The following is a 70,326-nucleotide window of genomic DNA, read 5'->3' as shown; positions in this document are numbered from 1 at the left end:
TAAGCAATTTTTTGCCATATACCTGATCGCTTAAGCTATCTACGATCTGTTGCATTATACTAGACATACCAGATCGCTTAAGCGATCCATCATATCCATAACACATTTTCAGTTATCTCCACCTACAATCGGTGCTACCACCCCCAACTACCCACAATGCAAGAAAATATTCAACAAATTTCACTCCTTTCAAGTTCTATTACATCAAACACAACCCAACAACCTAAACAACTAAATCAAAATCATAACCCAAACCCAATCCATCATTAAATCTTTGTAAATCGAAATATAAAATGAAAAGGGGAGATACACATATCTTGACGAAATATCAGGAGGAGGAGGAGGATGATCTGTGGCGGAGACGATGTTAATGGCGGAGGAAGAAGATAGTGTTAATGGCGGGAAGAAGAAGATGTACAGGAAGAAGAAGATGCATAAGAAGAAGAAGAAGATGTAGACGAAGCTTAGAAGAAACAACAATTAGGGGAAGGATGCGTTAATGGCAGGAGGAAGAAGAAGACGGTGTTTGGGTTTGTTTGCAAGAATTTCGGCTCTTTGGGGACATATTATAGTTTTTAAAAGATTACACAATGCTTCATTAATCCTAATTAACCACTAATAATGTTTAATTAACCTTAATCAATAATAAGGCTATTTAATTAACACTTTCAAACTACATAATCTTTTAATTAAATTTGAACTTTATATGACCTTTTAATAAAATGCCCCTTGAAACGTGGTTGACAAATCTAACAAAGAGATAATAATCCCATGTTCTTTCATTGTTATTGCCTTGTACTACACATGTTCAAATTTTTAATCAAAGAAACAGATGGTTTGAATGAGGTATAATAATATTAAACTTATTTTAATGGACCTTTTCAGTATTTTATATGATCTTTTACATATATTTTCTTAGGTAACTAGTAAATTTATAAAGAATAAAGAATAACAACTTCAACGGGACGGACCAGAGAAGCATGCCCCTAAAACAGAAAGGGATGACGTCTAAACAAAGCAAAAAACCCAGGAAAAACACCTTAAGCACACCCAAAACAGTTTCATGGACTACGAAAGAAAAAACAGCAGCACAAACAGGCAACCAACGCAACCTGGAGCAAGGGAAAACAAAACCCAGAAAATCAACCTGGAGCAAGGGAAAACAAAACCCAGAAAAACGAAACAGCAAAACTAAAGCTACCACACAACCAGCAGAAACAAGCACAAACAGCCCTTTACATATATTTTGTTGTATAAAATATCTATATTACTCATGTGAAATATATCAAAAAGACCCTCTTAAGTGAGATTAATAACATTATACCCCTCTCAAACAACTAGACTGACGACTCGAGTTTTTACAATTTTTTTTGAATTCAATCTCCCCAATTCAAGTGAGATTAAAATAAAGAACAAGATGACAATTTAGTAATATTAACTAATTTATAACTGTGTAAATTTGTATGGTTCTCTATTTATTGAGAGAATTTCTATACTTTCAAAAATCTCAAATAATTTTAATAATTTTAATTATATTTCAAGGTGATATGGGAGCGGTGTAGGGCAAGAGGAAGATGTATGGTGAAGTGACATGGGAGTTATCTGCTGCGACTTGATTCATTGGCGCAATGTGAACAAAATAGTGAAACATCCCATCTCAAGTTAAATTCAAAGCAATAGAAATAGAAAGAGAAAGAGACAAGCAGAAAAGAAAAGTCTGGTGACTGGTCAAAAGAAGGCTGAGCCGACATCCAATAACCTTCCAATTAATTCTATATTTATCTTCTTCGGATAAACTTTGCTCTTCTTATACGTCACATTTTAAATGATTCTTTTCTGCCTTTTTTTCTCTCTCTCAGTTAATTTTATCAAATATTCCTCATTTCTTATTAAAGATTTGTCTTTTCATATAATTTTCCAAAAAGATATATGATAATTTTAGAGGGGACTAAATGTTGAAAATGGTTTTAAGCTTCATTTTCGTTAAAAATATTCATACAATTTAAATTCAAATATAAGATATGAGAATAATGTTTCAAATACACTTTAAAAGATACAGAATATTATTTATAGCATGACATGTTGACCAATTTAATTAATGTCAAATCTAGCTTTTTGCAATTAATGCTTCTTTTTAGATTTATTTTTTTCAATTACTTGTTGGTTGCTTTTTGTAATTAAAACAATAATAAAAACAGAAGCCATCAACTTTCAATTAATTCTAATTTATTTATTTACTAGACATGGGGCTGTGCAGCCGCCAGTATGCTTATTTAATGTTTTTGAGATAGATCGTAAACAAATTTATTATAATAAAATAAAATATATTAAGACATGATAATTGTTAAATTATATAAATTTTAATATAAATATAAATTATATATATGTATAAAATTGTGTTAAGATAAAATTAATAATTGTACTTGTATAATTATTAATATCAATTATAGATAGATATCATTAAATCATTCATCTAACTTGAGAAGATTATCTGAATATTATATGATCTAATTATATTTTAAGGATCATTACTTTGTACAATTGATATTATTTTTGTAGACATGTCTTTGATATTCGATGTCAGTATTTTGTAGTGAATTGTGTGTAATATCTAATGTCACCTGAATATTATCAAAATTAACTATTTAAACTTAAAAATTTATATTGAGCTTCCGCAATTTTTGTAAGTTATATTCATTTTTAAGCTCGACATTGACTGATAAAACTTTTCCCACAGTATAGGATTCATATATTTCTTTAAAATCAGTAACCCTCAGCCAAGTTTTGTAAACAAACGTCTGTTCACACAGTTCATTCAAAGGCTTTGTTTGTTTAACAGTTGAGAACATGATAATTCAATTAATTTCTGGGCTAGTAATTGTAGAGCTACAAAACAAAATATGAAGAGACTAACTTCCATCTTTATATGTTTTTGTTTTTGTTTAGATTTTTTAATACACTTATATAATCGTTATTAATACACATCTAACGTGTCAAAATGGTTAGACTTTTGGAATGTCAATGTAATGTACCTATATAATTATTAGTAATACTCATCCAACGTGTGAAGATGGAGCAATTAATTCAAAACCAATGTCTCAAGATGGAGAAATTTTAGTAGATTCATTAAACAGTAAATCAAATGTGTCAATTCAAGGAACAATTGTACACTCACAAAATGAGTACTAAATTTCAATCAACTAAAGAGTATCATTGAAATCAAGATAAAGTTGAATATAGAGAATAATATTTTTATTATAAAATAAATAAGTATATCGGTTTTTCATATTATGAAGTGGGTTTGGACGATGTAGGTGGTGTTTATTTTCTAATTCTCTTATAGTGGTTCAGTTTTTCTATTGCAAATGCATATTCCCTTTTGTTTATCTTATAGATAAATATCCATGGAAAATTGTATGATTTCTAACATCTGGTCAATGACTTCTCTGAATTTCTCTCTAGCAGCATGTATATCATCTAAATTGGTGTCAACTTTTTTTAGAGTTTTCGTCAATTCTGGCATTTCTTGAACAATATCTAAATCAATTGCGGAAACAAAATACAATCAAATTTTCTAAATAGATAAAATAGTAACATGAATTTGTAAATATAATTATGAAATGAACTCACGACATATCAAAAAAGTTTTTTTTTTTTTTTTTTTTTTTTTTTTTTTTTTTACGGTTTTGATGTTCCTGCAAAGATGTTTTTTTTTTTTTGTTTGACATTTTGTAATTTAGGATACAAAAGAGGTGGAACATTCATACCTTCTGGTTGCTTTGGTGGAGAATTATTGTTCTTGAGGTTGCTGTTGATATTCATTGCAGATTCTTTTGGTTGTGATGTTTTGTCAACCATTATCGAGTTAAATTGGGGAGAAGAAATAAACAATCAAGGTGTATAGTATCTGAAGAAAGTTAAATGGTTGATTGATGTTACAGTAATTTTTATGGGAGAATAGGATACAAAGAGGTGGAATCTGAATAGACAACTGGTAATAAATAAACATGTCAATTGAAAAAGTGTTAATAATTATTTGGGTAAAGGAATACGAAACGTTAGTAGACTGTTCGTATAATATTAAAGAGAACTGTAATAAATATTTTGTTAAGTGTGCAAGTCAAAAACGTCATGATGATATTATAATATATTAGTTAGGTAGTTAATGATAGTTCGGCAAGATGTTGAAATATTATAATAAATAAACACGGTGATTTAATAATAATAAAATATTATTGATACAGTTTTAAAGGAAAGGCAATAAATATTTTGTTAAATATCCAAGTCAGAGATGTCATGATGATGTCATAATATATTAGTTAATTTTTTAATTGTGGTTCGGCAACATGGTTATGAAACATTCATATGGTTTGGCTTGGGTCTTGTTTAATCAATAATGCTACATAAGTTTTTTTAAATTTGTAATAGAAATGGTTATTTATAGTTTTTTTAATTAAGATTATAATATATTTAGATTGATGTTTGTTGAATATGTTTAATTTTTTAACATTTTCATAAACAATTTTGTCTAACATTCTTATTAAATATCTATTAAAATATTAAATATTGTTTATGTTTTATCCAGTATTTTAGTCTTGTAATTAAAATTTTGTTACTTTACATTAGAATATATCTTGATTTGTTTTATCTAAATAGGAATAGGAAACAAACAGACGGAATATGAATAGAGATTTTATAATAAATAAACACAGTGATTTAAGAAGAATAAAATCTTTTTCGCATACGTTTAATAGAAAGGACAATAAGAATAAATTGGAACTAATCTTTTATGCGAAAATTTTTGTCATAGTATAAGATTCAGATGTTCCTTCATATCCATAATCCTCATATTGATTTGGAAAATGAATGTCTATCCATACAATTCATTCAAAGCTTTTGGGATTATTTTTTGATCATTGCCTCGTTTGTTTAGTAGTTGAGAACATGATAACCCAATCTATTTCTGGGGCACTGTATCAAACACTATAAAAGTTGCTATGGGAAAATGAATAGACATCTAGTAACAAATAAACACATTGATTGAAAAAGTGTTAACAACTTTTTGGATAAGGGGATACAAAACGATAGCAAACTGTTTGCACCACATTAAAGAAAAGCGCAATAAATAGTTAACAATGGTTCGGCAAGCGGGTTTCCAAAACATGTTATGGTTCGACATGGGATTTAATCTAATCAATAATGGAATGGAAGTTTTTTTAGATATGTTATAGGAACAGTTATTTATAGATTTTGTTAATTTAGATTGATGTTTGTTGAACATGATTAATTCTTTGACATTCTCATAATCACTGTTGATTAACATTCCTATTTAAATTTGTTTATGTTTTATTGATCACTATAATTTTGTGATTAATTTTTCTTTATAAGTTATTAAATATTTGGATCAATTGTAGATACTAGTGAGTTTTAACTTCTATTTTCAGATTAAATTAAAAAGCATTTAAATTTTTACATGTGTAAGAAATTACATAAGAAATTTACTAAAAATTAGATTTCATACATACTATTTGGTAATCCACGTTACATCTATGACATGTGATATTTTCTGGTGACGTTGATCTGTCCTAGTATATACGATTTTGATTCTCCTTATTGCAAGTCCGAAATATTCTTCTTTTAATGAGAATTAAGGCAGTTGGAGTCATGGACTTGAATACTTCCATGCAATATTTCAATTTGTAGAAATGATTAGTAGTTTTACTAATTTCATTAAAATTTGTATACCTCTGTTGTCGTGTATAGTAAGTAGAGCAACGACAATTTGATATATTGCTTGCATGTTATATTTTTTGTAAACTACAATTAGTAGTTGTAATCCTATATCTGTATCATGTTTCACAAAGAACAAATGTGTTCTGAGCAGTAGCAAAGCATGTTTATTTTCTGCTTGTGCAAGTGTCTTCATAATTGAAATCTTGCTGTTGTTATTGTTGGCAGTTTGTGTTGTTGTTTCAGATGTCTCTTCTTTGTAATACTTGCTAAATGTTTGCTTGTTTGTTTAGAGATTCGCACCTATAAATTGTAAGGTAAATAATGGTTTCGAAGCACAAGATTCGCAATAATAATAATAAAAAGAAATCAACTGTTGGGAATCACAATACCATTACCTGTACGATTAAGGAGTTAAGAATAAAAAAGTGTGCAAAATATGACTCAATTAAATATCGATTCAAACACGCATTTTGATTTTTATGTATTAAAAAACTATTAACAACTAAAGATACACATGGTTCGGCATAACCATTTGCATGATTAACGATTATCCTAATAAGATGCCTGTCGAACAAACTATTATCCTATTGTTATTAGTTGTATGATTAACCATTCTATATAAATATCATTTTCTGTATGACCAAGAAAATAATGAAATCAACAGATTAATGAAATACGATGATTTTAGTAAAACTTACGTTAACCGTATTGCTTGTAGAGCGGTGTCGTTTTTGTCAGTTGCTTTTACAATGATTCGTTGTAAAATTTCTGATGGTAATTGTAACAAATTTGTGGGTTGTGTTTTCATTATTTTGTAAGAAATCATGATGTTTTGGTGCTGTTTTTTGGGTGCAAGTATATGAAAATTATGTTGTTGATATGGTCTTTGTGGTTTATATAATTCCCGTGTGGATAGCGAACAATTTTTTATGTATTTCAACTTCTTAGATAATGTTCTGTTAATTATTAATGAGAGTCAGTGTTGTTATCTGAATCTGATTTTTAGTATTTTTGTAAATTAATGATGGTATTTTTAGTTCATTGAACATTAATTATTTGATTTTTTTATATCTATGAGATTAACAAATATAAAATATTTTGGTTTTAATCATTTAATGTTAAGTATTAATTTAATTTAAATGTAAACGGTTCACATTAATCTAAATTTCTATATAGGTATATTAAGTATTTGATACATTTGATTGGTACAAATTTTTTTAAAGCAGTACAAAACGGATTCCGTTACATTAACATAAATATAAGCTTTTATGAATTCCATTAATACCGTATAAATATCTACATAAACAGTACTATTTATTTCATTAACACTTTAACACATCAAATATTAGAATGTCAAATATCATCAAAATACCAAACACATCAATCAAAAAGTAAGTACATTAACCCATAATTAAACCAAAATTCTAATATCCTGACCTTTAATAGTAATCTCACATTAAAAATATCACATATTAGTATAATGCACCGATCAACAATAAATAAACATGGTGATTTAACAATAATGATATCTTATTGGCATAGTTTTAAAGGAAACGGTAATAAATATCTTGTTAAATATCCAAGTCAGGATGTCATGATGATGTCATAATATATTAGTTAAGTAGTTAATTGTAGTTTTGCAATATGATTATAAAATATTTATATGGTTCAACATTGGTCTTGTTTAATTGTTTATGTTTTATCAAGTTTAGTTTTTTAATTAAAATTTTGTTGATTCACATCACAACATATTTTGATTTGTTTTATTTAAATAGGAATACGAAAGAAACAGATGAAATATGAATAGAGATGTTATAATAAATAAACATGGCCATTTAAGAAGAATAAAATCTTATTGGCACAAGTTTAATAGAAAGGATAATAAGAATAGATTGGAGAAGACGGTAAAGATGTATATGACATTAATGCAAAACGGTTAATCATACAAATAATAATACTATGAAAAAACTTGGTTATTGATATCACTTTAATATTATGTAAATTATTTATTTAAAATTAAAAATTATACTGATCTTTTGTGCAAATTTTTTTGTCATTGTATAAAATTCATATGCTTGCTTAATATCCATAATCCTCAGATTGATTTTGAAAATGAACGTCTATCCATACAATTCATTCAAAGTTTTTGGGATTGTTTTTTGACAGTATAAAAGTGGCCTTGGGAAAATGAATAGATGTCTAGTAATAAATAAACACGTCGATTGAAAAAATGTTAATAACTTTTTGGATAAGAGGATACGAAAAGGTAGCAGACCGTTTGCATAACATCAAAGAAAAGCGCAATAAATATTTTGTTAAGTATTCAAGTAGAAATGTCATGATGATATCATAATATATTGGTTGGATATTTAATAATGGTTCGGCAAGTGGGTTCCCAAAACATGTTACGGTTCGGCGTGGGATTTAATTTGGTTGATAATAGAATGGAAGTTTTTTTTTTAGATGTGTGATAGGAATGGTTATTTATAGATTTTGTTAATTTATATTATACTATATTTAGATTGAGACAATCCAATGAGTTTTAACTTCTATTTTCAGATTAAATTAAAAAGCATTTAAATTTTTACATGTGTAAGAAATTACATAAGAAACTTACTAAAAATTATATTTCATACATCCTATCTGGTAATCTACATTACATCTTTGACATGTGATATTTTCTGGCGATGTTGATCTATCCCAATGTATATGATTTTGATTATCCTCGTTGCAAGTCCAAAATATTCTTCTTTAATGAGAATTGTCATAGTTAGAGTCATGGGTTTGAATACTTCCCTGCAATTTTTCAGTTTGTGGAAATGATTGGTTAGTTTTACCAATTTCATCAAAATTTTTATACCTCTGCTGTCATGCATAGTGATTAGAGCAACATCGGTTTGATACATTGCTTACTGATCATCTGTTTGCAGGCTGCAATAAGTAGTTGTAATCTTCTACCTCTATCATGTTCCTCGAAGAACAAATGTGTTCCAAGTAGTAGCAAAGCATTTTTATTTTCTACTTCTGCAAGGATCTTCAGAATTGAAAGTCCTACTGTTGTTATCGTTGGCAGTTTGTGTCGTTGTTTGAAGATATTTCTTCTATGTAATACTTCCTTTCGTTTGTTTGTTTGTTTAGAGATTTGCACCTGTAAATTGTAAGGTGAATAATGGTTTCGAAACACAAGATCCACAGTAATAAAAAAAAAAGTGTAAATAATGGTTTCAACAGTTGGCAATCATAGTATCATTACATGTATGGTTAAGGAATTAACAATAAAAAAGTGTGCAAAATATGATTCAGTTAAATATCGATTCTAACATGTATTTTGATTTTTATGTATTAGAAAACCATTAAGAACTAAAGACACAAGTGATTCGGCATAACCCATTTCAATTTTTGGGAGTCGCAATACTGTTTTTTGTATGATTAACAAAATAATGAAACCAACAGATTAACGAAATATGATGATGTTAGTAAAACTTACGTCAACCGTATTGCTTGTAGAGTGGTGTTGCTATTCTGAGTTGTTTTTGCAATGATTCGTTATACAATCTATGATGGTAATTGTAATAGATTTGTGGGTTGTGTTTTCATTCTTTTGTAAAGAATAACGATGTTTTGGTGGCCTTTTTTGGTGTAAGTATATGGAAATTATGTTGTTACTAGGTCTTTGTGTTTTATATAATTTCTGTGTGGATATTGGATAGTGAACAATTTTTTATGTATTTTGACTTGTTAGATAATATCATGTTAATTATTAATGAGAGTCAATATTGTTATTTGAATCTGGTTTTTAGTATTTTTGTAAATTAATGATGGTATTTTTAGTTTGTTGAGCATTAATTATTTGATTTTGTTATATGTATTAGATATCTTTGTTTCAATGTAGTTTCTACCGAGGAAAATTGATTATTCTATTCAACGAATATAAATTTTTTTGGTCATAATCATTTAACGTTAAATATTAATTTACCTTAAATGTAAATGGTTCACATTCATCTAAATCTCTAAATAAGTATATTAAGTATTTGATACATTCGAATAGTACGAGTCTTTTTAAATGCATATAAATTTTGTTTTTTCACCAATGATAGTTGTTGTTGGCTGTTTGATGAATGGTTTCAAAGAAATACGTAATTGAGTATTTTATTCGTTATTTACGTCGTTACAATTTAATCATAAGGATTTCTCTATTTCCAATATATTATACTTATATATTTACGTTTTTGTACCTTGAATTGGAAATACTGTTTCCAATTCATATTATTTTATGTATGGAACTATTATTGCTTATATTATTGAATTTGAAATTCTATTGATTTTGTAATCGTTAGTCTCAAATTCATTTCTATTGTCAGATTAAGTATTTGATAGTGAGATTTTGAAGGAATCTTTGATTTTTCCTTCTTTTATACTTTTATGTTAAGTTTCTATATGTTGAAACGACAATATTATACTAACATTGTTCAAGTGAAATGGTTTATTAAAGTTTTGTAGTGCGTTGTTGTTTTGGTTTTGTAAAATTCATAAATGATGAAAAACGTTGTCATTTAAAATGCTGTTGATATTTAAAGTAAATATGTGGATTTAATGTTTAGTATTTCACTTAAAGTAAATTTGGGGATTTAGGGTTTTCTCTGTCAGTTTCGGCATTAAGGGCATTTGTCACAGTCTGTTTGTCGCATTTTCCACATCCATATTTCCTCGTTGACTGAAGTTGAGATGAGTAAAGTAAATTTTTTTTAGTTACAATGACAATGCTGTTTTTTTTTTTTTTTTTTTTTTACATTGGTTTAATTAATTTGTCATCGATTTTAACTTTGATTAAAGTACATCTTATTCTTACAGAGTTCTCACATCTATTATCATAGTTGTAAGAAGTTGTTGTTAGATGGTTGTGCTTATAATTTGTTGTGCTTAGGTTGCTTATTCGTTTCTCTTGTAGTCATATTGCACATTATTTTCTTGGTAAATCTATTGCTAAAATTGGTGTCTTTCTCATTACCATTTTGTTTATTATTTTGTTGTATTTAGTATAACTTGTAATATTGTCATTGATTTATGAATTGATGTTATGAAATGCCAGTGGTACAAATCCTTCAAAAGTTACCAGCATTGTTATCATCTAATTATCCATTTAGTTTTCGGAAAACTTGGCAAGGTTTTGGTGTTCTTTGTAGTACGTCTGAGATATTGTTGTTTTAATAAGAATTGTAGCAGTTGGAGTCATATATGGTGAGTATATTAATAGATGTCTGATATAGTGCTTACATTTTATTTTGTTTTCAAATCACAATCACCAGTTGTAATCTTGTGTCTCTATCACATTTTACAAAGAATAAATGTCTTCCAAGCAATAACAAAGTCTTACAATTTCTATTAAGTTGATTGATAATTTGTTTTCTTTGTTTTTTTCTATTTGATGACATTTTATTTTATAATTGTAGTAATGGCTCCAAAAAAATGTGATGAAATTTATTCGAAGACTTGATTCCGAAGTACTATATAAAAGAGGATCAAGTAGTGATTCCAAGTCAGAATTGTTAACGCCTTTACAGACTCTTGTTTTACTTGCATCAGTCTCCAATCCTATGAAACCTGATTCTGGTTCCTGCCATGTTGAATTGATTAAAGAAGAAGATAATCAGTCAGAAGAAATTCCATTATGTAAATTGGTAAAACAGCAAAAAACTTGTGAGCAAGAGGGTCCAAATACAAATTCTGAACAAAAATGGAAAACTCTTTCTAAAGAAGATCTAGACAGCAAAACATTTAGCCTGGGGAAAGAGGTAATGTTTTTTTTACTTTATCATATATGTAATTGAATATATACTTTATTTGGCATGGCGACATTAACGTGGTTTCATTGTTTTTGAAATAGGCTTATGAAGGTTTATTAGAAATCAGAGAACGTTTGCTTGTTTCAGAAGATGTGATCTCAGATTTGAAAAAATAAAATGAAGACATGATTTCCGAGGTTCGCAGATTGGAAGAACAAATGAAGATATCAAAGGAGGTGTTTGAAAAGGTACAAACCGAATTGAAACACTGTCAAGAATCATTTAGAAATGTTGAATAGTCTTTTGAAAATGAGCGGCAACAAAAGGAAGTCTCTAAAAAGAAAATTAATGAATTGTTTGATGAAAATCTTTACTTGCACAAGCTGAGAAAGATAGAGAAGAAGCTTATGATTCAATGTCAGAAATGTTTTTGACCACCAAAAAAGCTTGTGTGAAAGAATTTAAGGTAAGATTTCCAAATGAAGACTCTAGGTTTTTTATAGACAATTGTGTTGAAAAATGAGAAGATGCCATCTAATAGAGATGATATTGGCTGCAATGTTGTTGTACCTTTCTCCGGTCTACTTAATGCCACTTTTGTAAATATTTAAACTATTTAATTGTAATATTAATGTTAAATATCTTGACAATGTTTGCCACGCAAGAGTTTGTAGTTGGGTTATTATTATGGACGTGGATGTGTTTAATTGATGCTAATTATGGCGTATGTGAAAAAAAATCTCTAGCCTATGTAATGTTACTCCTGTAAATATTTAGACTATTTAGTTGTAATATTAATATTAAATATATTGACAATGTTTGTCACACAAGAGTTTGTAGTTGGGTTATTATTACGGATGTGGATGTATTTAATTGATGCTAATTTTGCGTGTGTAAAAAAAATGTAGTTATAACACATAACACATATAATGTAGCATTCATTGTATTTGACAATAATAATATAAAACATATAAATATCTATGTATTGAGGAATTTATGTTTCTGTATATATTTAAACATTTAATGTGACCTTTTCATATTCATATAAATATCTTTAATTTTTCACATTAATCTCTCTTAAACAATGTGTTATATTATATACAATGTATCAATCCCTTCTTTTATAAACAATGATTTATATTATATGCATCATATCAATCCCTTCAGTTAAACACTTCTTTAAAAACAATATTTGTCAATGTCTCCGCCGGTTCATCTTGTTCTAGGGCTAGCAGAATCTTGATACCTTGTCTTGAAGTTACTCTTGATAGTGCAATTTACAATTGACCATTTGTAAAGACCTGATGTTTCATATACAATCCTACCATTTTGAGTGATTGACCTTGACTTTTGTTTATTGTCATATAGAAGCTAACTGTCACAGGTAACTATCTTCTCTTCAACCTGAAAGGCCACTTCATATCTGCATTCGACATTATAATTCTGGGAATTGTAACAATATCACCAATATTTGACCTGGTAATAATCATTGCTTATATGGACCACTTTCCTAAATGGGTTATAATCAATCTGGTTCCATTGCAAAAACCATCAGATTGATTTAAATTACGTAGTAACATAATTAGAATGCCAATTTTCATATGCAATTCATGTTTAGGCATGCCGAAGCACATCAGAGAATTAAGAAATTCGGTCAGATAGAGAATGTCATCATCGTTTGAGATACATGTTGTTTTGTAAGTGCTGTCTGAGCTGAAATTTTTCTTTCCATTTGATGGCAGACTCTGAGTGATATAGTCGTTCAATATATGTATTGTCTCATTTTTAGGTGTCAATATTACTCTCTCTCTGATATAGTCAATATTATTTATCTGAGTAGATAAATCTAGAAAACAACATTCATAATTGTTTCTTCGTGACTGGTTGTTGATCGATTTTCAAGTCTTCAGGGATTTGGATGTAACTCTCATCTTCTGCAACGTCCCTTCCTTCTACAATATCAAGTAACCATTTGTCAAAAGCTTTCAAGTTACCAATTCTGTTGGGTTTACCAAGTTTGTCTTCAACCTCATGTTCTCTATAAGTCTCAACATTGTTACATGTTTCCAAAGGGAAGATGACGATAAACAGGCCTGTATTATGTCATGCACTTTCCCTTTTGGTATAACTGGTAGAATCGTTTGAAATTACCACCCAGGGCAACAGTGAGGCCTCCAAATATTCTATCTACATTTGATTGATCTTACGCAGACAAAATATGTTTCTCAGTTCTGTCAAGATCTTCAAAGTAATACCTATTTGCCATGTCTTCATCCCAAATTATCAAAGCTGTTAGCTCAAGTAGTTTTGCCGATTGTGTCCCCTTTTTATATCACATGTACTTTCCTTAGTGATATCTAAAGGTATTTGAAAACGCGAATGTGTTATTCTTCCACCGAATAGAAGCAATGAAGCAATTCCTGATGTGGCTACAGTCAAACAATTTTACCTTCAAATCTTAATTTTGCCATGATTGTTGACCATAGGAAGGTTTTGCCTATTCTACCATGCCTGTAAACAAAGAATGGTGTTCCTCTTTGATTGTTGACCGAATCAAGGATTGAATCATATATGTGTCTCTGGCCATTGTTGAGACCCTTGTATAAATCATCGTGTAGTGTTTTAATGTTGTCGATATCATAATTTAATTCCTCAACAATTAATCTATTCTGTGAATTTTCAAAAATGGAACAATTTGGAATTGGCATTCCAGGGAAATTAGCCAAGGATTTTCCTGCCTTTTTAATCAGGTCTTCAATCTTGAACAATGCATGATTCTAAATCTGTTCCTTAGTGCATTTCAATTATGTTATTTGTATTTTCTATTTAAGAATGTAAGGAATATCTTCAGATAGGCGTTCTGCATTTGCTCTCCACAAGTCTCTTGAACTTACCACTTCATTATATACAAGAATAGTTGCAAAGAGTTGTCTTAACTGCGGTCCGATAGCCCATGTTGATGCTTCATCTAAGCAATCATTCCACTCTTTATCATCATCCAGTAATCCTAATGCATAACACGCATCTTTGAATGTACTGAATATTTCTCCATTGACAATTCAAATATCTTCAAATGATGTTGCTCCTCTTACTAAGTTGAGTAGCAAATAATATTTCTCACCGCTACCTGGGAATGCAAAATACACCCTACCAATACACCTTGATTTTTTTCATGGGGACCATTGTCTTTCTGTGTTGTTCCAAATGTTAGGAAATGATCAAACTGATGGCAGCGGAAAACAAAAATTATAAAGCACAGATCGTTCCCATTGAACCAAGATCAGGGCACAAATTATACAGTTTATGTATTAAATCAAAATCTGCAATAATATGAACAATTAGAGTAAAGCTTAGAGTTCATACACATGTTTGGAAGCTCCTTCAAACTTGTCTCTGGTGGGGTTCGCTACTGATTCAAAATAGAATTGAACCAGTGGTAATCCACACGAAGACAAGCCGAAGAGCTAAAGAGGGATTCGCTAGATCATCTTCAGCGTCAAGAACCAAATCAAGAATCAAGAAATTTTGATTCAATGAAACAAGGGTGGCGTGAGACTTGGGAGATGGCTGTGTGTATTCTTTTCTTTCAAGTGAAAAATGATTGAGTGAATACACATCCTTTTAATTCACATAACATTGCACTTATATAGTGCACATAAAACCCTATTCCAATAAGGAATAGGCTTGGGTTTCAACCTAAAAAACCCCTATATCCAAACACTCCCAATCATGATATTTTATTATAATTATTATTATTTTCAATTAAACTCAATTAATGTATTTATAGAAATACATTAACATTTAATTAATAATAATAATCCATTTAAATATATGTACATATATTTAAATATAATCTTCCTTATTTAATTTTAATATCAAATTAAATATAGGCAACAACCTCAGCAAACTTAATTGCACTGTGAGATTACCAAAATACCCTTTTACACTAAAAGATGAAAATGCCCCTTATACAAACTGATTCTTAAATTATCTTCTATGTGTGACCCGTAGGCTCCTCATTATACCGGCAGTGTGTAGTATCGCGAATAACACTAATTAATCATCTCACTACACACAGACCAAGATTGGCCCCTAGCAAGGCATCATGGCCACCCGATAGATTCGGATTCAGCGAAGCAACTACCTGTCAACAATATGGTTACTGTGCAATCAAATCCTTTCATCATCTGCTATCTCATTGAGACTGAGGTACAGAAATAGTCTCAACCTCTGTTACTCTCGATATGTATGTATTCAGTTACTGGACCAATGATCGGAATAATAACTCAGATTGAGCAACAACTCAATCCCACTGTGGCCATAGTTTTAGTGTCATTGCCATTTACTGAATTGCGCTATGAGATAACTTCTCTCGTACCTAGGAGTGATGAATCCTCTGTCGATCCACCATAGTCTTGATACACTCCTTGATGCAATCAATCACTACCGCATTGACAGCTCTGCTCTGAATAGAACTGCGTTGGGCTAGTGTCAAACTACACCAATTGGTGCACAAGGTGCTTCGGTGATCTCAAGTCTAAGGATCACATGCACTACCATCCGTTAGAGGATTTATTCCATAGACACTGGGGTTACCATCTATGTGGAATCCTTTGGTGGGTCAGTCCAGTGAACTTGTCTACAGCAAGCACCCATGTGTTGCACTAGGTTGTCAACAAACAACCTTTACAAGTGAGATCAGTCACTGCCTTTCGACAGGGTCGTTCAACACTATGATAGCCTTACCGTGTTATCTGTGCCCTTGGTTAGAATAATACTAGGGCTACAAACGCTTCTAGAATGGCCACCATATATGCTCATAGGGTTCTCATTATCAAGATTTGAAACACTTGATACCCTCATCACAGTTCTACCATTCTAATTAAGGACATATATCAATACACATAGTGATGATTTACATGATATAGAATAAAAAAATGCCTTTTTTTTTAATCAATGAACATTATTACAAAGAGTCAATTCTACAATAATTGATTGGCTCTAGGGTACCTACTCTAACAATCTCCCACTTGCACTATAGCTAATCATCCATGTGTCTAATACCAAATGACCTCAAGTGTTGTTCATGCTTCTACTGCGATAGAGGCTATGTCAATAGATCTCTGATATTGTCGTCAGTATGCACTTTACTGATCTGCACATCTTTCCTTTCAACCATTTCTCTGATGAGATGGAATCGCCTGAGTATGTGTCTGGACTTTTGGTGAGACCGTGGTTCCTTAGCTTGAGCTATTGCTCCATTATTATCACAATAGACATCTATTAGATCAACAATTGTGGAAACCACACCAAGTTTGGTGACGAACTTCTTAATCCAAACTATCTCATTGGCCACATCGGATAGTGCAATATACTCAGCCTCCATTGTAGAATCTGCTATAGTGCTTTGCTTTGAGCTCTTCCAGCTCACTGCACCCCTATTGAGACAAAATACAAACTCAGATTGTGAACGATAATTATCTTTGTCCGTTTGAAAACTAGTATCACTGTATCCTCAAACAGTGAGCTCATCTTCTCCTCTATAAATCAAGAACATATCCTTATTCCTCTTCAAGTACTTAAGAATGTTCTTGATAGCCATCCAGTGACGCTCACCTGGATCCGATTGATATCTGCTACAAGTGTTCAAAGCACATGAGACATCAATTCGAGTACATAACATGACATACATGATGGATCCAATTGTTGAGGCATATGGGATCCTCTTCATCCTATCTTTCTCATCTTATGTTCTAGGACACATATCCTTAGAGAGATAAACGCCATGTGACATCGGAAGAAATCCCTCCTTGGATTCTTCCATATTGAATCTTTTCAATACCTTGTCTATATATGTACTCTGACTTATGCCAAGCAACCTACGCGATCTATCATGATAAATCTTTATTTCGAGGATGTAGGCTGCTTCTCCTAAGTCCTTTATGGAGAAGTACTTGGATAACCAAGTTTTTACTGACTGCAAGTTTGGTATGTCATTCCCGATCAGAAGTATGTCATCAACATACAACACTAAGAATGAAATTCTTTTATGACTTCATCAAAACGAATGTTCCAGCTCCTTGAAGCTTGTTTGAGTCCATAAATGGACCTCTGCAACTTGCATACCTTGTCAGCTTGCCCATCAAGAACAAAACCATTGGGTTGTGTCATATACACATCCTTTTCAAGGTTTTCGTTTAGGAAAGCTGTTTTGACATCCATTTACCAAATCTCATAGTCATGATATGCAACAATCGCAAGCATAATCCGGATGGATTTAATCATGGCAACTAGCGAAAAGGTTTCTTCATAGTCAATACCATGAATTTGTTTGAAACCTTTGGCAACTAGTCGTGCCTTATATGTATGCACCTTGCCATCCACGTCAATCTTCTTCTTAAAGACCCATTTGCACCCTATGGGTTTTACCCCTTCAGGTAGATCCACTAGAGACCACACTTGGTTTTGGTACATGGAGTCCATCTCAGATTTCATGGCTTCTAGCCATTTAACGGAATCTGGATTCGATATAGCGTCTTCGTAGGTTCTAGGTTCATTGTCTTGGTAGACTAGTGCGTCACCATGTTGAGTCATAAGATAACCGTATCTCTTGGGATCACAACGTACTCTCCTATATCTACGTAGCTCCTATTCTACCTGAGGTGGTTCACTTTGATCCACAAATTGTGGAGTAACCTCCTCCTAATATTCAACCACCTCCTATGGCATATCATCCCATCCTTCGTCTAATATATCTTGTGATTCTAGAACTTCATCGAGTTCTACTTTTCTCCCACTAGAACTTCTTAGAAAAAATTTCTTTTCTGGGAAGACACTAATACGAGCGACAAAAATTTTGTGCTCTTCTAGGTGGTAGAAATAGTATCCTTTGGTCTCCTTAGGATACCTCACAAATATAGATTTACAGGATTTTGGGCTTTGCTTGTTCGAAGTCAATTTTTTGACATAAGCTTCACAACCCCAAATTCTTAGATAAAACAAGTTGGGCTTTCACCCACTCCATAGTTCGTATGGAGTCTTATCAATAGATTTTGATGGCACACGGTTCAAAACGTGAGTCATAGTCTCTAGGGCATAGCCTCAAAATGATGCAGGTAGATCACTAAAACTCATCATGGACCTAACCATATCAAGTAAGGTCATATTCCTCCTTTCAGACACTCCATTGTGTTGGGGTGTGGAAGGGTGAATTGTGATACTATCCCACAGTCCTTCAGGTATTCAGAAAACCCTGAGCTTAAGTATTCACCTCCTCAATCTGACCGAAAAGCTTTAATACTTTTGCCCAACATATTCTGTACTTCATTCTTGAATTCTTTGAATTTATCAAAGGCTTCAGATTTATGTCTCATAAGATAGACATAACCATATCTACTGAAATAATTGGTAAATGTAATGAAGTATGAATATCCACCTCTGGCTTCAACTGTTAGTGGAGCATATACATGACTATAGATGATGCCTAACAATTCAGTAGCCCTTTCACTTTTTCCTATGAAATGAGACTTGGTCATCTTGCCTAAAAGGCATGATTCGCATACCTCAAATGATATCTAATTAATAATAATAATCCATTTAAATATATGTGTACATATATTTAAATATAATTTCACTTATTTAATTTTAATATCAAATTAAATATAGGCAACAACCTTAGCAAACTTAATTACACTGTGAGATTACTAAAATATCCTTTCGCCCTAAAAGATGAAAATGTCCCTTACACAAACTGATTCTTAAATTATCTTTTATGTGTGGCCCGCAGTCTCCTCATCATACCGACAGTGTTAGTATCACGATTAACACCAATTAATCGTCTCACTACACATAGACCAAGATTGGCCCTTAGCAAGGCATCATGGCCACCCGATAGATTCAGATTCAATGAAGCAGCTACCTGTCAACAATATGGTTACCGTGCAATCAAATCCTTTCATCATCTATTATCTCATTGAGACTGAGGTACAGAAATAGTGTCAGCCTCTGTTACTTTCCATATGTATGTATTCAGTTACTAGACCAATGACCGGAATAATAACTTAGATTAAGCAACAACTCAATCCCACTATGGCCACAGTTTTAGTGTCATTGCCATTTACTAAATTGCACTGTGAGATAACTTCTCTCGTACCCAGGAGTGATGAATCCTCTGTCGATCCACCATAGTCTTGATACACTTCTTGATGCAACCAATCACTACCGTATTGACAGCTTTGAATAGAACGGCGTTAGGCTAGTGTCAAACTACACTGTGCACAAGGCGCTTCGGTGACCTCAAGTTTAAGGATCACATGCACTACCATCCATTAGAGTATTTATTCCATAGACACTGGGGTTACCATCTATATGGAATCCTTTGGTGGGTCAGTCCAGTGAACTTGCCTACAGCAAGCACCTATGTGTTGCACCAGGTTGTCAGCAAACAACCTTGACAAGTGAGATCAGTCACTGCCTTTCGACAGGGTCATTCAACACTATGATAGCCTTACCGTATTATCTGTGTCCTTAGTCAGAATAATACTGGGGCTACAGATGTTTCTATAATGGCCACCATATGTGCTCATAAGGTTCTCACTATCAAGATTTGAAACACTTGATACCCTCATCATGGTTCTACCATTCTAAGGACATATATTAATAGGCATAGATATGATTTACACGATATAGAATTTTTTTTTTTCAATGAACAATATTACAAAGAGTCAATTCTACAATAATTGATTGGCTCTAGGGCACCTACTCTAGCACCAAACCCATTTGTTTGGAAAATCAGAATAAGTCAACGATCTTGTAGAATGGTATCGCTGATTGCATTTCATCCATTCAGTTAACTTCGTTTATGTAACTTTCCAAAAGTTTAACCAAACACTTATTGGATCAAAAATAACTGTTTGTTCCTTATCTAAGTACGTGGAATGGCAATCTTTCAACAGCTGGTTTTCTGTAATACATGTCAAATTGAAATATCCTTCAGCAAGCTTCCATAGAAGAAATATATCTATAATGTTTTTGATTGAATTAATTAATATAATATTTATAACAAATATCAACAAACAATATAAAAACATTATATTTGATGCATTTTGTACATACCTGCAATCCAGATAAGCTTTTATTTCATCTTTCTCTTGTAAAATCTTGCATTGATTATTCTGTTGACCATTATTTTCAATTTCCATAGAAATTGTCGTTCTGTCCGACCCTTTGTTGATATGCTTGAATAGATACTTGATTGAACTATGTTGATTACATATTTCAGTATTCATGTGAGCATCAAACTTAACCAAAAGATTCCTATTATTTGGAACAGCGAAATGGTTATCCAGTTTGATACCCTTTTTCTCAACAAATACTCCATTATTCCGTCTTCTAAACATTGGCTATCTGTCGTCATCCATAGATGTTTGATTGACAAATTTCTTTGGAAAATGTTTTTTACATTTGCCTTTCTCCATGCATGGTGAATTCTTGTTAACATCACCACATGGACCGTGAATCATGTGGTTCTCGACAATTGCAAAGGCAACAGGATTAGTTTCCTTATTTGGTATTTTAGCATAAACTATTTCATCTATTTTGGATGCTGAAGGATTCTTATATTCGGGATGTAGAAAAACCAATATATGAGCATGTGGGAGGCCTCTCTTTTGGAACTCGATAGTACTGTAGATAACTAACAAAAAAATTATAACGTGTTTAGTAATAGTTGGTATAGTATAATTTCATATCATAAATTATCAATGAATCACAATTTTTAAAGAAAGCAGAAATATTATTCATTAGATTACTTACTTGCCATGGTTTCACCAAAATATTTTTCTTTTTTTATTTCTTGAATCAGCTCAAGCAATTTGATCTCAAAAACTCTGCAAACTGTAGTTACTCTACCTTCTTGATTACATTGTCCAATACAGATATTGTATCTCTGGCCACTTGGGATTATAGGTGAACATCAGAAAAATATCTTGATATCCAAAACATCTGTAAATCACCATTGCATCTTGATAATTCTGAACATGATATCAGGGACTACCAGTGTGAGACGAAGAGAGCAACGTAGATTTCCCTAGATGTTGTGCATTAACATCATCTTTTGAAATGGCATCAATCCATTGTACAAATCACTCCTCAATTTTTTCTATTTGTTTCTAATTCAACGAAATTTTTCCTCTTCAATAGACATATATGCATCTACAATATATTCTTGTAATAATCTACTAGATCTCATCAGAGTATGCCCTTTATACGATCTATATTGTAATCGAAATGCATAATATTCTCTCATGCTTAGCCTGTTTCTCTTTGAAGATTTTTTGTCGGGGAACTCTTTATGGTTAATGTCAATTTTGTATCCATCTTCTCCATATGGGAAAAATATTGGATAACTTAATGCCATAAAGCTTGGATGCAAGTCAGAAATCCTTTGAAGACCCATTTTTTAATGATGAATGATGTCATCTTTTCTAGTTTTTGAAATTCCAATATCACCAACAATTAAACCTACAATTTCGGATGCAGTTGGCAAATTGTATTGTATTCCATTCCATCTTTTTCCCTTTTCATTTTTAACCGCAAATGCATATTTCTAATATCATTCCAATGCATATGATTCTTGACAAAATGAAAGCTTTTAACCAATTTATTGTTCGCATCAAACATCAATTGCAATTCCTGCACTAATTCCCTGTCAAGAGTACCATCGCCTGTATTACGTCGTATAGAATTTAATATGTGACTGGTTTCATACTCTGTGTCATAAATATAAAGTTGCGCAAACTGAGATTTCCTTCCTTCAGGTGGAAGCAACAATCCTATTTGGCCCGCAAAGTTTGAAAACGTATGAGCCACCCCCTTTGTTAATCTCTTGGTCAACATGCCCTCCCATTGATGTAAATGAGAACAATGAAATTTATATTCTTATCTTTCCTCTGAAACTAATCCCCTAGTTACCACTGGCCACATCCAATAAACCTTTTAATGGTTCTAGCTGTTCTTTCAATAACAGTAACTGAACTTTGCCATCCATACAACATAATGAAAACAAAGGAATGGTTGGCTCTTGGTTCTCAATAGTTCGCTCTTCGTACCACATAACTGATCCACAATGAATGCACTTGTAGGATGGTTCACCAAAGTTCCAAAGCTCTTTTTCCACTGTGCAAAGAAATAATGTGATATTTTTAGAAAGTAATAAAGTTAATACTTAGATGTGTTCTGTTAATTTGGAAACTCACGATGACATTCTTTTATCCGAGTAACTTTAATATTTAAATTAACATTTAAACATATCTAACTAACAATATGATATTTGTTACCTCTTTCTGTTGAGCAAGATTTTGAACCTCTATTTGTCTTTGCTAAATATTTCTTTTGTTTTTTCAATGTGTGACCTAGAAATGAAAATAATAAAAAAAGATCATCACGATATTCAACAACACTTGCAATTTAAAAAATGGTTCGGCAAAGTTCCACACCTTTATTTTCACCATGCAATGAAATAATATTATGTTTTTAAAATATGACAAACTGAATGTTTAAATGCATGTTGTCAAATTCAAAACTCATGATTGTATTGTTTTGCATCAGTAACTAGAATATTAGAATCAAGCTCTGCACATAGAGAAACACCTTAAAAATATACATTTAGTAAGCCAATTTAATTTATGATAATCTAGAAAACATAGGTAACCACTGATATGATATTTTTTACCTCTCTTCCTTTTTAATTTAGACATTCTCTTTGTTCTATTTTCCTCGCATATCTCATTTACATTTACAAAGCATTTAAAGAACTTGTTGAACATTTCTCTATCTTCGATACACATTGTTTCTGCTTTTTAGATGTCTCATCTAGATTTCAAAATAATAATAATATGATTGAGACTTTATTATGCAACAAATTATATCATCAAAAAGCTTAACCAAAAGGCAGAAACACTAATTAAATATCTCATTTATATTTATAGAAGCATTTAAAGAAATTGTTGGACCTTTCTTTGTCTTCGATATACATTGTTTCTGTTTTTTAGATGTCTCATTTGGATTTCAAAATAATAATAATATGATTGAGACTATATTATGCAACAAATTATATCATCAAAAAGCTTAACCAAAAGGCAAAAACGGTAATTAAATATCTCATTTATATTTATAGAAGCATTTAAAGAATTTGTTGGACCTTTCTTTGTCTTCAATACTAGGGCTGTCAGTCGAGTTGAGCCGCTCGCGAGCCGGCTCGGCTCGACTCATTAAATACTCGACTCGGCTCAATTATAATCGAGCCGAGCCAGCTCGAATTCGACTCGAGTAAGTTACCGAGTCGAGTTTGAGTCTACCCTGACTCGGCTCGATTCAACTCGCGAGCCAATAGTGGCTTGTTTAGGATTTTTCTGCGCATAAATACAAGTTTTTGGTTTTTCTTGTAATTTGACATGTAAAAGATTAAAAGGTTTAAAAAATCACAAATAAACCCTTAACCAAATAACCCCAATTAACCCAAAATCAAATCGTGTAAATTCATTCTCATAATCTCACCAAATCAAGAACCCTAAAACACGAGAACTACCAAATCACCGATAACCACCGCTTCTTGTTGCCTTGTTCATCGCCGACGACACTGATTTTTGCGAAGAATTTGTGAGGAGTTGTGTATCTTGACGGCAACAGGTTCGTTCCTTCATTTGTAGTTGGGTTTCGTTTTTGGATTATTGTAGTTATGTTTGGTTATTTGTAGTTGGGTTAGTGCAGAGATGTTTAGAAAATTGTTTTGATTTGGTTTAGGGAAAGGACAACGACTGTAAAATTGTTTTTGGTGTGATCCGCAGCTGAATAATGAATGATGGTTATAGCTGTAGATCTTGTTCAGCTGTTGCCTTTGGCTTTCCCTTTTCATCATTTGGAGACCCCTTCAACTCTTTCTGCCTTCTTTTACATGTTTGTTTTTTTTATCTCAATGCTTTACCCTTGCCTGCTTTTTAGTACCAAATAGTTTCCTTTTCAATAGTGGTTTGCATGTTGTAGTTCCAGCGTCTAGGTGCAGGAAGATTCAGTAGAGAATCTCTTCAATAGCAGTACAACTTTGTTGCTTGTTTTTGTACATACAGTGGCTTCTTTAGTAAATTATGGTCTGCCTTTGTTTTCCAGCATATTGTGCTTTTTACCTTGTTGATGACACACACTTGTAAGAGTTCACACATTTCACATTTGTGTGAGTAAAACTAGAGGAGATTCTTGACATGTGGGTTATGCACATAAAGAAACATTTCTTTTAGTCTCATGTTTATTTTCGAGGTGGACTATTACCTTCCTACAAATAAGTGAAAATTAGATTGGAAGAGATTTAGGCAGCCATCTTTCTGTGAGAAATAATTACTCTTAAAATTTTCTCTAGTAAGAAATTATTTCTTCTCTTTCCTACAGCAACAAAGTTGTGGCAAAATCTCTTTAAAGCTACTTTTAATTTAATCATAGCATGTGAGACATACTAGTTGGATTATTAATTAACTAAATTGAAGCATGCTAATGGCTGAGTGACCGCAATAGATAACAGGTTCAGCCACTGTGAATTATAAATGTGCACATTTATGTTTTCTGAATAAATATTATATGACATATGTTTCATTGTTTCTTGCTGAATGTAACACCATTTTTGTGGTTCAATAATGCATTTGAGTTGATTCTTATTGGAAATTTATGGTTTTTTGTATGAGCCTTGTGCATTTATCATCCTGCATTCCTGCTGTGTCTACGGTTAGCTACCCCTGTTTGTGTTGGCTGGGTTTTTTGCTGCCCCTGTTTGTGTTGGCTGGGTTTTTTGCTGCCCCTGTTTGTGTTGGCTGGGTTTTTTGCTGCCCCTGTTTGTGTTGGCTGGGTTTTTTGCTGCCCCTGTTTGTGTTGGCTGGGTTTTTTGCTGCCCCTGTTTGTGTTGGCTGGGTTTTTTGCTGCCCCTGTTTGTGTTGGCTGGGTTTTTTGCTGCCCCTGTTTGTGTTGGCTGGGTTTTTTGCTGCCCCTGTTTGTGTTGGCTGGGTTTTTTGCTGCCCCTGTTTGTGTTGGCTGGGTTTTTTGCTGCCCCTGTTTGTGTTGGCTGGGTTTTTTGCTGCCCCTGTTTGTGTTGGCTGGGTTTTTTGCTGCCCCTGTTTGTGTTGGCTGGGTTTTTTGCTGCACCTGTTTGTGTTGGCTGGGTTTTTTGCTGCCCCTACTTTTGCTGTTTGTGTTGGCTAGGCTGATTTGTTGTTGCCCCTGTTTTTGCTGTTGATTTTTTCTGATTTGTTGCTGCCCCTGTTTTTGCTGCCATTTAGTTGCTTGTGCTAATGCTTTTTATTCAGTCACCCCTACTTGTTTTTGTGGTTAATAAATTGTGTCAGGCAGGACCATTTACAAGTTTTATTTGTTTTTTTACAGGTATGGCATCCAGCAGCCACCCGACATTGGATGAAACAATGAATACGCAACCAAATGTTACTTGCTTGCCAAATGAGGATGCAAATGTTAATCTCTTTCAAAGGAGAAAAAGAACCAAGACATCTATAGTATGGGCTGAATACAAAGAAGTGGTCCTTCCTAACGGTGAGAAGAAAGCAGAGTGTATCCATTGTAAATACAAGCTTCGAATTCATGCATCCGGAAGCACTACACATTTTGGAAGACATTTACAAAGGAGTGTGAAGCGAGCCGCTTCACGTAGACAACAACATATTAATTTTCCCCTTGATGATTCTAGTGGTGGAACATCTGTCCTTTCTGCTCTTACCGGTAAGTTCGACATGACAGTGATGAGGGAATTGATTGCACAATGGGTGCTTATGCATGAGCACCCATTTACCATTGTGGAAGAGGAGGGTTTGAACAATATGTTGAAATATGGGATTCCAGGATGGTCAAGGGTTTCACGCAATACATGTAAAAATGATTGTGTGAAGGTGTATGAAATAGAGAAACAAAAGTTGAACACATTGCTAAAAGGTGTAAGGAGGATTAGTTTGACCACAGATTTGTGGAATTCTAACAACCAAAAGTTGGAGTATATGGTTTTGACAGGGCATTGGATAGATGATAATTGGAAGTTGAACAAACGGGTTCTTAACTTTGTTCGTTTACCTACTCCAAAAGGTGGTGTGCAGATTGCTGATGCAATTTACAAATGTTTGGCAGAATGGGAGATTGAAGACAAGGTCCAAATGATATCAGTGGACAATGCTAGTAGTAATGATGTGGCAATAAGGGTGTTGAAGCAAAATTTTACAATAACAAGGCAGTTGAGTTGTGGGGGTAAAATGTTTCATGTCAGATGTTGTGTACACATCTTAAACTTGATGGTGCAAGATGGTCTTTCACAGATTAGGAGAATCATCAACAAGATCCATGAGAGTGTGGTATACATTAATGGTTCAGAGGGTAGGATGAAGGTTTTTGCAGAGATTGTGCAACAATTGCGTTTGCCGTGTCGAAAACTTATCCTTGATTGTAAAAAAAGGTGGAATTCAACTTATGACATGTTGGAAATTGCAATTAAGTTTAAAGAAGTGTTTCCAAGATACAAAGAAAGGGATGAGGGTTACGAACATCGTCCAGATAAAGAAGATTGGGTGAAAGTAGAGAAAGTCTGTGAGATTCTAAGGGTTTTTAGTACAATGACCAATATCATCTCAGAGACTAATTATCCAACATCAAATGTATTTCTAAGGCAAGTATGTAGGATCAAAATTTTGTTGGATAAAAAAAGTGAAAGTGAAGATGAATTTATTAGACAGATGGTGAGAAAAATGAAAGAGAAGTGTGATAAGTACTGGGGGCAATGTAATTTGTTGATGGCTGTTGCAGCTATATTGGACCCTAGGTACAAAATTAAGGTGATTGAGTTTTCTTTCCCTAAGATGTATTCTGACATTGAGGCACAGGCAAATGCTACAACTGTTCGGGATACTTTGTATGAGGTATATGGGGAATATGCTAATGATTGTCAGTCATCTAGTGTAGTCCGCAGAGGTACAATTGAAAGGGTTGGACTTGAAGTAATTCCCGGGGGGTCTATGGGAGGAGCTGATGATTGGGAATTTGATGATTTTCTAAATGAGGTTGAAACTATTGAGCCAAATAAATCTCAGTTGGATATTTACCTAAGCGAGCCATGTTATAAGTGTCAGGGTAATTCGGAAAATTTTGATGCTTTGGATTAGTGGAAGGCGAATGCTTTGAAGTACCCTATCTTGTCTAGGATGGCTCGTGATATACTAGCTATTCCTATCACTACAGTGGCTTCAGAGGCTACTTTTAGCACCGGTAGTAGAGTTATTGACACATATCGATCTTCGTTGTCTCCCAAAATAGTGGAAATGTTGTTATGTGGAGCTGATTGGTGTCGCATTTTAAATGGAGTTAAAAAAGGAATCACGGTACATTTTTAATAATATATTTATTATTTTATTCTACAGTTACTCTTATTTCATTCGAACATTGATATTAACTTTTTTTGTTGTTTTAAATTTCAGATACAGAAGGAACCAGTGGAGATTCAACTTCCGGAAGTTTGAGTTCTATGCTGTTTTGATGATAATTTCGATGTATTTTGATGGACATTTGTGGTTTTTTTTCTTTTTTTTTGTCTTGGATTATATAATTTGTTGTGTAATACATTGTTTATGTTGATTTGGATGTGATTTTTGCTGATTTAGATGCAAATTTATTAAAAATTGGATCTGATTTGTGTAAAACAAGATGACAGGTTATATTAAAAAAGGGTCAAATGAGCCGTAATCGAGTCATAATCGAGCCAATTTGAGCTCGTGTTAAACGAGCCGAGTCATGAGCTGAATTTTCCTAACTCGGCCAACTCGTGACTCGACTCGAACTCATCTAATGTTTAACCGAGCCAAGCTCGTTTAGGGTGATACTCAGTTCGACTCGGCTCGTTTACACCCCTATTCAATACACATTGTTTTTGCTTTTTAGATGCCTCACCTGAAATTCAAAATAATAATAATATGATTGAGACTATATTGCACAACAAATTATATTGTTAAAAAAACAATAATTAATTGGCTCGACAACTATTTCACATCTATCAAAAAAATATTGACAACCATGTAATATACAAAATAATTATATGACTATACCAAAATAAAGAAGTTAGTTACTTTCGTTTGGAACTTTATTATGGATCATTTTGCTCTGAACTTCATATGTCAAAACACCAATTTATAGTTGGTAGATAACTAAAACAAACTAACACAACAAAGATATAAGTTGAACTCGTTCACTCTCTAGATAATAATTATATGAAGTTCTAATATTAAATACCTTTTTTCCATTTGGAGATTGGCTTTGGAAATTTAGGTCTTTTTTGTTCCATATAAACATTCTCAACTTTCTATTCTCCTTGCATACTTTTGTTCTCAAATCAATGATAGTTATTTTTCCAAAATCATATTCCAATATGTAGTTTTCAATCACTTGCAAATATAATTCCTGAATATATGACTGTATAGCTACCGCATCTTGATCTGTAATAACCATCTCACAGTTTTGTACCTGACCAAAACAAAAAACATATTCTATTAATTCCGTTCTTTTTTTTTTTTTTTTTACCTTTGCCAAGTCTAGGTTATTATAATTGTATGCAAAAATTGATAACAAATGATTTACTACAGTTTTTTTATATAAATTTATGGATCAACAAATGCTTTATTATAACTTTATAGCATGGAATATTATGGTTTTGCAGCAAGATTTTAATTGAAACAGAGCTTCATCTATTACAACCATGCATAAAAATGGTTCGACAACAAAGAGATTTCCAAATAAAGGAGACATTTATTATTATAACTGTGAATAAATTGATGGTTCGGCAATGGTCTATCACAAGTATATCATCCATTTGTTGGTTTGACAATTAAGAATAGGTTCAACTCTGACATTATAACAAAAAAGATACCTGCATCTATTACAATTACACCTATGTTTTGGTATTGCAATTGACTTGTCACAATTCTACAGACCCATTATGTATCAATAAATGGTTCATCAATTAAATTTTGATCTCATGGAGAACTTAATGGAAATGCAAAATTATGATGAACCATGAAGTTTTCAATTTGTCCTTTATTGGTTTTCCAAGAATTTATGTAAATATTTTCAAAAATTAGGATCACCAAACTCACTTATATTAAATAACTTGAGTGATTTGAATTTGATATCACAATCAATATTCAATTTAAAAATTATACAAAAGTAGTTCACAAAAAGAATATATTCATTACCTTTAATAAGAACTATACTGTAACTATAAGGAGCAATCGTTTCATCCAACTGTATATATCTACATTAACGAATGACAGGTTATTCGCAATTGTCCAAAATCATGCAAGTAGTAAAGCTCGAGTAAAAACGAGTGTCGAATCCCAAGAAAACTACTTACCAAGTACCAAACTAATCTATTTTATTACTATTGAGAAAACATAATTTTAAGAATGATTTAATGAAAAATAAAACAAACTAAAAACTAAACAAAAGCTGAATTGTAATAATGCTCTGGTAAAAAGATCAATATGACTAAACCTAGGGCATAGATTTCACACCAATTTAATCCTATACATTGACAATTATTGCTAACCTAATTAATCTTATTCTAAAAGCCAAACTCCCTAATATTTCACTAATTTTCTCTTGAACAATTAGCAAATTTTCCTTTAAGTAATAACCCAAAATATCTCTAAAGTGGATTTAGAAGCTAAGTGATCATTAAGTTCTATGGAATTTTCCAAAGCCTTACAGATTGTGGTAACCTATCTCTAGCATTCGCTCAATCTATGGTTTATTACCTTAGACTAATCAGGTTTCATCTCTCGATCTCAACCTAACCCATAAAATCATTCAACTCTCGGGCCCTTAAGAATTGAAAGCATTACATACAATAATAAAACTTAGAATTAATGCTCAATTAAAATTAACAACAATAAAGTCAACACATATTCATAAATTGTGCTACATCTTTAGCCCTAGAAAAGAAATTTAGTTTATAATTGCAGTAATAAAAACAACCATTGTATTAACAAACATGATTTCAAGAAAGAAAAATAGAAAAACTTCTCTAATTGGTGAACAAAAACTGCAAGAATTCTGATCTCCAAAATAGTATCCCCTCTTCCTCCTTCACTAATCTCCCTAAAAACTAATTAAAGACCCTTATTTATTGTGCTAGGGTTTGGAGGTTAATCACGAAAGAATTAAATGCCTTAAACCATTCAGATTCAGACTAGGAAAATATAATAACCTAAACAGGCCCGTGATCCATCGCTACGGCGATAGAAACGGTCGCTACAACGATTGTTCTTTCTATCCCACGAGTCTGGAATCTTCAGAATTTGACAAAGTCATCAACACAAACTTTGTAGCTCTCTGATCAACAGTCTAACATTCAAATAAATCTCTCTCTCTCTCTCTCTCTCTCTCTCTCTCTCTCTCTCTCTCTCGATATCTATATATATATATATATATATATATATATATATATATATATATATTATATATATAATATATCTCTATAGCAATGTCATTAATTTCAATAACCGGTCAAACATAATATTCCATAACATATTCAATGTATTAGTCCCTTGAAATTCACATAACTATTTATATATGTATTTATAAATGCCATGAATTTTACGTCAGCATTTATTTATAGGATCAGATTCATCTCAATTACAGTTTATTAAGAGTAATACACTAATGAGCAAATTAAATTTTACAAAATAAATCCTCAGGAAATTAATAGTGTGATATATCTTTATATTTTAAAACCTTTATATATATATTTTAAACAATAATGAAACCATGAAGTTCATAATTAATTATAGTTGTTAAATTATTAAATATTTGGTTATTGTTTTAAATGACTACAATAAGTTTTTTATTAGGTGTAATTATGTCCGGAGTTGGACATTTTTCACTTGATTAAGACATTGTCGTTTAACATGTTCATCATCATCTTTAAAAGCAAATTAGGGATTAAGTGCATTTTTTCTGTTGACTTTGTAATTGGAGTTGTACTTCAAAAGCTTTCGTATATATGTATCAACAAACTGAATTAGATTACTTTATTGACTAAATTGATTGTTTTTACCGGCTCACATTGTTGTTCAGCTCTGTTCTTACTTACATTAACCAACAATTTGTGGGTAAGTTCAATTTTTCCTACTGGGTTTTACTTATATTTCATTTTCTGTCTGACTATGTCGACTATAGAAATTCCTAGCACAGTTACCTATGATGATCTTTTGAATTTTTGAAGATATTACAATATCCCCAACGATTTTGATTTGTTGCCATGCGATGGTTTTAAATTTTTTATAAATTCAAAGCCCCCGCCTGGGTTTTTTATGTTTTTTGAAACTTTTTTGCGGTGTGGTCTTGCTCCTCCTTTCTCTCCATTTGTTGAAGAAATTATGATTTCTTATAATGTTACACCTAGCCAGCTCCATCCCAATGCTTAGAAAATAGTTTTGGGTTTTGAAGCTTTATGTTTATGCATGATATTCTACCCATGTTTCATATTTTAACTACTTTTATGTACTGAAAAAGAGGCCGAATAGTCCGTTTTATTTTATCGAGGGTAGGAAGGGGTGAGGATTGTTAACAAGATTGTCTAGTAAAGTGCATGGATGGAATGATAGATATTTTTTATTAGGTTGTAAAAAGGATGGGGTGGATTACCCACTGAGTGGACAAAAGCTACAATACCCCACAACGATTTCTGTAAAATAGATGTGAATGAACTTGGCATCAAGACATTGGAGAATTTTATTTCTGATCAACAAACATTTGATGTTTTCAATATGTTGGAGAAATACTCGATGCTTCAATTCAAAAGAGGTATTGCAATTTTTTATAAGATCGGTTTTCATTTATTTATTAATTGTTTCTTACATAGCTTTTTTTTTTTTTTTTTGGTTAAAGTGGATCTTGAAAAAGCTTTCCCAAATTCAACAGCTTCAATGTCAACTTCTATGCCCAAATTGATAGACCATCTTTCTCCAGGACCATATACATTTGAAATCGAAGATAAAATAAGGATATAGAAGAGCTACCATTGATCAGGCGAAGCAAGCGTAAAAAAGGCGTGTGATGAAGAAGGTGGAGTTTCAATTCCTCACAACAGTTTAAAGACAATGTCTAAAAAAGATCTTGAAGAGCTTACTTTAGATGAGGTCAATTCTGTGATTTAAAATTGATAAATTTGGTTTACTTTTAGTTTATTCAAAAAATTTATATTATTCTTGTTGTTGTTGACATGTTTACGGGACAGGGATTTCTGACTTATTTGGAAATCAGGAGGTGATGGCTAGTCTCCGATAAGGTCATTACAAATTTGGAAACAAACAAAAAAATATTTGTTGTTCACAGGGCAAAAATTATAGTGGAAAAAATGGATTTAGAAAAATAGTTGGCAGAAGCTGTGAATGAGTTGAAGGTTAATAAGGAAAAATTATCAATTAATGAACAATCATGTTCAAATGCGAAGTTAGAAAATGATGTACTTGAAAGAAAGCGGAAAGAATTGTTGGACTCCAATAGCAAGCTAAAATCTACCCTTGTTGTAGTTGAAAACGAAAGAGATAGAGCTTCTGATGTTGTCTCACGCATGTTCTTGAATACTCGAGAAGCCTGTTGTAATTCATTTAAGTCGAGATTTCCAGATAAAGATTTTAGTTTCTTAGATAATTTGATTCTGCAAGACGAAGAGACAGACCCTGTTACTACCAATGTTTCGTCTGATATTCCTCATCCCTAATGCATCGTATCTGATAAGACTAGTACAAACTAATTTTCATTATTTTTTATTGTGAATGTTAATATATTAGATATGTTTGTATTTGTAAAAATATTCCCAAATATATTATTACTAAACTGTGTGTGGAGCTATTCTAACTACTATATTTGATTAATGACTGGTTCACTCTTAAAAAAATTAATTTAGGTTGTATCAGCAAATCTTGAAATATTGTTATTGCCATATTGTGAATCTATTGTTTAACCAACACAAAATAATTTCAAAGAGTAAATGAAAAAAAAAAACAATTTATATGAGAACAAAGATTTATTTAATATATTTTACTATCAAAATGCCTGTGTGCATTGCTTTATATATTTATCAAGGTGCAGCCGATGGTGTAGGTCTAGATTTTGTACTCATATGATCATAACTTTTCGATTCTTCTTTTTTGAGATCGACCGAATACTCTCGTGTATTAAGATCAGCAACAATGAACATAACATCATCCACAATTTCAAACAAAGCATCAATCATATTGTTGCACTTTTGTCTTGTCCCATTTAGATTTTCTAAGTTGCTGCGAACATTGGGTTGTATTTGTTTGAACTCCATTTGTCTGTCACCCACTGCCACACCAACTGGTTTAAAAAACAATGAATTTCAATAAATATTCAAACATGCTAGAAATACAAATTGCATTATGGCTACATATATATAAAAATAACAGGATAATATAAAGTTGAATCCCAAATAAATAAGTCAACAAATGACAGAGAATTTATAATATTTTTTATTTAGTTTTATATTACACAAAATTTGTATTACCTCCTCTCTTGACACCTTCCCATTGCAAGTCGCTCCTCATCTGTAGAAAGCAAAGCAGCCTTTGCTTTGAGATCTGAAACAATAACAACTATAGAATTCATGATGTCAATCAGCGAATGCATGGCTTCTTTGATTTTTGTTTTTGTAGTATTTATATTGGTAACATTGCAGTCAATGTCATTCAAAATCTGTTTCAAGTCTGCTTTTTCTCTAGCCATTATCGAACCAATTACAAATAAAAGTGATAATGAAAGTCTACAAATGTATGAAAGTTATATGAATAGAAGTTGGGATTGATACTTATATATACATACAGTTTGGAGAACAACTTAAATTAGAAGAGAAAACAAACATATGGAAAACAAATAGACATGTCCTATTAAATTAATACAACAATTGAAGAACCCCAAAATATCAAAAACTTAATCGAGGTGATATGTACTAGCTCGAAATGTTTCATTGGTTTAATAGATTATTACATCTGGAAAACCAACAGAGAAATACTAATAAATAAGTATATTGATAAAAAAAAAAAAAAAATTGTTCGGATAATTTCAAAAGAAACAATAATATATATTTTGTTAAATTCATAATAGTAAAGAAACAATGGTAATAACTGGGTTGATCAATCAATTGTTTCATACAGTAGTTACAGTTTGATATTAGCATAACAATTTGCTCAACAATATTGTGTTATAATAAAGTATTAATCCAATTAGCAGACCAATGGAAAGAATGTTATAGTTCAATGAATGATATAATGTTTATAAACATTACCAAACTTAATTAATATGAAACTGTATATTAAAGTAATTTTTTATTTTAATTTGGTTGATGGTTTTATATTAATCAGGTAAATAATGTATTAAATTAGTAATGACATTTTAGTTTTTCATTCAACTTATGTTTCGTCAGTTGACTTATTTCAATTAAACATATTCCACCTTATTTTTGCAATATCTAACAATAATATTTTATTAACAAGTACAAATTCTATTTCAAAAACATTGGTCCAACTGGTTTTCTACAGTAAGCGGATTAACAGTCATTTATGTTTCATTAATATATTCATTTATCTGTTGTTCATCTATTTAACGCATTTTCTATTTCTTTAAGTTCTGTTCACCCCCATTCTTTGTCGAACACACAATCAGTGTAATTGTTTCGGCTTTCTCTTTTGTTGGTGTCGATTTTCTTTTGAAGGGCTTGAAGCTTTCGTGTCAACATCTTCTACATTGCCGATTCAGTTATTGTATATCTCATCCCTCTTTTTAACACTGTTCTTTGTTTTTGGTAGCAGTTTCATCTGCTTGTTTGTGTAATTTATCATTAAAATTTGTTTAATGTTATAGTATACAGTCGTATTTGATGGGCATTCCTATGAATCGAAGTTATATCTATGCAATCATAAGACCTATAAAAAAATTTGGTTCAAGCGTTATAAAAAATGAAAACCTAGGTTTTCCGTTCATAAGAAATTAATACTTAAAGAGTCACAAAAATGGAAGAAACAAAAAAAAAAAATGTTACATTTAGTTTTAGAGAGAAATTTGTTGTTTCAAAATTTACATGTTTGAGATAACGATGGTTTTTTTTTTTTTTTTCAACTATTTGTTTTTCTTCTTAATATATTTCAGTTTCATATTTGATCTGCTTTATTATGTAATCTTGGTAGAATGGAAAAAAAGAATCAATCATTGAAGATGGTACAATCACAAATTAAGGTGAAAGAAAATGCAAGGAATCTATCTTCAAAAATTAAACAGAAGCAAGGTGTTAAGGGTCCTGGTAGGCGCTCTGCAAGACTTCAAGGAATAGTTATGGATAGTCACAATGACGACGTTCAGCGTCTGATGGAATCGGTGGTTTACACTGATAGCGACCAAGATGACAAACTGCAATCATCTCAGCGGATGGAACAAGTTGAACCAAGTAACACTATTAAAAATTTGAAAGGAAAGGTTGACCATTTAATACAACTAATAAAAAATCAGCAAACCAAATACAGAGACTTGTACTTCGAATCCCAAAAGAAGGTATAACGAGTGCTATAGAATATCATTCGCTTTTCTAAGTAACTTCAAATGTTATATTTATTTAAGTACTGTTAATGATTTTAATGATTTTGTTTTCACTCAAATGTAGGTTGAAACCTTAACAGAGAAAATCATCAATTGCCTTTGAAGCTACAAAATGCATTCGGGAAACTTGAAGCAGTATGACTTCTACACATTATTAATCAGTTATGTTGTTGTATCACTTTTATAATATTAAAATGTTTTTATAGCAAAATAATATGTCTTTCTACAAACTATATTTTATATATGAAATTGATGAAATTAATCTGAATACTTGAGAAGATAAGGAAAATTGTGTTTATTTTGTTTGCTTGCAGACAAAGAAGTACACTAGATTATGTTTGGAATTGATGAACAAACGGAAGGACATGATCTTGGTAGCAAATTCAATAGAAGTTCAAGATGCAGTCAATGTATCCTCTAAACCAGCACATGAGCAACAACCTTGTTGCAGAGGTAGACCTCCATCAGGCAAGAGAAATAATATTCACAAATGAAGACCCAATTCGCTCATGTATTTAATCTATTGAATATGAGTGAACACTTTATCAAAATTTCAATGTTGTTTCTTTTGGATTGCTTTTATAGTTTTTATGTCTACTTAAAAAGTGCTCGTAGTCACTTTTTTGCTATTCATTTCCTCTCTTGTTATGCGCCTAATATGTTTGTGTAAGAATGGTCTAATTATATTTTCAGCATCATCCCCTTGTACAATTGATATTGTTTTTGCAGACATGTTTTGATATTCGATGTCAGTATTTTGTAGTGAATTGTGTATGATATTTAATATTGCCTGAATATTATCAAGATTAACTATTTAAACTTAAAATTTATACTGACCTTCCGCAATTTCTGTAACTTATAAAAATTTTCAAGTTCGACATTGACTAATGAAACTTTTCTCATAGTATAGGATTCATATATTTCTTTAAAATTAGTAAACCTTAGTCCAATTTTGAAAGCAAACGTCTGTTCACGCAATTCATTCAAAGGCTTTGTTTGTTTAACAGTTGAGAATATGATAATCCAATTAATTTTTGGGCTACTATATCAAACAATATAAAAGTTACTTCGGCAATTCCGTCTGACATACTCATATCTACCTTTTACCTGTTATAACATTAATGAAACATCATTATAAATCATCATAAACTTAATAAACAATGATATAACTTACTTGAGGACGTTTTGATTCCTTGTTGCATTTTTATATTATAGTGAAACTATGAATTAATTTTTGCTGATTTCTTTTGTAGTTAACAATTATTATTTATTCATCTCTGTTTTCAAGGAAATATTCATGTACTTTACTAAAAAAAAAATCGAGAATGGTCCTATTGCCGGACAAACCATAAATATATGTCATTTTATTCATTTAAAATAGTAACGAAAAACTTAATAATTTGAAAACTTAATTAATTAGAAATTTCATAGTTTCATTATTGCTTTTTTTTTTTCTAAATAAAGATTTTCAAATATAAAAGTATATCAAACTATTAATGTCGTGATAATTTATCTTAAAAAATTGTATTTCCTCAATAATGTATTACTATCAATAAACTATAATTCAAACAAATCTGAACCTATAAATAAATATTGACATAAAATTCATTGTATTTATAAATACGCAGATAAATACTTACATGCATTTAATTCTTTCACAGTAACATCTATGAAGTAATTCATTGTCTACTTTGGTTCAAAATATCAAAACTAAACCATAGCGTTTTTTACTAATTGTAGTAAACAATATGCCGAACCTAGAATTATACCTGATCATTAATGACATTTTTGTATTTCTTTTGTTGTTATGTGTTATATAATTTGCTGATGTTTCATATTGCAACCATACAACTTTATTGTTCATAGAGTCAAAGGTTCAATTTTGTTATTCCTGAGTGAAGGGTGTGACATTTTTTTTTTTTTTACGCAAAATAATTTGTTTATTGTTTTATTGAAATCTATTAATGTAGATGGATTGTAGTTTTAATGTTATATTTATTTATGTTGGCATCCATCAACCAAGACAAAGCATTTTCACAAATGAAGTCCCAATTACATTATATACTTAATCTATCAAATGTGACATGATCACTTTATCAAGACCTCAACTTTTTTTTTTGGGATGCTTTTGTAACCCTTATTGCTGGTTGAAACATTCTCAACGTCACTTTCTTTCTGCTCATTTTCTCGTTCCCTCTCTTTTGATGTGTCTAACATGTCCGTACAAGAATTGTCTATTCTGTTTTCAGGATCATCACCTTGTACCCTTGCTACCATTTTTCCAGACACATCTTTGATTTTCGGTGACAGTATTTCATATTCAGTCGTGTCTGATGTCGAGGATTGTGATCCATATTCTCCATTATTTGCCTGTTGCTTTTTACAAAGCATTGATATCACTTCAATGTTATGAAAATTAACTATTTAAGATTGAAAATTATACCGACCTTTTGCAATTCTCACAACTTATATTCATCTTCAAGTTTCTCATCAATCACAAAAAGTTTTTTCACAGTGTAAGGTTCATATCCTTCTTTCAGATCCATAACTCTCAACTTGATTTTGAAAACGAACATCTGTCCAGATAGCTCATTTAAAGCTTTTGGGATATTTTTCTGATCATTACCTTGTTTGTTCAACAGTTGAGAACATGATAACCCAACCAATCTCTGGTCACTATAATGCCCAGATCGAGGTATGTAGTTTTACTTATGCCCAAATACCCTTAGTTGAATTTTGTTAAAGTTATCTTGAACAAGTGTGAAGAAAATTCCCTAAAATTCCATTAGGGGTAAAATGGTCTTTTCACTCATAATTAGTTGAAAAAGTGGGGAGTGAAAAGAGATAGAATTTCATGGAGAATGCAATAAAAATGAGGGCATTATGGTAATTGACTAAGGGACATAGATGGAATTTCATAGAAAGTGCAAGGGTAAAATGGGAAAGTAATAAGTAATATTTTGTTATATTAAAAGTTAAAGAATGAAACCCTAGCCATTTCTTCCCTTCTATTCATGCCACCTTCCACCCAAGTTCTCTCAAATTTCTTCAATCATTTTTCAAGGAAAATTCATAGATCTTGGTTTATTTTTAGTGGAATTTCAATCCCAATCATCCTTAGGTAAGATCCTTGCACTAAGATATGAGATTTAATTTTTAAGGTGTTGAATTCTTATGATTTGTGTTCATAGGATTTAAGAGAGAGAGTTGGATCAAGGAAGACTACTAAAGTGTTGGATTGCTCACATCTAAGGTAAGTAAATCCAACCCTAGTTATGATTGGAGTAAACTTGTGTAGAGAACTTCCTTTATGCATGCATGTGCTTATATATGAAGAATTGTTGATGGAATGGATGTTGAATGATGGTTAGAATTTATCCATGGGAAGTAGTGTTTGTGTACTTGATGTTTGATGAGAGTTTGGATGAACTATGGAAGAATTGGAGTAGAATTTATGGAGTGTGAATCCTGGACAAGTTTGACGTTAATCTTGGTGTGTTTTATTCCAAATTTTGGTGGCTTAGAAGAGAGGTAGAAGTGTAACCAAATTAGAGTTGATGTGTGCATATAAATTGTTTGATGAAATGTCAAAGAGAAGTGCATGTATGAGTATGATTATTTGTTATCTTGAGATGAGTTTGTAGATGGTAGAAAATGACATGTTAACATTCCATATTGCATTATTGCATCCAAACATGTGAATTTAGAAAGAATAATAAGCATGAGCCCATCTACATGCATACATACTCATAAAAGCATTAAAGAGCAATAATGAACATTAAAGTTAAAGAATAAATAGAAAGAAATGAGAAATATTAAAGAAGTTCAAATCTGAATTCTATTTAAAGAAGTGTAAAAAGAGAAAAGAAGAGAAGGTTGTTGCGATGGGGAACCCGTGAGTGACATAGTCTCGCATGCACGCTGCCTTTAGTGAGCGGCCTCAGAATCAGAAAGAATAATTGTACAGTCCGTTAGAAGTGCATGTGGATGAGGACTGTACCTAGAATTAGAGAATACACTCACACAACCAGGGTTCCGAATCCATGCCTTAACCGAGTCTGATCGGCAAGAAAGAAAGAATAGAAAGAAAAGAAAAGAAAGCAAAGAAAAGAAAAGAAAAGAAAGAAAGAATAGAAAAGAAAAGAATAGAAAGAAAGGAAGCATAGAAAGAAATACAGAGAAAAGAAACAGAAAAGAAAATACACATCCTATGCATTTGTGTATTTGCATCACACTTATGCATGATACCATGCCTACTATCATGAGTAGTGAGAAATTAGAAATTAAGAAAGAATAGCGAAGTGTGATATAAGGAAAGAAATTTAGAATAGGAGCAACGGAGATAGAAGGGTAGCATAGCGGGTTTACTTACTGAGAAATTAGTGTTCACTTCGTTGTTTTCAATGTTTTTGCAGGTAGTGGGTGAGATGCGATCGCTTGGAATGTCAAGAAGCGGAAGGGTTTGGCAACAGTATCGAGTTGTTGTTTTGTGACTATATTATATTATGTAAAGATTTGTATATAAAGAAAAACTAGGTATGGGCCTATTATTTTATACTCATCTACATGTATATTTTCTTATATATATCTAGTGAGTTTTACTATTATTTACGAGTATACTAGCTAGAGAGAGAGAGCATTACAGTCACTATATCAAATAATATAAAAGTTGCTTCAGCAGTTCCATCTGACGCTTTCATCTCTACCTTATACCTTTTATAACATTAACTAAACATCGTTATAAATCAATGTCTGAAATTGAATGTATTCGTTATTGCATTGACAATATGTAATTATAAACAGTAAAAAATAAACAATGATATACCTCATCTGAGGAGATTTCAATTCCTTGTTGCATTTGTCACAATACAAATAGGTATTAATACCAAGAATTTTCTTCTTGCAATAGGTGCGGGAATTGTAACACCAACCATATCTATCATCAACTTCATTTATCTTGGCCTTAATTGTGTACTCCATCACCTATTCAAATGTAAGTTTTGTTCACAAACTATGTTATAATAATCAGTTTAATGTTTTAGTGAATACTATACCTCATCAACATTATGCCACACGAGATTGGTAACATGTTTCAGTGATGTTCTATTCTCAAACATTTCCTTCTCAATCGAAACTTGATTCAGAATCTTCTTCTAAAATTGAACATTACGGGCAAAATTCCTTTTCTGAAATAATAAAGAGTATATAAAATGTTAAATATGAATCTATCTGTGAAATTATTTTAAAAAACTGTTTGTTAAACACATACTCTTTTTGTAGAGAATGCACCTCCTCAATATCTAAATTTATATAAATTCTAGAAGCCAAAGTTGTATTGAGATATAATCTTCTTGTATGGAAAAAAAACATAATTTACTTATCGAAAATATACTAATTTCATATAATATATTTTTATTACATTGGAAATCTTTAACATTTGTTGAAGTAACTATTATGACAATTGGGTTGGTATTTGTTGATTGCAAATCTTCACAGATCTCTTCAGAAAATTTTCCCCATAACGTAATGTCAATTGTTCCTCTGAAATTAATATTGGTCTGAGTTATTTAAAGTGGAAGAAGAACGTAAAAACATTAACAAAAGAACTTACTGTACCATCTGCAATTTGATGTCTCTTTTTTTTAGTTTTTGTTGATTTGATCTCTTCAATTTCTCCTACTGCATTCAAAACTCCAATGATATCTGCATATAATTTATTATATTTGATGTACCAAGATATTTCTTATGCTTTTAAAAAACAATAATTCAAATTAACTATAACTGATAATAACCTTGTATCATTTGTTCTAGTCTGAAGATCATGAAGACAACAAATTCAAATTTATGTCTTGGAATAACAATTCTCGGTTCTTTTATTTCTTGTACAATCATGATCATGAGAAATTGTATATGGTATATATGTCAACAGGTTTGTAAGAATAAGCAGATGGTATGACTTTTATATTTCTAATCAAATACATCGACCCTTCATGAAGTTGATTTTTAAACTTCGCTATCTTATTATTTGGTATCGAGCCATGAATAACTTGATTCTAAAAAACCAATGAAAATCACAAATTTGAACAAACCTATATAAATAGGAAATAAAAGTCTTAACATTATTTTCAAACTATATTTTATACCTGTTGATCAATCAAAATCATGTCAAGGCTCATAAGTTCGTCACTCATTCTGAAATTCCTACATTCTCACAATCTAGATACTCTGACAGTGACTATTCAATCATCTCTTGATTCATCAATATCTTTAAGTGAATTATTAGACTTTGTTATGAATTGCTTGTAAAAAGAAATTCATCTTTAGTACAATTCAATAAAAGCAATAACGATTCCCAACCGAGATTTTACAACTAAAGCAGATGTTGGTGTATCACAATTATAAATAAATAAATGAAATAATGTTTCAATTTTATAATCTAATTCATAGTATAAATATTTCTTATCATAATTTAATGGTATGCAAAATTTTTTGTTCGGGAGTGAAATTTTAAACTCCAAGAAGAACTCACTGATTTACAATTGTCACTACGATATTGTTCGTCAGCTTCTTTATTACAATTCTATAATATAATTATACGCAAATTAATAGCTTTTATAGACGAATTCATAGTTCAACATATACAATATTACAATAGAAAGGTAAAAACAATTGAAGGTATCACATAACCTATAATAGGAACTATATTTCAACTATACCAGCAATTTGTTTTTTTTTTTCAGCCGAGTATACCTACACCAAGATGTAATCAAAAATATTTATAATAAGAGCACGGTAGTCAAACACATATAACAAGGATCTAACCATGTACTTTCAAGTACCTTTACTTATTTCTCTTAATTGTATACAACAACATAAACAACTACATATATATAACAAACACATTAATTTCAAGAGTTATGTATAAAACCTTTCACATTCAGATAAATACTCCTCACAATTCATATTAATTTCGCATTAAGAATGATACATAGCAAATACAATGCATCGATCTCTTTCAAATAAATATCTATCTACAAAATTGCATCAACTCCAATAACACTTCATAAACAACGTGACAATAATAACAAAATTAAATAACAACATATCAAACACCATGAAAATATCTAAGAAGGTGAAGGAAAAATAGATATATAACAATCCCGTTACATTAACATAAATATTTGCTTTTATGAATTCCATTAATACCGAATAAATATCGACATAAATAGTACCATTTATTTCATTAGCACTTTAACAAAAGCACTACATTAAGAATGACATTAAATATCAGGATACCAAACATCATCAAAATACTGAACACATCAATCAAAAAGTAAGTACATTAATCCATAATTAAACCAAAATTCTAATATCTTGATCATTAATAGTAATCTCACATTAAAAAAATCACATAACAGTACAATGCACTGATAAATTTTAGATAAATATATATTTATCAACATTTACAATGTCAACACAATGCACCTATATAATTATTAATAGCAATCCTACGTAGATGTCATTAAACTACAAATCCAACGCGTCAAAAAGGAGCAATTGTAAAGCTACAAAACAAGATATGAAGAGAGTAACACCATTAAGAATGACATTAAATATCAGAATATCAAACATCATCAAAATACTGAACACATCAATCAAAAACTAAGTACATTAACCCATAATTAAACCAAAATTCTAATATCTTGATCATTAATAGTAATGTCACATTAAAACTGAATTTTTTTTATTAATATTATAGACTAATACTAAAGTTTTCAACTGAAATTGACATTGAACCACTTCAATATATTTATTAATATTATAGTTTGGTAGCTTGGCTGATATCATCTCAAAGAGACATTAAGCCACTTCATTGTTTTATTAACATTATAGTTCGGCATCTTGGCTAATATCACATTGTATCCTTCTTACAGTCATCTATCTAAATTTTATAGTACAATCATGATCGAACTTGACGATCTAAAAAGTTCCTATATTGGTCATCCACATTTTATTTTGTAAAGTCATATTAAGATCACAGTAGCGAGTTTTTTAACAGAAGAAATCTTTCATCTATTTAAACTATGACTAAATTATGGGTTGGTATCTGCCTTATTACAATTCCATAGTCAAATTCATGGTTTAGCAGTGTTCCTAGAAAAATTATGACAAATTATAAATGCAACTAATCACATCCTAATAATGGTTCAACAATGGAATGTAGACCTCAATGATACCTTGGTCTATCCAAATTCCAACCATCCTTAAATCACAGATAAATTATGGATCGATATTTGCCATATTACCTTTCTATAGCCAAATTGATGGTTTGGCAGCGAAGTTATCAACCCCAGCAAACTTTGAACAATCATAATTATGGACAATGGTTAGGCAACCGATTTCATACAATTCGTTAGACAATTTTTTATAATACATTTATCCATGATTTAACAATGGTTGGAATTTGGATAGAACAAGGTATCATTAAGGTCTACATTTCATTGCCGAACCATTATCATGATGTGATTAGTTGCATTTATAATTTGTTATAACTTTTCTAGGAACACTGCTAAACCATGAATTTGAATACTTATATATGATTTAAGGATGGTTGGAATTTGGATACCTTGATCTATCATAATTCCATAGTACAATAATTATTGAACCTATCTATTCCATATGTTCCTATATTGGTTACTCTCATGTTATTTTTTATAGTCAGATTAAGTACTAGGCAGTAAGATTTTGAAATGAATAACACGTCGATTTAAGAAGAATAAAATCTTGTTGGTGCAAGTTCAAAGGAAAGGACAATAAATTTTTTGTTAAACTTGCAAGTTAGAAAACAATATTAGGATAGATTTGATAAGTTGTTAAACATGTAAACGACATTTATACAAAATGGTTAATCATTCAACTAATAATAATAGGATAAAGGTTTGTTCAGCAAACTTCTTATTACCATTCTATAGGCAGATCGAAGAAACACAATCCCCCATGAAATACATATACACGATGCAAAACTTTACATGATCTAACTTCGCAATCCCGAGTGTTCCTATATTACAAATAAATTTTATCAAACCAATCTTAATGGCTCATCAGAACCAAAAACCCACAACAATAAAATATCTAAGTCCTCAATTTCCGGCCATCTTCCACTCCAACATCGGTTCGGTGTGATAACTCTAGCACACATTTGTAGAGGCACTATTTACAGACGGAATATTAGTTTCCCTTTTTGAGACACCCAAAGTAAATCAATTCCACCTTACCAATATAAACAATGGAATAGTCTCTCAGCCAATATCACAATATAGGCAAAAACTAATTGCTTGACATATTAATATACTTTACGACATATACTCACAGCTCAGCAGGGCATAGAAACACCTATTTTTAATTTCATTAATACACATGAATATTTTCCTAGAAGACAAAATCAACCCAAATTTAAGGGATTATCATATCAGCACTGATAAGAAATATACTTATCATTCCATGGTACAAAACTAACTATTAATTCAAATAACACCTATTAATTAGAAAACGGAATCAACCAAAATTAATTCATCTAACATTTATACTCGCACATCAGCAGGACATAAACAATTAACCACTCATATAACAAATTAAAATATATGAATATTTTTATAGAAAACATATTCAACACAAATGAACTGTTTCTACATACTCACAATTCGACAGACAATAGGATCATCCTCGATTTGATCTTAGAAAAGTGCATAAGCATTTCCTTGAAAACAAACATAACAAAATTTAATCGACCTTCATGTTAAGATTGTTAAGGAACAATTATTCATTCATATAAAAACTGGTACCTGAAAATGAAATCAACAAAAGTTAATTAATCTTCATATTAAAATTGTTAAGGAACACACTTATCGTTTGGCAGGACTAACACAATCAATCATTCAAATGGATTGACCGAACAAAAACAATCGTTCAATCAAACAATAACCGTTAAAATAGTTAGGAAATATACTTACAGTTTTGCATTAAAATAGTTAGAAGACATAATTACAGTTCAGAAGAACGAATCAAAATAACAACTCATTTGACAATGTCAATCGGATATCCTACCTTTATTCTATGTCAATCCATGAATCTTTGACCTGTAAATAGCAACAAAAACATAAATAAATAAAAAATCATCAATTAATAAAATCATGAAGAACAGACATATTATTGACACAAACTAACATGACCTATAAATAATTAACAAAAGACCAGACGTATTGTTGACATCAACTAACATATTGTGATAATCCATAACTGAACATACGCCCCTTTTATAACCTTTTATTTAGAACTTTCGAATGTCAACGCAATTAAATACGAATTGAATATAAAGCAAGGTTTGCAATGTCAATACAATACACCTATATAATTATTAATAACGATCCTAGACAGATGTCATTAAACCACAATTAGTAATAGCAATCTAATACACTTGTATACTTGTTATTAATGCACATCTAACATGTAAAAATGGTTACCGCTCTGAAATGTCAATAAAATGCACATATATTATTATTATTAATTACTAATATAGATCCAAATTTTTTTTTATTAATTATTAATTATAGATTGAGTAATAAATACAAACTCAACATGTCAAGACGTGTTAAGATAGAGCAATTTGATTGAGCTCATTAAATTACAAATCTTTTGTTGTCAATCCAATGTATTAAGATGGAACAATTCTACAACCTCAAAATGAGTTCTAAAATGTGTTATGTGTCAACCATGAAATCTGGTTAGACATTGTCTCTCCAGAACATGTATTTGTTTCATTATTTAATCTCAAATCTCAGATGGGCAGTACACACAAAATTAAATAAATTATAAATACACAATAACCTAAAATATTATTATAATCATCATCTGAAATTAAATTAAAAAAAAAAAAATTCTTCAGCATTTTATGTGGAAAAAAATGAATAATAATTAGAAATACAGATTATTTTATATTTATTTACTTTATTGCCCATATGATTAGCATCAATTAACAATCAACCGATTTGAATTAAATAATTTATTTAGTTACAAGTTTTTTAAGATTTATAAAATAGGAACAAAAGTTACAAAAATAGTCATTTGCCATTGAAGTTAATTTAAAAAATAAAACTTAAATACCCTTAAATCCTTAATTGATAGTTTGGACCTAAATACCTCTATCGACGTTGATTAAAAGAAAGCATTCTGTCATTAGGAGCGTAGATAGATGCGTTATTTGCATCTTTCTTCACTCTTCGTGACAAAAAAAAAAGGTCTTTTCTACTACTAGTATTGGCACCAATGCATAAGTTATCTTTCGTCGACACCTTTTATTATGATGATGGCCTCGACACTCAGCATGAACCATAATACTAGTTTTCGATGATATTGGTAACCTTTTAAATATTTAAAATCACAAATATTTTTGTGCTAAAGACTTTCGAAATGTGGCTATGAGTTTACATTTTATGAAAACTGAAGTTTTGAAGTTTTTTTATTTTTTATCATTTTATTGCTTTATATTTACAATGACTAAGCCCATAGTCACAAAGACCAGCCCACTTAGCCCAGTCCATACATGTTGAGGGCCAATCTAAAAAACAAAGATTTTTTTTTTAATCTGAGCCAGAAGTCAAATTTAACTGATTGCGCCAGAGGCCCAATAAAATAAGGATCCCAATATGAGTTAATTTCAGAAACCACCCTTAACTTTTCAGAAATTACAGTTGGTTTAGTATTATTGCGGCATAGGCAAAACTATTTTGATTGTTAAGTATTATTTTGTTCGACTTTGGAGAAACATAGATGGAGAAACTGGCATGACAGCAAACAAACATTTAAAATAGGCCAAATATGTTATAACCATCTGTAATTTCTTGTTCACGAAAGGGGAAAGGGCAATAAAAAAAAATAAGCACCAGTGATGGGACTTTTTATTTTGTGAACTCACTTCCATATTTACCTTCTATTAATTGCGGAAATTCTTTGAAACTCAAGGCTATTACTATTGTTTGCAAGTTTCGATTGAACTGAAAAAATTCTTTAATTGCTAAATTTAACAAGTTTTTTAAATTGCTTAGTTTTATTCTCTTTTTCAGCCTATAAGAGACTGTATCCTCTCAGAACTCATTGTACCAACCTTGTAGGCTTTCTACTTCGCTTCCCGAAGTAAAAGGTATCACATTTGTCTTGTTTATATGTTTAGTTCCTTTATATAACTATGATTTGCAATAATATGAGTTAGGATTATAGCTAATCTCGTTGCTAAAGATATAATTCAAGTTCAAGGACTCTCACAAATGACTGTTTTCTTGATTGCGGTCTCATACAACGGTAATGGCTCCTCCCTTTATTGGAACCCAAAGTGGTAGCACTGACAACAGGTACACATTGAGCAAATTAAAAGTAAATCTTTATATATATGGCAGGAGAATGTGTTTTATATTTTACATAAATTTAAAGAAAGTAAATATTTGTTCTTCATTAATTCAACCACAGATTCAATTGTTTGCTAATTTTTGAAATGTAGAGAGCATTTACAGCTGGGAAGAAAATTATGCAGACGTCGACTGGGATAATCTTGGATTCGGTTCAACTACAACTGATTACATGTATATAATGAAATGCTCAATGAAAGAAAACTTTTCACGAGGACATCTTACCAACTATGGAAACATAGAAATCAGCCCCTCTGCTGGAGTCCTCAATTATAGACAGGTAGACACCAATTTAATTTAAAAGCAACCATAATGATAATTTGTTGGACTTAGCATTAATTCAGTGACACATTGCTTCTCTAATGGTGGTATCCTTAGGGTTTGTTTGAAGGTCTAAAGGCCTATAGAAAACCAGATGGTAGAATTCAGCTCTTTCGGCCAGAACAAAATGCTCTGCGGATGCAAGCCGGCTCAAGGAGATTGACGATGCCATCACCAGCAATTGAGCAATTTGTAGATAAAGTGGGTTTGGGTAGAAGTCACTCCCAAAAGCTAGCTCAAGAGAGGAGTGAGTCTAATCACTTATATACACCATAACAGCCCACTATTGAGGCGATGTGGGACAAATTCAACTTCTAACATTGAGGCGATGTGGGACAAATTCAACTTCTAACACCTTCCCTCACGCTCGGCGTGCAAGGCCGGGATCCAAATCCATCATCGCCCCAATCAAAGAGGCGAGAGAAACAAACATAGCTCCGATACCATCATAAAGTGGGTTTGGGTAGAACTCACTCCCAAAAGCTAGCTCAAGGGAGGAGGGAGCTCAATCACTTATATACACCATAACAGCCCACTATTGGGGCGATGTAGGACAAATTCAACTTCTAATAGTAGAAGCTATAAAGCAAGTTGTCCTAGCCAACAAGCATTGGGTAATATTCCTCTTTCTCTCTTTGTTTGAATGATCTAAGTTTTCCGGAACTTTTAAAGATCTTAGGACACCAGTGCATTTGCACTTAATGTATGCTTATTTGTTAATGTATTGTTTTAAATTGATGAACACACAGGTGCCTCGTCATGGGAAGGCTCACTATATGTTAGGCCTCTGCTCATGGGAAGTGGGTCGGTTCTCGGAATTGGTCCTGCTCCTGAATACACTTTCCTCATATTCGCATCTCCAATTGGCAACTTTTATAAGGTACACTAATTACTTGAGTCATGTTGTGAGTGAATGCTGAAACGGTGTCGTACTGAGTTTTAGTGGAACGGTGTTGTTTTGAGACAGCTCCAAGATGATCCTAACCGCTGATTCAAAAAATCTAACGGCTGAAATCAAGCCTCCAGTCAACACTATAAAAGGATTAAGTCTTCACACAAACAGTAGATCAAAAATGAAAGAGAGAGAGCCACTTTTTCATATCTGTTAGGGTTCTTAATTTTCTGGGTCTGTTTCAGTTGTAATCTGTGTGTATCTTGAGTGATTTGGGTTAATCAATCAAGGGGAGAACTTTTGTGTTCTTGTTATAGGAATTTCCTGGTTAGAGTATTCCTAGGGCAGATTACGGGTTTGAATCAGAGGTGTTTGATCTAGGGTTTTGGGCGTACTCTTGTAATCGTGACTGTACGTGATTGTTCAATAATTATAGTGCAGCGAACTCCCTTTTCCGGAGTTCAACATGGATGTAGCTTGCTCAAATAGGGTAAGTGAACCATGGTAAAAATCTAGTGTTGATTGTTTGTGTGTTTTCTTGTTTCTTGATTGTTTGTGATTGTTTCTTGGTTGATTGCACAACAGTGGTATCAGAGCCAATGTTCTAGGGTGTATCTAGATTTAGAAATTGATTAATTTTTTTGACGAATTCGAAAATTAGGGTTTGTTTGAAAAAATTAGGGTTTGTCAGATTTTAGGGGTTTTTCAATCTAAAGGTTCTTAAAGCTTTAGGACTTTGAATCTTGCTGAGTCTTGGGGTTAATTCATGAGATTAGATCACAAACACGAGTCAGGGAGAGAAATCTTGGTTATTGCCTAGGGGCTGTACCAGTACTGTCCTTTTTCGTTTTATCTATCAAGTTTAAGGGTATATCGGTTGGAAACTAGTAACCGCCTTAAAAACTGTCTGGTAGTACTTGGCGACCTCTGGTCTAACAATGCCACTTACACCTTAGACTGTCCTACCCTGCCGTTACAGTACAATAAGCACTACCCGTATGGAGATCTCCCAATACGATGGGAAGATCGATTTCGGGAGCTGGAAGAAGAAAATGAAAGCTTTGCTTTCACACAATAAAGTTGGTCTTGCACTGGAGAACGATCCAAAGAAATGGTCCAAGGAGAAATTGAAGGAGAAGGAGGAGATTGACGAAGCAACTTCCAATCTGATCGTGATGAACCTCTCAGACAGCGGTCTGAGAAAGGTTGATGGCATCGAAACTCCTCTAAGGTTATGGGGTAAACTCGAAACTTTGTATGCTCTTCAATCTGCACCAAATTTAGCATTTCTTAAGGGTGCCTTGTTTTCATATAAAATGGACAGTAACAAGACAATAGAGGAGAACCTAGATGAATTCCTTAAAATGACCTTAATTTTAAAGGGCACAGATCAGGAATTAGGAGAAACTAGTCTAGCCATGATACTACTAATCTCCATTACTGAGGATTATCTTGTGGTTAAGAATGCACTTTAGTACTCCAGTAATATCCCTAGTGTTGAATTGATTATGGCTAGTCTTAAGGCTAGAGAACTTGAGTTAAAGGTCCAAAAACGAAATGGGAGTAACCTGTTAGTTAGGGGAAAACCAGACATCTTTAAATCTGGTAAAGGAAGTCAACCTAGCCAGGGGTCCAAAAACAAGAAATGGGGTAAATGGAACAATAAACATAAGGCAGAGTCTAGAAAATGTTTCTTCTGTAATAAAACTGGTCACCTGAAGAAGAATTGCTTTGAATGGCTTAAGAAACAAAAGCAGGGAAACACAAAGAGTAACCTAGCCTGATCCAAACACTTAGTTGAAGAAATAGAGGTGCTTACTATCTCTGTTTCTGACAATACAAAAGAGTGGGTGTTAGATTATGGGTGCTCATTCCACATGAGCCCCAATAGGGACTAGTTTCAAGACTTTGAGGAATATGATAAGGAAACTGTTTTCATGGGGAATAACAATGCCTATAGGGTTAAAGGTAAAGGTAGCATAACCCTTAGACTTTGTAGTGGGAAGCTTATAAAACTTACCCATGTTAGGTTCATTCTAGAACTCAAAAGGAACCTCATATCCTTAGAACACTAGATGAGGAAGGGTGCTATTACAGAGCCGAAAAAGGGTGGCTGAATGTGTATAGAAACCAGAATCTTATCCTGAAAGGAGAAAAAAGGAATGGGTTATACATCCTATGTGAAGAATATTATTCTGATTGTCTAAGTTCAGCCTTAGTCGCCTCAAATATGTTAGTAACTGAAAGATGGCACCTTAGGATGGGACATATGAGCCAGAGGGGATTAGATATCCTAAGTAACCAGGGCATGTTAGGAAAGGATACTGTATCAACCCTAGAGTTCTGTGAGAACTGCATTTTAAGAAAACAGCACAGAGTCAGTTTCCAAAAGGGCATACACCTGGCCAAATGATGCTTAGACTACATACATTCAGACTTATGGGGGCCTAAAAGACTGAGGTCTCATGGGGGCAGTAGTTACTTTATGTCCATTGTAGATGATTTTAGCAGGAAAGTGTGGATATACACCCTTAGAACAAAGGACCAGGCACTGTCTAAATTTCAAGAGTGGAAAGCCCTAGTGGAGAACCAACTAGACAGAAAGGTAAAAACTCTAAGGACTGACAATGGATTAGAGTACTATAACACTGAATTTGATAAGTTTTGTAGTAAGCAAGGAATCCTAAGACATAAAATAGTGAGAAGAACCCCTCAGCAGAGTAGAGTAGCTGAGAGGATGAATGGGACCCTCCTGGAAAAAGTTAGATGATTGCTGTTCACTTCAAGTTTACCTAATACCTTCTGGGAAGAGGCCTTGTCCACTGCAGCCTATCTGATAAATAGGAGCCCCTCTACTGCCATAAACTTTAACTGTCTTGAAGAAGTGTGGTATGAGAGAAAGCTTGGTTTAAGTCATTTGAGAATTTTTAGGTGTGCTGCCTATGCACATACTTTGGGGGGAAAGTTAAAGCCTAGGTCCACCAAGTGTGTCTTCCTAAGATATCAAGATGGTACCAAGGGGTACAGACTCTGGGACAGAGATTCACCAGGGGTAAAAATCATTATTTCTAGGGATGTAGTCTTTAATGAAGGGGTGTTCCTTTGTAAAACCACTGGACAGAACACTGTTAACCACATCCCATCTAAACTTACAAAGGATCCATCTGAGATTACAACTATTGAGGTGGAGCCTATGGGTTAGCAAGCTGAACCACCTCAACCTGATGAAGAACAAGCACTAGAAAACTAACCAGGACCAGAGGATCCTAGACCTGATAGTGAAGAAGCTGGAGCAGATGCCCCAAAGCCTCAACATGCCTAACTAGAACATTATCAACTTGCCAGAGATAGAACAAAAAGGGAGATAAGACCCCCTACCAGATTTTCTTATGTTGAACTGATATATACTACTTTGCTTGCAGGAACATGGATTTAAAGAACAGAACCAAATTCATATGAAGAAGCAATGAACTCCAAGGAAAGGGAAAAATGGAGGCAAGCAATGGAAGAGAAAATGAGGTCTCTTGAGGTAAACAGAACTTGGTCCTTGGTTCCCAAACCCAAGGACCAGAAACTAATAAAATGTAGATGGTTGTATAAGATTAAAGAGGGAATTTTAGCTACTTATCCTCTTAGGTACAAGGCTAGGCTAGGCTAGTAGCTAAGGGTTACACCCAACGGGAGGGAATAGACTTCAATGAAGTCTTTTCCCCTGTAGTCAAGTATAAAATCATTAGGTTAATGCTCTCTATTGTTGCCCATTATAACCTAGAGCTAGAACAGATGGATGTTACCACTGCCTTCTTGGACTGAAACAGTCCCCAAGACAGTGGTATAAGAGGTTTGACAATTTCATTGTAAACATAGGGTACACTAGGAGTAGATATGACAGTTGTTTCTATTTTCATTTGAATCATAATCTGCCTGTGTATCTCTTATTGTATGGGGATGATATGTTGCTGGTGAATGAGTCTAAGACTAAAATTCATGAGTTAAAGGGACAGCTTAGGTTAGAATTTGACATGAAGGATCTAGGAAATGCAAAAAGAATCCTAGGAATGGACATTAACAGGAACAGGAGTAAACATGAACTAATCATTAGCCAGAAATCATACTTAGAAAAATTAGTGTCTAAGTTTGGTATGGCTGATTCAAAACCAGTATATATGCCTCTTACAAACCATGTTGTGTTAAACAAAAGCCAATGCCCTAAAACTGAATCTGATTTAATCAAAATGGAATTTGTTCCCTATGCAAATGTTGTTGGATTTGTGATGTATGGGATGATCAGTACCAGACCAGACCTATCTTATTCCATTTCCTTACTGAGCAGATTTATGGCAAATCCAGGCAGTGAGCACTGGACTGCCTTAAAGGGGATGTTAAGGTATCTTAATGGTACCCTGAATGTTAGTTTAAATTTCTGTAAAAGGCATAATACACTTGACTTGGTGGGTTTTGTAGACTCTGACTTTGCAGGTGACAAAGACACCAAGAAATCCACCACTTCATATTACTTTACCCTTGGAGGAAATTGCATTAGCTGGAAGTCACAGCTTCAGCCTATTGTTGCTCTCTCAGCAACTGAAGCAGAGTACATTGCTATTGCTGATGTGTTTAAGGAAGCTGTGTGGCTGCAAGGTTTGTTAGCCGAAGCAAAGCTGACTGATGGCAAGGTTATTGTATTCTCAGATAGTCAGAGTGCAATTCATCTTAGCAAGAATCCAGTATACCATGAGCGAACCAAGCATGTGGATGTTCGCTTCCACTTCGTCAGGGACTTAGTAACACAAGGGGTAATTGATCTCAGAAAAGTATCCACTGAAGATAATCCAACTGACATGGGAACCAAGGTTGTCTCACCTGCAAAGTTCAAGCACTGCTTGAACCTGTTGCATGTGAGATAACCTGTGAAGATCAGAACTATGAGGGAACTGGTTGGGTTTGCTGCACTGTGAATTCTCAGCATTCAAGGTGGAGATTGTTATGAGTGAATGTTGAAATGGCATTGTACTGAGTATTAGTGGAACAATGTAGTTTTGAGACAGCTCTAAGATGATCCTGACCGCTAATTCAGAGAAAAATCTAACGGCTAAAATCAAGCCTCCAGTCAACACTATAAAAGGATTAAGTCTTCACACAAACAGTAGATCAAAAACGAAAGAGAGAGAGCTGCTTTTTCATATCTGTTAGGGTTCTTAATTTTCTGGGTCTGTTTCAGTTGTAATATGTGGGTATCTTGAGTGATTTGGGTTAAGCAGTCAAGGGAAGAACTTTTGTGATCTTGTTATAGGAATTTCCAGGTTAGAGTATTCCTAGGGCAGATTACGGGTTTGGATCAGAGGTGTTTGATCTAGGGTTTTGGGCGTATTCTTGTAATCGTGACTATAAGTGATTGTTCAATAATCATAGTGTAGCGAACTCCCTTTTTCGGAGTTCAACGTGGATGTAGCTTACTCAAATAGGGCAAGTGAACCACGGTAAAAATCCAGTGTTGATTGTTTGTGCGTTTTCTTGTTTCTTGATTGTTTGTGATTGTTTCTTGGTTGATTGCATAACAAGTCATTTAATTAATTCTCTTTTGTTTGATGCAATATTATTAACAATAATGCCACTGATATATATATTACAGGGTAGAGAATCCCTGAACTTATTGATCGAAAGAGACCTCCATCGTGCTGGACCTGGTGGAACTGGAGGCATTAAGACTTAAGAGTATCACAAACTACTCAGGGTTGAGCATAAAATTGAGCTTCATTACATGCCGTGATGCTATATCGAATTGTTTTTAAATTTTCATTGCTTTTTGCAGGTTTATGAAACCGTAGCGGAAGTTAAGGCCAAAGGTTTCACTGACGTCTTATTCTTAGATGCAGTAACTGGAAAGTACATTGAGGAGGTTTCTTCATGTAACATTTTCATTCTCAAGGTAAGAACTAAAGGCCTTTCTACACAAATGTTTCGCTTCATTAATATCGGAAGTCCTCTATTTTTTCCAATATTAAATAATCTCTCTTTTGCAGGACAATGTAATTTCAACTCCAGCAACGCATGGAACTATACTGCCTAGTATCACCCGAAAAAGCATCATGAAACTTGCTTCTGATATGGGTTACCAGGTAGCTAATTAATTTTCGTTAATTCTATTAATCGCAATAAAAGGGCGAATTGAGGTAATGTCTTAATAAATAAGTACAATGTTCAGGTGGAGGAACGCAATGTTCTAGTGGAGGATTTGTTGAAGGCGGATGAAGTATTTTGCACCGGAACCGCAATGGTTGTGACTCCTGTTGCCGGTATAACGTATAAAGATACAAGGTAAAATAAATAAATAAATAAATGCATATTTATGTTGTTTAATTTCCTTCTTCCTTCGTCCTCTTTTAACTATAAAATAATTTCAATGCAGGGTTGAGTACAAAAGTGGAAATGAAACAGTGACACATAAACTTCATGCAACGCTTACAGGGATTCAGACTGGTGTTATTGAGGATAAATTGGGATGGACGCTCCCAATTAATTAATTGAGCTTATGTTCATTGTCTTCTGTTGATAGATAGATATATAGTACCTAACTAGGTAGAAGGTCCGCACGTTGTATGGGTTGCTTATGAAATTAGTTTTGACACCACATTTGTTTGAATAATTTGATATTTCAATTTATTGGTATCTATTATAGAGGTACATACATTGTATAGGTAGAAAATAATCCACTAAATCTCTTAATTATATTAGTTACGAATTACAAAATATACTGACATAATTTAGAAATTATGCAATATAAATAGTATCCGAAGATTGACTAAAATAATAGATTAGAAAATATTTTTGATAGTATTTAATTTAATATTCAATTAATAATTAAAGGAATAAGTAATAAAGAAATTAAGAATAGTAATTTCATATAAATATTACATGTCAATGTACACCCATTTAATTCAAATAAGTAATATTAAATTGTAATGTTGTGTGAACCGGACAATTTTTGTTAAACCAATGGTCCAGAAGTTTTGCTTGAAAATTGGGTATAATTTAAAATAATGTTTTTTTGCTTAATGTTCATTTTCTCATCAAACTACAGTCAAACCAACCTGATATTACATTAGTTCTTGGACAATTGAACTGAAACCTAGGTAATTTACTAAAAATATGGTTCAGCATATGGCTTAGTACCATTATATAGAATTTGGTATCGAAGCAGAACTTAACCAATTAAAATTATGAATGATATATGGTTCGTCATCTGTGTTCATATAATTCCATAGCGGAAATTATTGTTCGGCATCTGGGTCATTATAATTGAATAGTAGGCAATACCATTTTTTTGCTATGTCATATTTATATGTTATGTTTTGGTATACTGAAATCGAAAGAGGGTCTGTTATTTATTTTAATTTATGGTTTGACAGTTGTCTCATTTAAATTTAAAATTATCCATAAGAAAGATAAAAATAATATTAAATGTTGTTTTAATACAATTTTATATTTAATAAGTAGTTAGTGTATTGAATTTGTCAAAACTACTTTTTTTTTTTTTTAACTTATAGTTCACCGACTGTGTTTTGACATGACAATTGATAATTGTTCATATCATAAACTTTGGCAGTCAGAATTTTTTTTTTATAAATTAATTGAATTATTTTTAATTATTAATATTGTTATGCTCATTTAATATAAAGGAGCATATCTAATTATTATTAAGTTTGTTTTCTAGTTTTGGTGAAATCATTTTTTAATTATATATAGTTTTACATTATGATTTTATTGTTCGGTGACATTTTATAGCTTCAAAATATCTAACGTTTTAAAATGATGTTGTTTCATATATTGTTTTAAATAGCTTATCATTTCTTTTAAGTGTGGTTCGAACATAATTGAAAGGGTTTACAGTTATCAAAATCCAGTGTATAATATATCAAATTAAATCCCTGTCTATCTGGTTTTCAATGATCCAAACAACTCATCATTCCAAAATTTGTTGGAGATGTTATGAGTGAATGTGAAAATGGCATTGTACTGAGTTTAGTGGAACAATGTAGTTTTTGAGACAGCTCTAAGATGATCCTGACCGCTAATTCAGAGAAAAATCTAACGGCTAAAATCAAGCCTCCGTCAACACTATAAAAGGATTAAGTCTTCACACAAACAGTAGATCAAAACGAAAGAGAGAGAGCTGCTTTTTCATATCTGTTAGGGTTCTTAATTTTCTGGGTGTTTCAGTGTAATATGTGGTGTATCTTGAGTGATTGTGGTTAAGCATCAAGGGAGAGAACTTTTGTTGATCTGTTATAGGAATTTCCAGGTTAAGTTTCCTAGGGCAGATTACGGGTTTGGATCAGAGGTGTTGATCTAGGTTTGGGCGTATTCTTGTAATCGTGACTTAAGTGATTGTTCAATATCATAGTGTAGCGAACTCCCGTTTTTCGAGTTCAACGATGGATGTAGACTATACTCAAATAGGGCAAGTGAACCACTGGTGATTTTAGCAGGAAAGTGTGGATATACACCCTTAGAACAAAGGACCAGGCACTGTCTAAATTTCAAGAGTGGAAAGCCCTAGTGGAGAACCAACTAGACAGAAAGGTAAAAACTCTAAGGACTGACAATGGATTAGAGTACTATAACACTGAATTTGATAAGTTTTGTAGTAAGCAAGGAATCCTAAGACATAAAATAGTGAGAAGAACCCCTCAGCAGAGTAGAGTAGCTGAGAGGATGAATGGGACCCTCCTGGAAAAAGTTAGATGATTGCTGTTCACTTCAAGTTTACCTAATACCTTCTGGGAAGAGGCCTTGTCCACTGCAGCCTATCTGATAAATAGGAGCCCCTCTACTGCCATAAACTTTAACTGTCTTGAAGAAGTGTGGTATGAGAGAAAGCTTGGTTTAAGTCATTTGAGAATTTTTAGGTGTGCTGCCTATGCACATACTTTGGGGGGAAAGTTAAAGCCTAGGTCCACCAAGTGTGTCTTCCTAAGATATCAAGATGGTACCAAGGGGTACAGACTCTGGGACAGAGATTCACCAGGGGTAAAAATCATTATTTCTAGGGATGTAGTCTTTAATGAAGGGGTGTTCCTTTGTAAAACCACTGGACAGAACACTGTTAACCACATCCCATCTAAACTTACAAAGGATCCATCTGAGATTACAACTATTGAGGTGGAGCCTATGGGTTAGCAAGCTGAACCACCTCAACCTGATGAAGAACAAGCACTAGAAAACTAACCAGGACCAGAGGATCCTAGACCTGATAGTGAAGAAGCTGGAGCAGATGCCCCAAAGCCTCAACATGCCTAACTAGAACATTATCAACTTGCCAGAGATAGAACAAAAAGGGAGATAAGACCCCCTACCAGATTTTCTTATGTTGAACTGATATATACTACTTTGCTTGCAGGAACATGGATTTAAAGAACAGAACCAAATTCATATGAAGAAGCAATGAACTCCAAGGAAAGGGAAAAATGGAGGCAAGCAATGGAAGAGAAAATGAGGTCTCTTGAGGTAAACAGAACTTGGTCCTTGGTTCCCAAACCCAAGGACCAGAAACTAATAAAATGTAGATGGTTGTATAAGATTAAAGAGGGAATTTTAGCTACTTATCCTCTTAGGTACAAGGCTAGGCTAGGCTAGTAGCTAAGGGTTACACCCAACGGGAGGGAATAGACTTCAATGAAGTCTTTTCCCCTGTAGTCAAGTATAAAATCATTAGGTTAATGCTCTCTATTGTTGCCCATTATAACCTAGAGCTAGAACAGATGGATGTTACCACTGCCTTCTTGGACTGAAACAGTCCCCAAGACAGTGGTATAAGAGGTTTGACAATTTCATTGTAAACATAGGGTACACTAGGAGTAGATATGACAGTTGTTTCTATTTTCATTTGAATCATAATCTGCCTGTGTATCTCTTATTGTATGGGGATGATATGTTGCTGGTGAATGAGTCTAAGACTAAAATTCATGAGTTAAAGGGACAGCTTAGGTTAGAATTTGACATGAAGGATCTAGGAAATGCAAAAAGAATCCTAGGAATGGACATTAACAGGAACAGGAGTAAACATGAACTAATCATTAGCCAGAAATCATACTTAGAAAAATTAGTGTCTAAGTTTGGTATGGCTGATTCAAAACCAGTATATATGCCTCTTACAAACCATGTTGTGTTAAACAAAAGCCAATGCCCTAAAACTGAATCTGATTTAATCAAAATGGAATTTGTTCCCTATGCAAATGTTGTTGGATTTGTGATGTATGGGATGATCAGTACCAGACCAGACCTATCTTATTCCATTTCCTTACTGAGCAGATTTATGGCAAATCCAGGCAGTGAGCACTGGACTGCCTTAAAGGGGATGTTAAGGTATCTTAATGGTACCCTGAATGTTAGTTTAAATTTCTGTAAAAGGCATAATACACTTGACTTGGTGGGTTTTGTAGACTCTGACTTTGCAGGTGACAAAGACACCAAGAAATCCACCACTTCATATTACTTTACCCTTGGAGGAAATTGCATTAGCTGGAAGTCACAGCTTCAGCCTATTGTTGCTCTCTCAGCAACTGAAGCAGAGTACATTGCTATTGCTGATGTGTTTAAGGAAGCTGTGTGGCTGCAAGGTTTGTTAGCCGAAGCAAAGCTGACTGATGGCAAGGTTATTGTATTCTCAGATAGTCAGAGTGCAATTCATCTTAGCAAGAATCCAGTATACCATGAGCGAACCAAGCATGTGGATGTTCGCTTCCACTTCGTCAGGGACTTAGTAACACAAGGGGTAATTGATCTCAGAAAAGTATCCACTGAAGATAATCCAACTGACATGGGAACCAAGGTTGTCTCACCTGCAAAGTTCAAGCACTGCTTGAACCTGTTGCATGTGAGATAACCTGTGAAGATCAGAACTATGAGGGAACTGGTTGGGTTTGCTGCACTGTGAATTCTCAGCATTCAAGGTGGAGATTGTTATGAGTGAATGTTGAAATGGCATTGTACTGAGTATTAGTGGAACAATGTAGTTTTGAGACAGCTCTAAGATGATCCTGACCGCTAATTCAGAGAAAAATCTAACGGCTAAAATCAAGCCTCCAGTCAACACTATAAAAGGATTAAGTCTTCACACAAACAGTAGATCAAAAACGAAAGAGAGAGAGCTGCTTTTTCATATCTGTTAGGGTTCTTAATTTTCTGGGTCTGTTTCAGTTGTAATATGTGGGTATCTTGAGTGATTTGGGTTAAGCAGTCAAGGGAAGAACTTTTGTGATCTTGTTATAGGAATTTCCAGGTTAGAGTATTCCTAGGGCAGATTACGGGTTTGGATCAGAGGTGTTTGATCTAGGGTTTTGGGCGTATTCTTGTAATCGTGACTATAAGTGATTGTTCAATAATCATAGTGTAGCGAACTCCCTTTTTCGGAGTTCAACGTGGATGTAGCTTACTCAAATAGGGCAAGTGAACCACGGTAAAAATCCAGTGTTGATTGTTTGTGCGTTTTCTTGTTTCTTGATTGTTTGTGATTGTTTCTTGGTTGATTGCATAACAAGTCATTTAATTAATTCTCTTTTGTTTGATGCAATATTATTAACAATAATGCCACTGATATATATATTACAGGGTAGAGAATCCCTGAACTTATTGATCGAAAGAGACCTCCATCGTGCTGGACCTGGTGGAACTGGAGGCATTAAGACTTAAGAGTATCACAAACTACTCAGGGTTGAGCATAAAATTGAGCTTCATTACATGCCGTGATGCTATATCGAATTGTTTTTAAATTTTCATTGCTTTTTGCAGGTTTATGAAACCGTAGCGGAAGTTAAGGCCAAAGGTTTCACTGACGTCTTATTCTTAGATGCAGTAACTGGAAAGTACATTGAGGAGGTTTCTTCATGTAACATTTTCATTCTCAAGGTAAGAACTAAAGGCCTTTCTACACAAATGTTTCGCTTCATTAATATCGGAAGTCCTCTATTTTTTCCAATATTAAATAATCTCTCTTTTGCAGGACAATGTAATTTCAACTCCAGCAACGCATGGAACTATACTGCCTAGTATCACCCGAAAAAGCATCATGAAACTTGCTTCTGATATGGGTTACCAGGTAGCTAATTAATTTTCGTTAATTCTATTAATCGCAATAAAAGGGCGAATTGAGGTAATGTCTTAATAAATAAGTACAATGTTCAGGTGGAGGAACGCAATGTTCTAGTGGAGGATTTGTTGAAGGCGGATGAAGTATTTTGCACCGGAACCGCAATGGTTGTGACTCCTGTTGCCGGTATAACGTATAAAGATACAAGGTAAAATAAATAAATAAATAAATGCATATTTATGTTGTTTAATTTCCTTCTTCCTTCGTCCTCTTTTAACTATAAAATAATTTCAATGCAGGGTTGAGTACAAAAGTGGAAATGAAACAGTGACACATAAACTTCATGCAACGCTTACAGGGATTCAGACTGGTGTTATTGAGGATAAATTGGGATGGACGCTCCCAATTAATTAATTGAGCTTATGTTCATTGTCTTCTGTTGATAGATAGATATATAGTACCTAACTAGGTAGAAGGTCCGCACGTTGTATGGGTTGCTTATGAAATTAGTTTTGACACCACATTTGTTTGAATAATTTGATATTTCAATTTATTGGTATCTATTATAGAGGTACATACATTGTATAGGTAGAAAATAATCCACTAAATCTCTTAATTATATTAGTTACGAATTACAAAATATACTGACATAATTTAGAAATTATGCAATATAAATAGTATCCGAAGATTGACTAAAATAATAGATTAGAAAATATTTTTGATAGTATTTAATTTAATATTCAATTAATAATTAAAGGAATAAGTAATAAAGAAATTAAGAATAGTAATTTCATATAAATATTACATGTCAATGTACACCCATTTAATTCAAATAAGTAATATTAAATTGTAATGTTGTGTGAACCGGACAATTTTTGTTAAACCAATGGTCCAGAAGTTTTGCTTGAAAATTGGGTATAATTTAAAATAATGTTTTTTTGCTTAATGTTCATTTTCTCATCAAACTACAGTCAAACCAACCTGATATTACATTAGTTCTTGGACAATTGAACTGAAACCTAGGTAATTTACTAAAAATATGGTTCAGCATATGGCTTAGTACCATTATATAGAATTTGGTATCGAAGCAGAACTTAACCAATTAAAATTATGAATGATATATGGTTCGTCATCTGTGTTCATATAATTCCATAGCGGAAATTATTGTTCGGCATCTGGGTCATTATAATTGAATAGTAGGCAATACCATTTTTTTGCTATGTCATATTTATATGTTATGTTTTGGTATACTGAAATCGAAAGAGGGTCTGTTATTTATTTTAATTTATGGTTTGACAGTTGTCTCATTTAAATTTAAAATTATCCATAAGAAAGATAAAAATAATATTAAATGTTGTTTTAATACAATTTTATATTTAATAAGTAGTTAGTGTAGTGAATTTGTCAAAACTACTTTTTTTTTTTTTTAACTTATAGTTCACCGACTGTGTTTTGACATGACAATTGATAATTGTTCATATCATAAACTTTGGCAGTCAGAATTTTTTTTTTATAAATTAATTGAATTATTTTTAATTATTAATATTGTTATGCTCATTTAATATAAAGGAGCATATCTAATTATTATTAAGTTTGTTTTCTAGTTTTGGTGAAATCATTTTTTAATTATATATAGTTTTACATTATGATTTTATTGTTCGGTGACATTTTATAGCTTCAAAATATCTAACGTTTTAAAATGATGTTGTTTCATATATTGTTTTAAATAGCTTATCATTTCTTTTAAGTGTGGTTCGAACATAATTGAAAGGGTTTACAGTTATCAAAATCCAGTGTATAATATATCAAATTAAATCCCTGTCTATCTGGTTTTCAATGATCCAAACAACTCATCATTCCAAAATTTGTGTGATAATAAAATTAATGGTTCGGCAACCTATCTACAGTTATCAAAATTCATCATATAATATATCAAATTAAAGCGTTGTTTGTCTAGTTTCCAAATATTTAAACCGCTCATCAATTGGATTTTTATTGAGCAAGTTATAGCCAATTTACTACTGATTATTCAGCGAAAACCAAGAAACAGGAGAAACAGAAATGTATGATGATAAAATGAATGGTTCGACAGTGGGTCTACAGTTATCCAAATTTATATACAATATATCAAATTAAAATCTTATCTATCTAGTTTCCAAATATTCAAAGCGCTTATCAATTAGAGTTTTATTGAGCAAATTATAGTTAATTTACTACTAACTGTTTAGTAGAAACTGAGAAACAAGGGAAACCAAAATGTGTGTGATGATAAACTGAATAGTTCGACAGTGGGCCTATAGTTATCCAAATTCATCATATAATATATCACATTAAAGCTCTGTCTGTCTAGTTTTCAAATATTTAAAGCGTTCATCAATTAAAGTTTTATTGAGCAAGTTATGGCTAATTTACTACTGATTGTTAATGAAAACCGAGAAACAGGAGAAACCAAAGTGTGTGTGATGATAAACTGAATGGTTCGGCAGTAGGCCTACAGTTAACCAAATTCATCATATATATATGTCAAATTAAAGTCTTGTCTCTCTAGTTTCTAAATATTCAAACCGCTCATTAATTGGAGTTTTATTGAGCAAGTTATAACCAATTTACTACTGACTGTTCAGTAGAAACCGAAATGTGTGTCATAATAAACTAAATGGTTTGGCAGTAGGTCTACAGTTATCCAAATTCATCATATAATATTTCAAATTAAAGCCCTATCTTCCTAGATCCAAAAATTCAAACCGTTCATCAATTGAAGTTTTATTGAGCAAGTTATGACTAATTTACTGATGATTGTTCAGTGGAAACCGAGAAACAGGGAAAACCGAAATGTGTGTGAATGGTTTGTCAATGGGTCTACAGTTATCCAAATTCATCGTATAATATATTAATTAAATCCTTGTCGGTCAAGTTTCCACATATTCAAACCGCTCATTAATTAGATTTTTATTGAGTAAGTTATGGCCAATTTATTACTGACTATTTAATGGAAACCAAAATGTGTTTGATGATAAACTGAATAGTTCAGCAGTAGGTCTATAGTTATCCAAAAAACTTTTAATCAAATTAAATTTGAACTAAAGAAGATTTCAGTTTATTACCACTGTGGATGAAAATATTGTTCGGCAACTTGCTTGCAGAAATTATAATCAACAACAGCTTGAAATTAACTTTTCATATAGTATTAACTAAAAATGATATGACAATATTACAATTGTTAATGAATCATGGTTCGGCAACTGGTCTCTTGCAATTATATAGTACAATCTATATAGCTTTGCATCTTTCTTCTTACAATTCAACGGTATGGTTTGGCCAATGACTACAATTCTATAGTACAATTGTAAACAACTTGATGATCAAAATGGTTCGGCACATGTATCAGAAAATGGCAGAAAAATAATTGATCCAAATGCCACATGGATTTTTTTAGTACAACAGTAGACAAATAAATGGTTTGAAATGGTTCGGCCTATGTCTTCTTATAATTGAATAACATAATTACTGGTTCGTCAAATGGATTTGATAATTATGTAGCAGAATTTATGGTTCACCATTTGGACTAAAACAATCAAATAGTCAAAACCATAAAATAAATTACATAACCTTTTAACAAAAACTATAAAGCAAACATGATAAGCAATTGAACAGGAGTATTACAATACAATAGCAAATAAATTGCAACTAAGAGAATAAATTTTATATTTCTAACAAAAATTATGTAGCAAGCATACATAGACATTAAAGAGGCGTATTAAAATGAATACATTACCTTTAATTGCACGCAACTTGCAACTATGAGAAAAAATATTATGTTTAAACCAATAGTATATACCTACATCAAATGAGAATAAAAAAGGTTAACAGTAAACTTGCAAAAGCAAAAGAAAATAATTACAAATAACAATTAAAAATTGACTACCTCTCTTTCTCTAGATAAATCATGTAACAAATTGTTAATATATCGACGTATATATAGGATTCAAAGTAATTAATCATTTTATATTCAAGAAAATAAAAATAAATATATCTAACCCTTCATATTAAATACACGTAAACATTTTAACTCTTCATATTAATTACACATAAACATTACCACATAACACATACAACTTATATTTTCTCATTCACCAAATTCAATAATACACATTATCAATATCTTAATATTTACATTCATATTAATTATTAATATTAATATACCTCTAGCCCTTCAAATTCAACTCAACAAAAACATTGAATCAAATTAAATTCATCAAAAACAGTGAAACATTATAATTATAAAACGTAACTGAAATATTATATATGATAAAGACTCTTGGAGGTCAAGAGGCTTCGGAAATATTCCAACAAATGTTGTATTTATGTAATTAAACTCATCCAACAAACATTGAATGTATCTTATTATATTAATATCTATCATTAATATTACCAAATAGCACATCAATTTTAGAGCTTCTAGATCGCAAATAGCCTGTGCTTCAGGATTTATATAGATATACAGATAATGTGGTTTTCTAATTAGTAGTGTAATTATAAAGTTCACCCAAAAGTGCAAAGAATGTTTGGCAGAATATAATATGGTATCTCTCAAACGGTTTCCCCTTCGCCGATGAGCGTGCAGCCGATGACTTTTTAAGATGATCAGGCCACTGGTGGCTAGGAGTAGTGTTTGTTTTCGGATTTGTGATTGAGATTGTGTCGAGTTTGGTAAATATGTGAGTTGCAATGCCGGTGAGTTTAAGCAAATGGGTAATAGTCTAATAGAGGATAAAATAGTCAATTCACTCTCCACTTATTTCTTCAGGTATTTATATAATTATAGAAAACACAAGGGTGTCCACTGATAGTTTTTGTAAATTGAGGGTAGGTTTTTAATTAACGCATTGCAATATTTATATGAAAAAAAATAAAACGCCAGCGCCCTGTTTTCTCTTCTGTTTTATTTTTGAAGGACGCCAAGGTTTTGATAAGTTCGTGCCAGTTCTTCTTGTTGAGGTAAGCTCTTTCGGTCAGAATTTTCCTTCATTGAGTTATTTATTGTTGGATTTAGTTGTGTTCATGGATTTTTTTTTTTTTTTTCTGTATTAAGTTAAATTTTGGGTTTTTAGGGTTTGCTGTTCGTTATTCGATTAGGATTAGAATTATTTCATGATTATGATTGGTTTCTTTCTTTCGTCACTATTGACCAAAAAAATGGGTTTTTTGTACTCTGTTGCACGCATTTTCCATCTGAGTTCCCTCTAGTTTTTTCCCCTCTCTCGGTGTTTACCCTATTCTATCCTTCTTTGTTTTCTGTATTCTCTGTATTTCTCTATTTAACAGTTGGTTTTCTATTTTATTTTATTTAAAAGGAGAAAATGGGAGAAAGGAAAGTGCTGAACAAGTATTACCCACCGGATTTTGATCCATCGAAACTGCCCCGGATCCGACGACCAAAGAACCAGCAAATTAAGGTCCGGATGATGTTGCCCATGAGTATCCGGTGCAACACTTGTGGCAATTACATTTACAAAGGCACCAAGTTTAATTCTCGCAAAGAAGATGTCATTGGCGAGGTAACTTTTTATAATATAGTTAATTATCTTCTGATTGTTTGTATAGATTTTAATTTTTTTAAAGTAGTGAATGATTTTGCAGACATATCTTGGAATCCAACTTTTTAGGTTTTACTTCAAATGCACAAGGTGCTCGGCTGAGTTGACTATGAAAACAGATCCGCAAAATTCAGATTATGTGGTGGAGTCTGGTGCAACTCGTAATTTTGAACCTTGGCGTGCTGAGGATGAGGAAGCAGACAAGGAGAAAAAGAAGAGAACTGATGAAGAGACAGGGGATGCAATGAAAGCTCTGGAGAACAAAACATTGGATTCCAAAAGAGAGATGGACATCCTTGCTGCACTTGATGAAATGAAATCTATGAAGGTATATTTTAAAATTTTCACTTTATATTTAGTATTGGATAATGAAGTGAATCTGTGATTGGGTACTGAAATGTTTTCTTTTACGTTTTTTGCAGTCTAGACACGCCACTGTCAGTGTAGATGCAATGCTTGAGGCTTTGCAGAGTACAGCTGCAGAAAAGGTATTGATAGATTATAATCCAATTTCTTAGCATGATTGAGCTATTGCATCATCTTGTATTTTCTGAAAAGATTTGTACTAACTGATGCAGGAACATAATTGTTGCATTAATAATTTTATTTGTGGAGTGCTTTTACAATTTGAGCATTTAATATCTCCTATGGTTTGAGTTGTGTTTTCATTTTAGCCAGTGTGAGGCAGTGGAGAACTTCTTGGTTTCTTTTAGTCTCTGCATTTGTAGGGCTATTTTAGAATGTCCTGCCATCTTTTTTGGAAGGCCTGGGCTATCTTGATGTTAGTACCTTTTTCTTCTTTGCTAAATGAAATCTTGTTCTATGTGTAAATTGCCTTAGCTAGTACAAAATTTCTGTGGCTGATAAAAAAAAAATAATCATATTGTTAAGCTTCATTATTGTTCCTTTTTCTAGGTGTTTTTCTTTAAACGTTTAATCAATGCCAACTTCTCTTTGGTTGCTATACTTATGCATGATCAACTTTGTTGAATATCGTATTGTTGCATTGGAGTCAACTTCATTATCATTGAATTAAGTATTATTCTTTCAAACAACTCCGCAAAAATTTGTGGTATCTCCATTTATTTTCTGCAATGAATGACTCAATTTTTTTATAGCATGAATCTGTAATGATATTAATGCCACTTTTGTCCACTTATGGCACTTCTTTGCATGGAACTACATATGCATTGGAAGAAATGAACACTTAACAGTGAGAGTGAGAGATGAACGAAATATGAGTGTGTACACCCTGAAAAACTGGAAAAATTGGAAGTCGTGAGTTTATGCTTAATTCTTTTACATGCTTGTCATCTCTTTTTTGTTATAAAATCCGTGACCAAATTGGTGGGTTTATGTGATGACAGGAGAAGAAGTTGGAAGAAGAGGATGAAGCCCTTATCAGATCACTATTCCAAGTTAGTATCAGCTTCTTCTCGTGCTAGATTCTTCCTCCTTGTCTCGTTTGTTTCTTTGGTTCTGATTGGTTTCTAATTTGTGTTTGAATGTAGAAACCAAAAGAAATTGTTCGAAGGATTTCTGATGAAGATCTTGATGATGATGGAGATTTTTTTCAGCTTGCAAGTGAAAGCAGTGAAAAATCAAACAATAACTTGAAGGTATGTTGATGAGGTATCTATGGTTTATGCTTTTTGTTAATTATGTTGTAGTTATGAATGAACTTTGAAATTTTAACATCATTTTCGTTCTACTTTAAACTTAACACAATCATGCATACTTAATTCATCAAAATTAACAGGATGGAATAACATCATCTGTGCCATTTAATTATTAAGAGGCGGAACTGATGACATTTACAACCTGTGTAATAAGAGGACTCTGTTTACTCCCAAAATCTAGAAAATAAAATAATACCCTTTTTTTGCTTGATATTCCATTTGAACCAGCTATGCATGCTTCCTACATGCTCAAAGCCTTTTATCTTTTCTCGATGGATTGTGCAGTCTTTTTATCTATATCTTTGTATTTTCTGCTACCATGTGAGTCTTTGTTGGAGTTCTTTCCTCACAAGCAAAGATGGCACATCTTTTTTGCTAATTTTATGTCTTGTATTGGCAAAGTTTTGAAAGTAATCCATGAAATGTAAATTTCTGAGCTCATGCTTTCATGTATGTGCATTGCAGAAGAGAAAGGTTTCTGAAGAAATTCCAAGTAAGCCAACAGATTCTTTAACAAAAGACAGTGTTGACAGCTCCAGCAATAGAGGTATGCCGTGATCATTTCGATAGTCTGTCTTCTTAATAGATATGTTACTTATAAGGCATCATGCACTGGTTATAACAGAGTCATATGAAAAAAAGAGCAGTGGAAACAATTTTAAAGTTTTACCCAATCCAATAATTAACTTTAAAAGCAAACCAAATAAATTTTTAGATTATAAATAAGACCTATCATATACAAATGGAATTCCCAAATCCAATAATTAACCCCAAAAACAATATAAATGAAGTTGTACATTAGTACCATATAATCATATTCTACTCAGTTTTTTTAATTTAACTTACCTTTGAAAATTTTAGGATTTTTTTTATGGGTTTCCTTAGGTTAGGAAAATTATAATTGTATTGAACAAAAAATATTATTAATAAATATTAAAACTATGATTATGAAAATAAAAAAAAGTATTGGATCCGTTTGACACACCGTTCTCTCACTATTCTATCCTAAAAACAAAAAATGTATTTGTTTTAATATTCTTCAAAATTCAATCATATTCTATTTAACTTAAAATATTAACAAT

The 70,326-nt window shown here is 32.3% G+C and overlaps 2 protein-coding genes and 1 pseudogene across 2 annotated transcripts; all 3 read left to right on the top strand.

The window, feature by feature from the left end:
* Nucleotides 1-25,939: 25,939 nt before the first annotated feature.
* LOC116130032 (zinc finger BED domain-containing protein RICESLEEPER 2-like) lies at nt 25,940-27,712 on the top strand. The gene has a single exon (XM_031415779.1). It carries the CDS (start codon nt 25,940-25,942, stop codon nt 27,710-27,712), a length of 1,773 nt encoding a protein of 590 aa, XP_031271639.1.
* A 21,064-nt stretch (nt 27,713-48,776) lies between these two features.
* Nucleotides 48,777-56,404, top strand: LOC116130077 (annotated as a pseudogene).
* Nucleotides 56,405-66,823: 10,419 nt separating this feature from the next.
* On the top strand, nt 66,824-69,819 carry LOC116130082 (splicing factor YJU2-like). The gene is made up of 7 exons (XM_031415830.1): nt 66,824-66,966; nt 67,323-67,526; nt 67,609-67,893; nt 67,988-68,053; nt 68,933-68,983; nt 69,077-69,184; nt 69,710-69,819. Exons 1-7 carry the CDS (start codon nt 66,868-66,870, stop codon nt 69,800-69,802), a joined length of 906 nt encoding a protein of 301 aa, XP_031271690.1. The 5' UTR covers nt 66,824-66,867; the 3' UTR covers nt 69,803-69,819.
* Nucleotides 69,820-70,326: the final 507 nt, after the last annotated feature.

This window comes from Pistacia vera, unplaced genomic scaffold (assembly GCF_008641045.1).
Source record: "Pistacia vera cultivar Batoury unplaced genomic scaffold, PisVer_v2 Contig217, whole genome shotgun sequence".
NCBI classification, from domain to species: Eukaryota; Viridiplantae; Streptophyta; class Magnoliopsida; order Sapindales; family Anacardiaceae; genus Pistacia; species Pistacia vera.
Note: the sequence above shows the minus strand (reverse complement) of the source record. Positions and strands in the feature narration are given on the sequence as shown.

Excerpts from the sequence above, each read along its gene's own strand:
- LOC116130032 (XM_031415779.1), top strand. The coding sequence starts at position 25,940 with ATGGCATCCAGCAGCCACCCGACATTGGATGAAACAATGAATACGCAA.
- LOC116130082 (XM_031415830.1), top strand. The coding sequence starts at position 66,868 with ATGAAAAAAAATAAAACGCCAGCGCCCTGTTTTCTCTTCTGTTTTATT. Across the intron at positions 67,527-67,608 it reads AAGAAGATGTCATTGGCGAG|ACATATCTTGGAATCCAACT; the intron begins GTAACTTTTTAT and ends ATGATTTTGCAG. Across the intron at positions 68,054-68,932 it reads AGAGTACAGCTGCAGAAAAG|GAGAAGAAGTTGGAAGAAGA; the intron begins GTATTGATAGAT and ends ATGTGATGACAG.